We start from the raw sequence: 72,089 nt of genomic DNA on the forward strand, positions 1-72,089 counted from the left end.
TTACTCTAGATACATACACGTCTAAGGAAAGTTGAATCAATTAATTTAGTTCGGAGGGTGTACAATATACAGAGAGAAGTCGGCCTCGTCTCCGGCCGGCGAGGCCGCCGGAGAGAAGGGGAGAGGAGCCGGGGGAGTGGGAGAGACTCGAGAGAGAAAGAGAAGAGGAAGAAATGAGAGCTCCCTGGGGAAGAACATTATTTTTGTCGTAAAGCTCGTAGCTTGAAACTGAAAATTTCGGCCGCGCGCCAAATCATCCCGCCGCATCCATTCGAAAATCCCGTGACCAGTTTTACCCTTTTAACCCTGGTCCGGAAGCTACAACCCACCGACCATGGAGGGCTCATTCGGTAACAATGAAATATCTTGCCTAGATCCCGAACCCTCCCCACGGGCCCACACCCACCCACCAACCATTCGCCCCATTAGCTCAAAAATACTCTCACACGCCAAAGCTGCGACTCTCTACGGTACTAGATGCGCTTCGCCGCCGGCATACTCCTCCACGGCGTAGCCTTGATCGTGTTGGCTGTCCACCCACCGATCCGCTCCCCCGCCGCCCTCGTCACCGACGGATCCGCTTCACCGCCGACCTCGCCACCGACGGATCCGCTTCACCGCCGACCTCGCCACCGACGGATCCGCTTCACCGCCGACCTCGCCACCGACTACCTCGGCGCGGCGGCTGTATCAACTTCACCGAATCCCTTGCCGGCCAACCGGATGCTGCTTCACTAACGCCCGCTTCTGCTGAACCAGGGTCCATTCATCGTCTCCCGCGTTCGCCGCCGCTGGAATGCAACTTGCCGCCCCCGTCCACCCCGCCGCAGCTTGGTTAGTACGGCTGGCCCGTTAGATCGCGGTGTTTCTTTAGCCATGTTTTGTGTAGTTATTTGCGGATCTCATATGCCGTTAACTTTCTTGATGTGTTGCTTCGCATGAAGTTTGTTTAAATATTGTACGAGTACAAAAGCATTATCCGGTCGCTACCATCCTGTTCATTCTACGACACCTGTGTGCATCCACATATTTATAGCCTTATACCCATTCATTTGCTGCCAACTTGTTTTTGTACTTGCATGCTATTGTCGCACTTGCTTTTATAGTCATGCTATGGGCATTTCTAATCTGCTTGTTCTTATACCACGTCATTAGCTCACCGCTAGCTGCTAGTCTGTTTTCTCGTGTCCGCTATTCTCACACTTGCTTTTATAATCATGCTATGTGCATTTCCAATCTGCTTTCTATTATACCTCGTCTTTAGCTTATATAGTTATTGCTTGCGTGCATGTCTGGTCTTTGTATTATCGTAGGCTGACTTGTCAATGTTATTTTTCCTAGGGATTGATCATGCGAACCACTTATTAGAACATCCAACATTAACGGCGGGGACGCTAGGGAAGGTTGGAATCTGAGTTCTTGGTTGGTAATTTTGGCGGTTTACTTCCGTTATTATCTATAACCTATATGCATTGTTCCTTATGCAAGAGATTAACACTTGGAACCCTGCCATAGCAATGCCATTCATGCTTTACTATGTTTCGCCTATTTGATATGCTTGTCTTGGAGAAAGCTGCGAAGGTGATTTGAACACGACATTTGGTCATTCTTAATGCCGGTTTACTTTATGTGGAAAACCTTGGCATTACCCTACTCTAAATCTGAATGTCCGAAATTCGTATCTCATGCAAAGCAACATCTAGTTGGTTTTAATCGATATCACGGTAAATATTGGCTTATTCATTTGGCGGCTCAAGTTTTTTGTTATTTGAAACCAGGTGACTTGGTCTTAAATGTGATATCTAAACACGGATTAAGGACAATGGAGCGAGGAGGATTAGCATTTCACTTGATGGCTGAACCTAAAATGACAGGCATGTTGACCACGACTAGTGCACGCAAGAGAAGGACTCGCAGCGAGCCGGTATGTGCTTAGTACATGCATCTTATCTTATCTTGTGCTTATTTACGCTACATCGTTGTTATCCGATCTCTACATTGCGTAATACATGTTTGAATAGTTAATTGTTGTAACTATGTTTGCAATGTTACCAGAATGCGGTTTTAATGAAGGGAGTCATCATTAGAAGATAGTCGCCAAAAAAGGATCTGTAGCGACCCTGTGCAACATTATGATGTAAGTTTGTGCTTAGTACAAGTTCCATACATTGTCTTATTTATGCAACTTGTTATTATCTTATATCTACATTGCATAATAAATGTTTGCATAGTTTCGTTTAACTCTTTTTGCATTATTATCAGAATGCAGTTGTGATGAAGCAATCTTCATTAGAAGTGAGGCCCACAAAAACTTCTGATATTTCTTCTGATGCATCTTCTCATAGCCGTCAACCTAGACCATTGCTTTCATCAAACGAGTAAATATCTCAAGGTCTGTACTTTATAAAAGACATGGTATTGTTGCTTTAAGATCCGTAGCTGATATGTTGACAAAGAGTACACAAGATTCAATCAAGGCGATTGCCAAATGTCAACGTGTTATTGATGATGCTAATAGAAGTCCTCAATGATTCTATGTAATTTTTTTATTTGGGCACATGAATTGCCTTGTAATTTTCCTACTTGTTTTATTTGTGTATGTAATTGTGTGTATCATTGATATCAGATTTTAGGCTCATGAAATTTAATGCAAGTTGACTAGTCAAACAAGTAGGGCACTACAACAGATTGGGCCGGCCCACTTACTGTAGTGTGGGACCCACTTTCATTTTGGGCCGGCCCACTTCTTTAGTAGGCCGGCCCGGTTACACGATAGTGGGATCCACATGCTTATTGGGCCGGCCCACTATCTTGTTGGGCCGGCCCACTTGCTATATGGTGGTCCCACATGGTAAATGGGCTGGCCCTTTAACGAGAAGGTGGGACCCACATGCGTTTTTGGCCGGCCCGCTATCTTGTTGGGCCGGCCCACTTGCTATATGGTGGACCCCACATACTAAATGGGCCGGCCTTTTAAGCTGGAAAGTGGGACCCACTGTGTTTTTGGCCGGCCCACTATCTTGTTGGGCCGGCCCACTTGCTATATGGTGGACCCCACATACTAAATGGGCCGGCCTTTTAACGGGAAGGTGGGACCCACCTATGCTTTTGGCCGGCCCACTATCTTGTTGGGCCGGCCCACTTGCTATATGGTGGACCCCACACACCAAATGGGCGGCCCTTTAACGGGAAAGTGGGACCCACTGTGTTTTTGGCCGGCCCACTATCTTGTTGGGCCGGCCCACTTGCTATATGGTGGACCCCACATACTAAATGGGCCGACCCTTTAGCTGGAAAGTGGGACCCACTGTGTTTTTGGCCGGCCCACTTGCTATACGGTGGACCCCGCACACTAAATGGGCCGGCCCTTTAACGGGAAAGTGGGACCCACTTGTGTTTCGGCCCGGCCCACTTGCTTCTTGGGCCGGCCCGATAGGCTGTAAGGTGGACCCCACATGTTAAATGGGCCGGCCCATTTAAGTTTTGACCGATCAACCTTAGAGGTTAGGCCCGGCCCACGTAACTAATGGACCAGCCCGGCTATATAGTTGACCGGTCAAACTATGTCGGCTGGCCCGGCCCGCTTAAGACGTGGCGAGGCCTCGTGTGGGCCTACCATCTACCACGGGGTTTCGGCCGGTTAACGCCGTTAGCCGCCGGTTAACGGCGTACGCCACGTGTCGGTTGCATGACGTCGGCGGTCAACGGGCTCCCGAAAACACTTGCGCAACGGTCCGATTTTCCGTGGCGGAAGGGCGCCCAAGCGCGACGGACCGAAAAAACGTCGTTGGACTTTGCTCGACGCAGTTTCCACAACAGAACCCATATCGTCGGGTTAGGCCCATAGGCGACGAAAAATACCCCTTAGCGGACGATTTTGAGACGTTGTCTATCAGAACTTTTCTTGTAGTGCTTGGTTCCGGATCCCGACAGCGCTCCGGCGTACCGGGTAGAGTGGACTCCCTCGTGTGCAGCTCTTCGAGGAACCACACACGGGAGAGAGAACAAGAGAGAGAGAGAGAGAGAGAGAGAGAGAGAGAGAGAGAGAGAGAGAGGGAGAGAGAGAGAGAGGAGGCGCTCAAATGGGCTCTCCTTTTCTCAAAGGAGGGAATTGTGTGCTCCGCCTCCTCCCAAGCCTCCACCTTATATAGGGGAGGGGGAGGGGTGATGGCCGGCCAAAAACCCTATGGAGGGTGTATCTGGGCCAAGGAGAGGTGGCCCACTGGGCCTCTAAGGGCCCATGCGGCCCCACTGCAAAACGCAAGCCCATGGGGGTGGCCGACTACCTAATGGGCTCCCTTTCGGGAGGGGCCCATTAAGGTGGGTTGCACCTTTTAATATTAAATAAATACAAAATTAAATATTAGTTCACTTAATTAATAGATAATATATATTATTTGATTCCCGATGATCTAAGACACCTCTCGAACTACTCCGAACATCCATCGGATTATCTCAGAACACTCTTCGGTTCTCTCTACTCTTTTCTCCGGTGTTTCCAATGAATCCAAAACTATCTTAAATTTCGTTGAACCATTTAGTGTGTTTCTGAAAGGATCGTATGCCGCACCTAGAGGGGGGTGAATAGGTGCTAACCAATTTTTAGTTCTTTTTCAATTTAGGCTTGACACAAAGGTAAATTCTCCAGATATGCAACTAAGTGAATTTACCTATATGACAAGGTTATCAACTAAGCAAGATACAACTACGCAATATATAGGAGATAGAATGGGATAGAGGTAACCGAGAGTGGAGCACGCGATGACATGGAGATGATTCCCGTAGTTCCCTTCCTTTGCAAGAAGGTACGTCTACGTATGGAGGAGTGTGGTTGCTACGCAAGCCAAACCAACAGCCACGAAGGCTTCACTCAGATCTCCTGTGAGCAACGCCACGAAGGCCTAGCCCACTTCCACTAAGGGATTTCCTCGAGGCGGAAACCGGGCCTTTACAAGGTTCTTGGGGCACACATCCACAACTGAATTGGAGGCTCCCAAATCCGTAACAATACAACAATCAACAACAACACATCAACAACAAATCAACTAGGGAACCAAATAGGAACACTAGCATGAGATCCCTCAAACAAATGAGGGGGAAATGAAGAACGCTTCGGTGAGGATGTAGATCGGTGTCTTCTCCTTCGAATCTCCAAAGATCAAGAGTTTTGGTTGGGGTAGGAAGGAGATCTTGCAAATCTTGTGTTCTTGAGGTGGCTCTAATGGTGGTGAAGCTTGGCAGATTTTTCTTGCAATGATTGAGCAACTTGTCCCGTTGGAGAAGAGAGCTATTTATATGATTGGAGCTCTCAGATCTGATCGTTGTGGCGAAATCCACTAACACCGGAAGTTCCGGCCAGGATGGCCGGAAGTTCCGGCTGGCACCGGAAGTACCGGCCAGGAGGGCCGGAACTTCCGCCAGGAAAATTCCTCGTCAGATGACCTGGTCAACAAAAGATTGGGCGGAACTAGGGCGGAACTTCCGGTGACCGGAATTGCCCGAAAACCTTACTGGACTATACTGAGCCACAATTCCACATTTCCGGAACTTGCCCGGAAGTTGGGCGGAAGTTCCGCTGACCGGAACTTCTGGCCACACGCGCCGGAACTTCCGGCCAGGGAACAAAAACAGCAAACACAAACTGCACTGACAGGGCTTCTGCGGAACATACCAGGGCGGAAGTTCCGCCAGCTGGGGCCGGAACTTCCGCCAGGAAGAAAAACCCTGCAGATCATCGAACTGGCAGACCATCTCGCTGAACAAAAATATATTCCGAACACTTGTACCTGTCCACATCAACACACATAAAAATATACCTAGTGTTGACATCAAACACACAAAACCCAAAAGGGCGGGAAATGTTCTTTCAATCTCCCCTTTTTGGTGTTTGATGACAACACAAGTATTTGCAAGGAATGAAGTATGTAAACCAATAATGTGCAAGATGTAGAGGAGCTCCCCCTAGATATGAGCATTGGTACATAAGAAACTCCCCCTATATCTTGCGCCTATCTTCCATGGGTTAGCAATAAGATCATGCAAAATACAATATAGTGATAGGCATATGGATAATAAAATCATGCACACATAGATAACCATGGAAGACTCACATACGGAGTTTACCATACACATAGATAAGGTTCCAAACACATAGATAGAGTTTACAAGCCAAATAAACTAGGACATAGTTCGACACAACAAGATAAATAGAATCACTAGCGATAAAAATCAAAGCCAACACGAGCTTGTGACTCCCCCATGCAAATACCCAACGGAGAGGAACCTAATAAGGTTCTTGCTCTCCCCCTTTGGCACCAAGGCACCAAAAAGGGAAAGGAGAAACTACACGTCCCAAGGTTCGGCGTTAGCCCAGCCGGGAGGGAGGTTCGATGTAGCGCCGGGGTAGGGAGGAGTGTGCGGAGGAGACTCGATCTCAAGTCCATCTGGAGGGAGAGGCATGCCATGCTGAGAGACCCACTCCGCCTCCGGAGTGATGCTCTCCTCGGATCCGGGAGGAGACACGTCAAGGTTGCCGCCCTTTGGTCCAATGGTTTCCCGGTAGACTCTAAGCATAATGTCCCAAGTAGGGAGAAGATCCGCACTCTTGCCCGGAATACCCCAACCTTTGATGTAGAGGGGCTCCAAGACTTCCCTTGTTTGAGCAAAGGAGCTATCATGGCACCTCCAACCATTTGCATCTATGCCCGGGTAGCGAGGGTATCCAAGGGCACTTCCAAACTTAGCCAAGTTAGACTCAAGTAGCCTTTCATGAGACATCCACCGGAATGTTTTAGCTTCATCCGACTGAAAGTGTACGGTGGCATAGAATTGTTGGATCAATCCGACATCATAATCCTTGTTGAGCTCCATAATGGGATAGAGCCCAAACTCACCACACATAGCATAGGCTTCTTGAAAGTATGTAGAAGCGGCCATCTTCCCGGTGTCAATGGCATGTTGAGGGGCTACCCCCTTCTTGAACGGCACATACACCTCATAGAAAATCTCTTCTTGGGTCTTGTTGTGGAACCTCTTATCCGTAACCCTATTGTTCCGAGGGGTAAGGTAAGGGTTCACGTCACGGAGCTCCTTGTACTCAAGATATTGCATGTTCTTCACGGACACATGGATGTTCTTTCCTCTCACTCGCGGGTGTCTTTTGCCTTTGGCCGGATTGCTGACGAGCGGTGAGCTTGGATGGTCTTGTTTGCTCAAACTCTTCCTCAATCTCATCCACATGACCTTTGCCTCTCTTCTTGGATGAACCTGGGATGGAATCAACAAGATAAGAATGATAAATGAGTGCACACAAGCAAGGAGGCCAAAACCAGAGCCTGCACAGGATATTGAGTAACAGCAGAAAAATTCGCCAGGCCGGAAGTTCCGGTGAGAACCGGCGGAAGTTCCGCCCCGGGGCGGAAGTTCCGGCGTGTGGAGCCGAAACTTCCGGCTGTTCGAATACAGCGGCAGTTTCTCAACAGATCTGAGGCAATGGCTCGATAATCCGCATCACAACAACATCCTAAGCAAGTTCTAGTAAGGGAAAGGCATCAAGAGATGTTCTACCATAGCTTTGCCTAGAGTATGCCCTATAGTTCATCTAGTGAGGTCTACCCACACATAGAGAGGGAGAGGGCACAAACCGGGGGGAGCCATGGAGGAGGAGAGGGAGAGGATGCCGATCCACGGAGCCGATCCGGCGGAGGTCGCCGGAGGAGGGAGATCCGGCCGGAGAGAGGAGCAGCCACCACAGGGAGAGAGATCACTTTGAATAGATCTTGGGTGGGGGAAAGTGAGGAGGCAGGAACTGCCTCCCCGTTCCCGACCGGATATGTAGTGGTTCCGTAAGGGCGGAAGTTTCGCTCGTTGGAGCTGGAACTTCCGGTCCCCCAGAAACCACTGCAACTGAACAGCAACAGCGGCAGGAACGGCAGGAAATTCCAGCCGGAAGTACCGGTCAGAACGACCGGAACTTCCGGTGAAACGAGAAAACTGTGCCAGGAGCAAGTTTTGACAGGATGTTGGTGCACTCGGAGAAAGAAGAGGATATGGCTTAGATGAGATAGGCTTAGGACAGATGCGCCAAACTGAGAGATGGTACATGATCACTCATTTTTGCAAATAATGCAAATGAAGGCCAAAAGTGAGTGATTTCCCATAAACAAGGAGATGTCAATAAAACTCAATGAAGATCCAAATAACTCCAACTCTTCACAAAGAAGAGTGTGGTGGCCTAGGCCACCATATATGAGTGTTATGGTATGGCACCGCGAAGATATCTCTTGGGTCCAAACCAATACTCATCATTGAAGCTCACATATCAACATATGATATAAAGAGAATGATTTCTTAATGTTGGCATTATGGGGGAGGGATAGCTCAATAATTTAAACCGCACTCCCCTATTTCCATGCCCACATCTAAACCAAACAAAGTTTTGAGACAAAGGTGTGTTTGCAAGATGGTCAAGCTATACTCCTTGAATCAATGATATTTAGCTCATTCCTCAAATAAGAGAACCTTGCTTCATCAAGAGGCTTCGTGAATATATCGGCAAGTTGATCTTTGGTTGGAACATAGATAAGCTCAATATCACCACGGGCAACATGATCCCTAATGAAATGATTCCGGATCTCAATGTGCTTCGTTCTTGAATGTTGCACCGGATTATAGGCAATCTTGATGGCACTTTCATTGTCACATAATAGAGGCACTTTGTCACAAATGACACCGTATTCCTTTAAAGTTTGCCTCATCCATAACAATTGAGTGCATCCACTTGCGGCGGCAACATATTCGGCTTCGGCGGTGGAGAGAGATATACAATTTTGCTTCTTAGAAGACCAACACACCAAGGACCTACCAAGGAACTGGCAAGCCCCGGAAGTTGATTTCCTATCATCCTTGTCACCCGCCCAATCCGCATCGGTATAACCATTGAGAATAAAACTTGAGCCTTTGGGGTACCAAATACCATATCTTGGGGTATCAACCAAATATCGAAAGATTCTCTTAAGAGCCATCATGTGGCTCTCCTTAGGAGAAGCTTGATACCTTGCACACACACCAACACTCAACACTATGTCCGGTCTAGATGCACAAAGGTAAAGCAAGGATCCAATCATGGAGCGATATACCTTTTGATCCACCTCTTTACCATTGGGATCTAGTGCAAGATGACATTTGGTAACCATAGGAGTGGCCACACCTTTCATCTCGGTCATCTTGAACCTCTTGAGCATGTCTTGGAGATATTTTGCTTGGTTGATGAAGGTTCCTTCCCTCAATTGCTTGATCTCAAAACCAAGGAAGAACTTCATCTCTCCCATCATAGACATCTCAAACCTATCGGTCATAAGCTTTGAGAATTCATCATTAAAAGCTTTGTTAGTAGAGCCAAATATAATATCATCAACATATAATTGGCAAACGAAAAGCTCCCCATTGACCCTCTTAGTAAAAAGAGTGGGGTCGATTAGCCCAACATCAAACCCACGGTCTACCAACAATTCCTTAAGGTGCTCATACCAAGCTCTAGGAGCTTGTTTGAGACCATAAAGTGCTTTATCAAGCTTGTAGACATGGTTAGGAAAGTTGAGATCCTCGAACCCCGGGGGTTGCTTAACATAAACCTCTTCATGCAAAGGACCATTAAGAAAATCACTTTTCACATCCATTTGTTGTAACTTAAAGTTATGATGCGAAGCATAAGCAAGAAGGATACAGATGGACTCAAGGCGAGCCACGGGAGCATAGGTTTCTCCAAAGTCAATTCCCTCAACTTGAGAGAACCCTTGAGCCATGATGGCGTGTATTTCACACGTTCGTTGGGCAACCCCAAGAGGAAGGTATGATGCGCACAGCAGCAAGTTTTCCCTCAGAAAGAAACCAAGGTTTATCGAACCAGGAGGAGCCAAGAAGCACGTTGAAGGTTGATGGCGGCGGGATGTAGTGCGGCGCAACACCGGAGATTCCGGCGCCAACGTGGAACCTGCACAACACAACCAAAGTACTTTGCCCCAACGAAACAGTGAGGTTGTCAATCTCACCGGCTTGCTGTAACAAAGGATTAACCGTATTGTGTGGAAGATGATTGTTTGCAGAGAAAATAGTAAAACAAGTATTGCAAGCAGATTTGTATTTCAATATTAAAGAATGGACCGGGGTCCACAGTTCACTAGAGGTGTCTCTCCCATAAGATAAAAGCATGTTGGGTGAACAAATTACAGTCGGGCAATTGACAAATAGAGAGGGCATAACAATGCACATACATGACATGATAAGTATAGTGAGATTTAATTGGGCATTACGACAAAGTACATAGACCGCCATCCAACTGCATCTATGCCTAAAAAGTCCACCTTCAGGTTATCGTCCGAACCCCTTCCAGTATTAAGTTGCAAAGCAACAGACAATTGCATTAAGTATGGTGCGTAATGTAATAAACAACTACATCCTCGGACATAGCGCCAATGTTTTATCCCTAGTGGCAACAGCACAACACAACCTTAGAACTTTCTGTCACTGGTCCCAGGTGTCAATGCGGGCATGAACCCACTATCGAGCATAAATACTCCCTCTTGGAGTTAAAAGTAAAAACTTGGCCGGAGCCTCTACTAGAAACGGAGAGCATGCAAGATCATAAACAACACATGTGTAATAACTTGATAATTAACATGACATGGTATTCTCTATCCATCGGATCCCGACAAACACAACATAGAGTATTACGGATAGATGATCTTGATCATGTTAGGCAGCTCACAAGATCCAACAATGAAGCACAATGAGGAGAAGACAACCATCTAGCTACTGCTATGGACCCATAGTCCAGGGGTGAACTACTCACTCATCACTCCGGAGGCGACCATGGCGGTGTAGAGTCCTCCGGGAGATGAATCCCCTCTCCGGCAGGGTGCCGGAGGAGATCTCCGGAATCCCCCGAGATGGGATCGGCGGCGGCGGCGTCTCGATGAAGGTTTTCCGTATCGTGGTTTTTCCCATCGGGGGTTTCGCGACGGAGGCTTTAAGTAGGCGGAAGGGCGAGTCGGGGGCCGGACGAGGGGCCACACCATAGGGCGGCGCGGGCCCCCTCGGGCCGCGCCGCCACGTGGTGTCGCCACCTCGTGGCCCCACTTCGTGTGTTCTTCGGTCTTCCGGAAGCTCTGTGGAAAAATAGGCCCCTGGGTCTTCGTTTCGTCCAATTCCGAGAATATTTCGTTACTAGGATTTCGAAACCAAAAACAGCAGAAAACGGAACCGGCACTTCGGCATCTTGTTAATAGGTTAGTTCCGGAAAATGCACGAATATGACATAAAGTGTGCATAAAACATGTAGGTATCATCAATAATATGGCATAGAACATACGAAATTATCGATACGTCGGAGACGTATCAAGCATCCCCAAGCTTAGTTCAGCTCGTCCCGAGCAGGAAAAACGATAACAAAGATAATTTCCGAAGTGATATGCCATCATAAACTTGATCATATTGTAAACATATGTAATGAATGCAGCGATCAAAACAATGGTAATGACATGAGTAAACAACTGAATCATAAAGCAATGACTTTTCATGAATAGCACTTTCAAGACAGGCATCAATAAGTCTTGCATAAGAGTTAACTCATAAAGCAATAATTTATAGTAAAGATATTGAAACAACACAATGGAAGATAAAGTTTCAGCAATTGCTTTCAACTTGTAACATGTATATCTCAATGATAGTTTGTCAACATAGAGTAATATAACAAGTGCAATATGCAAGTATGTAGGAATCAATGCACAGTTCACACAAGTGTTTGCTTCTTGAGGTGGAGAGAGATAGGTGAACTGACTCAACATAAAAGTAAAAAGAATGGTCCTTCAAAAAGGAAAGCATCGATTGCTATATGAAACATATGAGTTATGTACATTATACATGTTACAAGTTGAAAGCAATTGCTGAAACTTTATCTTCCATTGTGTTGTTTCAATATCTTTACTATAAATTATTGCTTTATGAGTTAACTCTTATGCAAGACTTATTGATGCCTGTCTTGAAAGTGCTATTCATGAAAAGTCATTGCTTTATGATTCAGTTGTTTACTCATGTCATTACCATTGTTTTGATCGCTGCATTCATTACATATGTTTACAATATGATCAAGTTTATGATGGCATATCACTTCAGAAATTATCTTTGTTATCGTTTTACCTGCTCGGGACGAGCATAACTAAGCTTGGGGATGCTTGATACGTCTCCGACGTATCGATAATTTCTTATGTTCCATGCCACATTATTGATGATATCTACATGTTTTATGCACACTTTATGTCATATTTGTGCATTTTCTGGAACTAACCTATTAACAAGATGCCGAAGTGCCAGTTCCTGTTTTCTGCTGTTTTTGGTTTCATAAATCCTAGTAACGAAATATTCTCGGAATCGGACGAAATCAACGCCAAAGATCTTAGAATCCCCGGAAGCATCCAGAACACCCGAGAGTCGCCAGAGGGGGGCCACAGGGCCCCCAGATGATAGGGTGGTGCGGCCCACCCCCTGGCCGCGCGGCCCTATGGTGTCGTCGCCCCTTCGACCTTCCGACGCCGCCTCTTCGCCTATATAAAGGTCCCAGACCTAAAACCTCGATACGGAAGGGCCACGATACGGAAAACCTTCCAGAGCCGCCGCCATCGCGAAGCCAAGATCTGGGGGACAGGAGTCTCTGTTCCGGCACGCCGCCGGGACGGGGAAGTGCCCCCGGAAGGCTTCTCCATCGACACCACCGCCATCTTCATCAATGCTGCTGTCTCCCATGAGGAGGGAGTAGTTCTCCATCGAGGCTCGGGGCTGTACCGGTAGCTATGTGGTTAATCTCTCTCCTATGTACTTCAATACAATGATCTCATGAGCTGCTTTACATGATTGAGATCCATATGATGAGCTTTGTATCGCTACTAGTTGTGTGCTACTCATGTGATGTTATTAAAGTAGTCTATTCCTCCTGCATGGTGTAAAGGTGACTAGTGTGTGCACCGTGTGGTTCTTGTCGTAGGCTATGATTATGATCTCTTGTAGATTATGACGTTAACTATTGCTATGATGGTATTGATGTGATCTATTCCTCCTACATAGTGTGAAGGTGACAGTGTGCATGCTGTGTTAGTACTTGGTTTAGTTGTGTTGATCTGTCATGCACTCTAAGGTTATTTAAATATGAACATTGAATATTGTGGAGCTTGTTAACTCCGGCATTGAGGGTTCGTGTAATCCTACGCAATTAGTGGTGTTCATCATCCAACAAGAGAGTGTAGAGTATGCATTTATCTATTCCGTTATGTGATCAAAGTTGAGAGTGTCCACTAGTGAAAGTCTAATCCCTAGGCCTTGTTCCTAAATATCGCTATCGCTGCTTGTTTACTTGTTTCTATTGCGTTACTACTGCTGCGTTACTACTCGCTTGTTTATTGTCTCGGGCAAAGCACTTTTCTAGTGCCGTTGCCACTACTCATACTTATTTGTACCACCTGTATTTCACTATCTCTTCGCCGAACTAGTGCACCTATTAGGTGTGTTGGGGACACAAGAGACTTCTTGCTTTGTGGTTGCAGGGTTGCATGAGAGGGATATCTTTGACCTCTTCCTCCCTGAGTTTGATAAACCTTGGGATATCCACTTAAGGGAAACTTGCTGCTGTTCTACAAACCTCTGATCTTGGAGGCCCAACACTGTCTACAAGAATAGAAGCACCCGTAGACATGAAGCTATTTTCTGGCGCCGTTGCCGGGGAGGAAAGGTAAAAGTTACTCACACTCTGGATCTCGGCTACTAAGCTATTTTCGTCGTTGTAAGTACTCGAAGCTATTTCCTTTAGATCCTGCAATTGCATCTTTTTGTTTCTTGTTTACACTAGTTAGGCATAATGGACGACAATGAGCTTCTTATTCTATTTCCTGATTTAAGACATGGATGGTTTGATGCGAAAATTAAAAAACCCATGGAACATATTAGCATGAATACTTTGAATACCATTGTTGCTAATGATATGGAAAATTCTAAGCTTGGGGAAGCTGGTTTTCATGATCTTTTTAGTCCCCCAAGCATTGAGGAGAAAATTTTCTTTGATGATACTTTGCCTCCTATTTATGATGATTATAATGATAGTAGTCTTTTAGTGCCCCTGTTATGGAGGATAAATTTGATTATGATTACAATATGCCTCCTATATTTGATGATGAGAATAATAATGATAGCTACTTTGTTGAATTTGCTCCCGCTACAACTAATAAAATTGATTATGCTTATGTGGAGAGTAATAATTTTATGCATGAGACTCATGATAATAATGCTTTATGTGATAGTTATATTGTTGAGTTTGCTCATGTTGCTACTGAAAGTTATTATGAGAGAGGAAAATATGGTTGTAGAAATTTTCATGTTACTAAAATGCCTCTCTATGTGCTGAAATTTTTGAAGCTACACTTGTTTTATCTTCCTATGCTTGTCACTTTGCTCTTCATGAACTTGTTTATTTACAAGATTCCTATGCATAGGAAGCATGTTAGACTTAAGTTTTTTTTGAATTTGCCTCTTGATGCTCTCTTTTGCTTCAAATACTATTTCTTGCGAGTGCATCATTAAAACTACTGAGGCCATCTTAACGGCTATAAAGAAAGAACTTCTTGGGAGATAATCCATGTGTTATTTTGCTACAGTACTTTGTTTTATATTTGTGTCTTGGAAGTTGTTACTACTGTAGCAACCTCTCCTTATCTTAGTTTTGTGCCTAGTTGTGCCAAGTAAAGTCTTTGATAGAAAGGTTGATACTAGATTTGGATTATCTGCAGCGATTACTGATTTCTTTGTCTGTTACGAATTTCGACCTACCTCCTCGTAGGTAGCTCAGAAAATTAAGCCAATTTACGTGCGTGATCCTCAGATATGTACGCAACTTTCATTTAATTTGGGCATTTTCATTTGAGCAAGTCTGGTGCCTCAATAAAATCCATCTTTACGGACTGTTCTGTTTTGACAGATTCTGCCTTTTATTTCGCATTGCCTCTTTTGCTATGGTGGATGAATTTCTTTGTTCCATTAATGTCCAGTAGCTTTATGCAATGTCCGGAAGTGTTAAGAATGATTGTGTCACCCCTGAACATGTTAATTTTTATTGTGCACTAACCCTCTAATGAGTTGTTTCGAGTTTGGTGTGGAGGAAGTTTTCAAGGGTCAAGAGAGGAGGATGATATACTATGATCAAGAAGAGTGAAAGCTCTAAGCTTGGGGATGCCCCGGTGGTTCACCCCTGCATATTTCAAGAAGACTCAAGCGTCTAAGCTTGGGGATGCCCAAGGCATCCCCTTCTTCATCGACAACATTATCAGGTTCCTCCCCTGAAACTATATTTTTATTCGGCCACATCTTATGTACTTTGCTTGGAGCGTCGGTTTGTTTTTGTTTTTGTTTTGCTTGAATAAAATGGATCCTAGCATTCACTGTATGGGAGAGAGACACGCTCCGCTGTAGCATATGGACAAGTATGTCCTTAGGCTCTACTCATAGTATTCATGGCGAAGTTTCTTCTTCGTTAATTTGTTATATGGTTGGAATTGGAAAATGATACATGTAGTAAATTTCTAAAATGTCTTGAATAATTTGATACTTGGCAATTGTTGTGCTCATGTTTAAGCTCTTGCATCATATACTTTGTACCCATTAATGAAGAAACACCTAGAGCTTGCTAAATTTGGTTTGCATATTTGGTCTCTCTAAAGTCTAGATAATATCTAGTATTGAGTTTTGAACAACAAGGAAGACGGTGTAGAGTCTTATAATGTTTACAATATGTCTTTTATGTGAGTTTTGCTGCACCGGTTCATCCTTGTGTTTGTTTCAAATAACCTTGCTAGCCTAAAACTTGTATCGAGAGGGAATACTTCTCATACATCCAAAATCCTTGAGCCAACCAATATGCCATTTGTGTCCACCATACCTACCTACTACATGGTATTTCTCCGCCATTCCAAAGTAAATTGCTTGAAGTGCTACCTTTAAATTTCTATCCCCTACCTTTGCAATATATAGCTAATGGGACAAATAGGTTAAAAACTATTGTGGTATTGAATATGTACTTATGCACTTTATCTCTTATTAAGTTGCTTGTTGTGCGATAACCATGTTTCTGGGGACGCCATCAACTATTCTTTGTTCAATATCATGTGAGTTGCTATGCATGTCCGTCTTGTCCGAAGTAAGAGAGATCTACCACCTTAATGGTTGGAGCATGCATATTGTTAGAGAAGAACATTGGGCCGCTAACTAAAGCCATGATTCATGGTGGAAGTTTCAGTTTTGGACATATATCCTCAATCTCATATGAGAATAATAATTGTTGCCACATGCTTATGCATTAAAGAGGAGTCCATTATCTGTTGTCCATGTTGTCCCGGTATGGATGTCTAAGTTGAGAATAATCAAAAGCGAGAAATCCAAAATGCGAGCTTTCTCCTTAGACCTTTGTACAGGCGGCATGGAGGTACCCCATTGTGACACTTGGTTAAAACATGTGTATTGCGATGATCCGGTAGTCCAAGCTAATTAGGACAAGGTGCGGGCACTATTAGTATACTATGCATGAGGCTTGCAACTTGTAAGATATAATTTACATAACTCATATGCTTTATTACTACCGTTGACAAAATTGTTTCATGTTTTCAAAATAAAAGCTCTAGCACAAATATAGCAATCGATGCTTTCCTCTTTGAAGGATCATTCTTTTACCTTTTATGTTGAGTCGGTTCACCTATTTCTCTCCACCTCAAGAAGCAAACACTTGTGTGAACTGTGCATTGATTCCTACATACTTGCATATTGCACTTGTTATATTACTCTATGTTGACAATTATCCATGAGATATACATGTTACAAGTTGAAAGCAACCGCTGAAACTTAATCTTCCTTTGTGTTGCTTCAATACCTTTACTTTGATTTATTGCTTTATGAGTTAACTCTTATGCAAGACTGTTATCACCGGAATTTGACCAAGTCAGAGGTGGGCCGCGATCAAGACGGGCTTAAAGATTATATACGGAAGAAATACGTGAATCGGCCTTATATGCAAAGTTTGGGCTAGCATGCCCGTGTATCTGTAATATAGTAGGTCGTATCTTAGATTAGAAGATAGAGTTTGACCCGTGCACGGTTAGGTGCACGCCTAAATTAGAAAGTCCCCTGGACTATAAATATGTATCTAGGGTTTATGGAATAAACAACAACCAACGTTCAACACAACCAATCTCGGCGCATCGCCAACTCCTTCGTCTCGAGGGTTTCTTCCGGTAAGCACCATGCTGCCTAGATCGCATCTTGCGATCTAGGCAGCACAAGCTTATTTACGTTGTTCATGCGTTGCTCGTGCTTGAAGCCTTTTTGATGGCGAGCAACGTAGTTATCTTAGATGTGTTAGGGTTAGCATTGTTCTTCGTATCATATGCTGTCGTAGTGCAACCCTTATACATCTAGCCGCCCTTACACCTATCTTAGGTGTAGGGGCGGCACCCCGCTTGATCATTGTTTAGTAGATCCGATCAGTTACGGTTGCTCCTTGTTCTTCAAGGATTAGTTTAACTAGATGACCTGTTGCGCTATCGCGCAAGTGCAAATAAAAGCGTATTAATATGCCAATGAATGCTGACGTATAGAACGGTAATTTAATAAATAATTTATTTTGGTGCTTAAATATATATTTTTGGTGATGGTTCATGTCTTGAGTTGCTATATACGCATCAAATATGACGTTTATTTCTTGTTCCTCTAAATTTTACAGAATTATACAGGATGTTTCATACCAAAATAGTTGTAAGACGATCTTTCATGTATTGGTCATTCAAAGTTAATGTGGAGAGTACCCACGGTTCTATTAGATTCGCCTTCCATTTTTGCCATGAGATTTTGTTTTCCCATTTTTTGCTATTGTCCATTGATATTAAATATTTCACAATTTCTACAACTTGTCAGGCTTTACCGAAACCACATTGGTAAGCACCATATGGTATAAAACTAAATCATCAATATATCGCGTCGATGTCTAAACACAATAAGTTCATATCATTATATTTTAGCAAAGTAGCAGCACATATCAACATTTATTTCTTCTCAAAACTAAAGCAATAATATTAGAGCAGTTTTCCGGATTCTAAATGATTTTTCAAATTTGGGTTGAAACATAGGAAAAATATAGATAAGCTTGCACTTGCTTCTTTGTTTTTTCTCCTACACCTTAATCTTGTAGCAATAACAGTGGTAGAGTCTTGCACTTAATACTTTTTGTGTGGCTCCAGGGATTTTGCAGTATGAAGAAGATTGTGACATTTTGGGACTTGTTAATGCACTCTTTATGGCAAAAAATGAAAAGCTGTAGGTTATACATATATTTCAATGGCACAATATCACAATATATGCCATTGAGTAGATTTACATAGGCTGCATTAGCGGCCAAAGGAAAGAAGTCCATACACACAACAAAAGTAGTGTAACCGAGAGTGAAAGCATAAAGCACCACCTAATTTTCATAGGCAATTCGCATTAGTGGCACTACGTTTTGGAGAACTGGAGATGTTTCCATTTTAGTTAAAAGAGAAACAACACATGAAGTGATTGGTTCAGTGGTTCAGTGTATCACCACAAGGGCCAAGAAAATATATTAATGGAAGTAGACTGTAGCATACTGCATTTGAGTTTTTTTACGGGGAAGTCTGCATTTGAGTATAAGAGATAACAAACGTGTTGCCAACGATGTCCAAATTTATTCTTGACAGGACTACGAACAGTATGCATAGAAATGAAAGGAGAACATGGATAAAAGATACACAATGTCGGCTATCATGGAGAGTACAAATTGCGGTGAAGGCATTAGAATCATGCAAGTCTCATTAATACAAAATTTTCAAGTAAGATTGCAAAGAGAAGAGGAAAGAAGAAGAAACATATAACTACAAAGTGAGTGCTACATATCGTCAACATACATGTCAAAACATCTCCTGCTTAAATAGTTCTAGGACAAAAACGAAAGGACTGAAAATCAACTATTTCCTAGAATCACAGCTCAAGAAGATCCCAAGAAAGGCGAGTAACATGCCACCAAAGAAGTAATTGTATTGATCATGAGATATTATTTGTCACCTCAAGCTGATTGGAGTCAGCTCAAGAAGATCCCAAGAAAGGCAGTAACATCATGTAAGAGACTCATCCGTACTTTTAACCGCCTTCTAAAACTCAAAACTATGAAAGGGAAGTACATACGCATAAAATAACCAAGATGGGAGTTAGATCTTTTATTATTCACCTCCAAAAATGCGAGCAGATCCACTTAATGTTCTCCATGCATTAACCTGTATTACCATCATTATGCTAATGAAATAATAAAAAACCTACAGTTAGGTAGCTAAATTGAGATTTTTGCATCAGCATAACAAATTCTTTTTAGTACCTTTAGAATTTGAAAACCCATACGAGAGAATGAAATGGGAGGATATAGCTGCAAGTAAACTCCCCGAGAGAAAAACACATATCTCGGTTAGCTCTATGGTTCAAACTTCAAACAAGAACGGTCCAACCTTTACAAGCATGAAGAACAATATTTTGGCGAGACCTTCCACTATTAATACTAAAGCTGATTCACAAGGAAAGTGAAATACTGAATATTCAGCATAATTAGTTACTGCTAATAATATAATAACTACAGACCTAAAATCTTTGCGATATTACAAACTATAATTCTCTGAGCATTACGTTCAGCGGATCTTTCTTCCCTGAGAACTCAAGTGGTAGCCCCTATATTTAGAAATCTTCAAGGACCCCGGAACAAATTGCAGCATCATTGTCAAGGAGAACTGAACTCATGGGTGCAAACCTATTTAGGAAACTAAATAATTTCAGAGTATGAAACAAAAAGCACACGAAGATAAATCGAAGGAAAACATCTTCGTGGCGAATCGACAACGGCTCACCTTGGCTCAACGTATTTGTGCCCCGAGAACCCAAGTGGTAACCATTGTGTTTAGAAATCTTCGAGGACCAGGAACAAATTGCCCGCATCATTGGCAAGGAGAAGCTGGACCAATGGGTGCATGCCTATTTAGGGAACTAAATAATTTTAGAGTATGAAACAAAAAGCACACGAAGATAAATCGAAGGAAAACACCTTCTGCAACGAATCGACAATGGCTCACCTTGGCTCAACGTATTTGTGCGCCTCTGCATCGTTGAATTACTTTACCACCCTGGGCGCTGATTAGAGGTTGGGCTGGAAGAGGCGAAGCCCTGCTGCCTGCTGTCTCTGCACGGCATAATTACAAATCAATCAGCTTTTGAATTCTTCTAGCTCCGGCGAGAATAATTCACATGAAACAATCAAATAGAGTTGGAATTCACCTAGAGATAGCAAATTCAAGTAGATTAACGCTCTCGTGCAACCTCATTGGATTGTTCTCAAACACCTTGTTTGCACAGATCAAATCAAAGCATAGCCAAAGGATAGACGAGGAAGCACATAAGGAGAGAGCATCACCTCGTATGGATGTCATGGCACAACGGAAAGCGGTTCTCTGTCTGCCGAGCGCCACGATCACCAACCGGATAACCCAAAGCTAATCCATCATGAATCATGCACACCTCAATTGAAATACCAACCAGTATGTTTCATGAGTCCTGCTAAATTTGTGGTTTGCAAAATCACTACGTACGGGGATGTATTGTGACTATTGTACAAACTCTTCCATTTAAAACTACGAGAAAATCGGGCTTTTGCCATGAATGAAGAGAGAACGCAAACAGAGGTCCGAAACTTGATGGTGTGCCTTAAAATACCTCGGTGCCGGTAATATCCATTGCATTACTAATGTCGGCAAGTTTTAGAGCAGGGGCATTGTTTACTCCATCCCCGAGAGAACAAAGGGTCGCCTTTCTGCGTAGTAGAGTCTTCTACCTCGGATGAATCTTTACATGAGAGAAATGCCTAAATCAGTGCGAACAAAAAAATATTAATAACATGCTAATAGATGCTAACATATAGGATGGTATTTTGGTGCAAATGCATAAGAGAGACAATACTGTAACCATCATATGAATATTGTCACAAATATATTACATAACTTAAGTGATTTATCGTGGTTTCATAGAATGTTGGTGCTACATACACGATAGTAACGGAAGGAACACTTCTTTTTTGGTCAGCCCATACAACGCTTCTGTACCCCTTAATATCTACTGATGTTCCTGGATGGTAAGCATCCGTCTCAAACATACAGAAAAGTCCAAGTAAATCTTGTCACCTCGTTGTTTGAAATCAAAAGCTCCAGGGTCATCTGTGGTTCCAGCAGCAAATGCAAACCCCATGCTTATATGTAGAATAATGTGTTGTCCACGAGGCCCAAGACCGGAATCAGCTTTTAGTTATCTGAGCATGAAAGAACTTTCTGGTAGCCATAAGAAAAATTGACATTGTTCCATTCTAATTTACATAATACTAAAATAAATGGATGCTAGAAACATGTTAAGAGCAAGAGTACATCATATAAGCAATTGAACATCAGAATCCTAGCTATCGATATATAGATGGTTACTAATCAGAGACATTGGACCTGGACCTGGTCAACCACACAGTTGAACCTGGGCAAGCATACTAATGTTTTTGAACCAAACACAACAAAATGTCTAACATCAAAGGACTTACTTTTCATCATAGTAGGATAGGAAGCAGCCCTGAAGGACCACATGTTTTTTGTCGATACCAAATAGAAAACAATCTTCACATAAGCATAACATGAGCACGGTTAATTGTACATTATCAAGCACCAATAACACCTATCTGAATAGCAGAATAACTTCCACAACGAAATGGACCGGCGCGTATACTATTGCAACCTAAATGCACAGATGTAGGAAATCATAGTTAGCAGCAAAGCAAGTTAAATGTTCACAGAGGATGGCCAGTGCCACGGATCAATGAAATAATTACATATAAAGTGAATGTTACTCGAACGGGAGATGAATCTTCGCCCGAGATTGAATATAGAAAATATGATAATCTCACCTTAGATCTGCAATAGCACATTTAGGAATAACACCACTCTTCCACGATCATACAAGTACCCGAACAAAAACACTTCGAGATCGACGGCGAGCAACCTTATCGAAGCTACTACAAATAGGAAAATAGTGATCGGCGGTAGCTTGGTAGCCAAGTCCCAACTGAATCATTTTAGTTTTTCCGGCCATGCTGATTTGCCCAGCAGGGTGATAAATTTGAAGCAAGAAATGAAAATAGCATGAAATATGAATTGAAGGCCTCGCGGCCACACACACATACACACCTCTCCTTCTACTCTCTTATGATCACCACCCCGGGTTCCACCACCACGAGCGGCGCCCTGGACGCCATGTGGCGGGTACCACTTGCTCCAACCCGTAGACCATGAGAGCCATGCCGTGAGCGCACCATCGACTCGTGCATATGAACCTGCGAGAAAACGGTCAATGTGTAAAACCGAAGAGTACATGCACATGAACCTGAAGAGGACATAACAAAATAGTACAACTGGATGCGTAAAACTAAGCAGTTTGCGAAGAGATCATAAAGAGACATAATAAAATATATCTTCATCAGTAACTAATTAATGGGGATGTGAATGACCTTGAAAACAAAAAGGAAATGAAATCCGACACAAAACATGCGAGAGAACATGAGAAATTACACCCGAGGCTACTTCGTGGTTGCTGCTGAAGCTTCGCCAGCACACTGTCGACGCCATGCAGTGCTGCTAACGGCAGAAAGGATGACCATCATGATCGTGAAACCCCAAGCCAGCGCCGGCCTCCACCATCAGAGCAGATCAACATATATGTCCTCCTTGCTTCAGATCAAGGAAGAAATAAAACAATGAAATGGAAGAGCAAGCAGCAATATGTGAAACCATATTTTCTAAGATACATATATATTTACAATCCTTGATAGTAACCACCTGAAATTTTCCCACTTCTTCCACTCAAAATTAGCACTGAATATCATTCTAAAGTAAAAGAGGGGCAAATGCTTTCCTGCTTCAGTACACACTAAGGTTAGTCGTGTCAATGTTGTAGTCAAGAGAGCTTAGTTATATGAAACTCTTTCTTAGGCAGATAAGAAAAGTAACCATTTTTTTGGCAAATAAGCTCAATTTTAGCATCTCCTAAGCTCCCAGCCACTTTAATTTAAGACATATTAACTCAAAACAAATGGTATCTTGTGTAACATGGCAAGCAAGAGATGCAAGAACTTGCTTGAATGAAATGGACGGAGTAATATATGGCATGGACTTTCTAGCATGTAGATTTACCCCAAAAATACTCATATTGTATTTCACAACTTCTGAATGCTTCTTCAATTATTCAGTTATATATTCACAGAGATTTACCACAAAAAAAAATGTACCACCCAAATTTTAAGAGAAAACAGAAGAAACCCATCACCTTATCAGGTACCAAAACAAAAGGATGGGGAAAGAAAAACATACAATTGAAATGAGCAGAGCTAGATGAAGAAAACAAACATGAATGCATTGTACTTGTAAACTAAAACGTAAGGCTAGTGCATTCACAACATTTCTTTATCCAGTTTGCAAAAATATATAATAAACTAATTACATAAAAATGCAGGAACAAAGATATCACCTTGTTCTGACAACATTCCTCTTGTGACAGAGAGATCACCTTGTTCTCCTTCATGAAACTCTTTCGTGAGATTCTTCCACTGAATTTGAGTAAATGGAAACGATGGAGTAACTTGTTGTACCATGACTTGCGTTTCGACTCCGCAGACATCACCTGGATCTTCTCACATCATGTTGTTTCCATCTTGCTGCCAAATGTAAGAACAGGAAGAGAAAACAGAGTTACATCAACGTCAATACAAATGTATGCATGCACTACTTGGAGGAGTATAAATAATAGCCTCAAGAGAAGATGGTCTATAGGTGTGAACATTTAACTTCACTTTTTTAGCATGTCCTGGTCTCATTGACGGATCGGAGTGTTATGGAAGCAGAGCCCAAGGCACCTTTAGTAGTTTGAGCTCGTCGAACTCGACGTCGGACATGATGGAGTTGCCGTTGATATAGACCATCAAAGCCTCCCGTAGCCTCTGCTCATCGGCGCACCGCAAACATAGGGAACCAATTTCAACGCTACTTTATTCCATATCCATGTCTAAAACAACAATTAACATGCAAGTGCCTAGTAAATCTTAATTCTTTATGAAGAACCATGATATCATAAATCAAGCATATCTTTATAACGCAAACTGGAAGATGATCTAAACATAAATATCAAGCAAAGAAAAGAAAGGAAAAGGGAGAATCTGGATGGCATAACTGAACATGTAAGTGCTATAGCTGGGCTTATATGCAGAGGCAACTGTAGTACTGCATGCCGTGATAGAATATACAAATCTAATACATAAATTACGAGATAAAATCTCAAACATAAATTATGAATTAGAATGAAAATAGATTTGGAATTGAAATGCATGGGGAGAAGAAAAGAAATGCACGACTAGAAACCTTTAACTCGTTTATTCGACTTTTTTAGATTCATCAATTTAGAGATTTCCTTCTAGCAAGCAATGCATCATTGACCCCAAACTTGTACCTCTGCTTTTGCGTTTGCCATGTCGAAGCAGCCGAAGAACATAGAGAAGCAACAGGATTGATATAACTTTTAATTTCAGCGAAATCTAGCACTACGAAATTGCATACAATGGCATTCCTCCAAATCAGCTTCCTATGGTTCTTCTGTTTGGTCAAATCCATGTCAAAGATACAAATGGAGTAGCAAATTATCATGAACAATCTAGCACTACGAAATTGCATACAATGGCATTCCTCCAAATCAGCTTCCTATGGTTCTTCTGTTTGGTCAAATCCATGTCAAAGCTACAAATGGAGTAGCAAATTATCATGAACAACAGACGGGCAAATCAATTCAGAATCCAAAGATATATGTAGATCTGGAGCAGATGATCTCACCGTGCCTTCTCTGGCCATGTCCATGTATGCCAATCCACTCCGGTTGGGGAAGAGGAGATCAGGATGACGACGAGCGAGGGCATGGCCAAGGGAGTGCGGCCGGCACCAGTCCGGCCTGCCCCCAGCACCCCTTCACCCAGCGCCGCCCCTCGCTGCTCCTCTACCTCCGGCTGGGTAGGTCGCGGGAGAGGGGCGCGACGACGACGGTTTGGGGCCTCGGAGGAGGAGACACGAGGGGGTGAGGCAACGCGCCACAACCTACAGTGGGTAGCTCGATTTATGCACTCACCGCGCCTCCCCGTCACCATCGACGCCGCAGTTCGCCTCCAGCAGTGGGCCGCCGCGGATCCGGACGCCTCCCACCAGTTCTTCACTTGAGGCAGCCGCCCCGCGCTGGCCCGTCACCGTCGCCTCCAGTCGTCGCCGCCGCGCCGCCCTCCATCTTGATCTCGCCGCACGCCGGCGCAACGGAGCGACGGACGGTGCCTCTTCCCTTCCGTCTCCATGGCCGGGCCGGGCCGAGCCGCCGTAGTCTCCAGAGGAGGAGGAGGAGGAGGAGGCGAGGGATTGGGGGAGGACGGGAGGCACGGGATTGGGGAGAGGAGGAGGCTTTTGGTTGGTTAGGGTTTTCGCTCTTTGATTTTCCGAGCGACGCGACGACGGACGCTCGCTGTCTCAAACAAATGGCCCCACGCACGCACGGGCCCAGCCGTCATGCACCCGGAACAAGCGGCGGCCGGTAGAAAAAAGCTACTACATCCGACGGCTGAGGAGAAAAGCGGGTTTCATAACTTTACTGTGAGGTGAAACGGACGGACGAGATTGTTTTGCCCCTCTCAGACCCCCTGGATGGCTGGGTAGTCTTTCAACATTTATAGAAGTAATATCCGCAATAGTTAGGCCTTACAAAGGGTTGGAGGATCCAGCGGCGTGTAGGGTGTAGTTTGCTAGCCCTAGACAGGATGTTCCGGGGATCAACCTCGTGTTGGTTTTTAGGCCCTGTCTAGGATCGGCTTACGATCACCGTACGCGAGCGCGAGGCCCAATCGTGAGTAGGATGATCCGATTATGCGGTGAAAACCCTAAATCGTCGTAGATCGCTTTAGCTTTATCTTGATCAAGCAGGACCACCATATATTCGTACACCTCGTACGAATCATGGGTGGATCGGCTCTTTGAGCCGATTCACGGGACAAGCGAGAGCCGATCGAGGCTCGTATTTAATGTTTACGTGTATGCCATGCAGGAAACTAAGCGAGGCATCATCCAACACCTTCCGACCAGGTATAGGTCAGGTGGCACGCCCTTGCGACGAGCATCGGACGTGTGACCGAGAAGGCTTTGCGGGCCGTCGCTGCGAGGGACCGGAGCCGGCCGCAGCCACCGAGTTGTTCCCGGCTCTACTTGTGTTGCCGGTCGCTGCCCGCCGGTGGGTTTCGACCGCAACACATTCACGCACGCCCGGTGGGACAATCTTCGACATCCACCACATCGCCATCTACATCCGAGATGGCGGAAGGCACTCCGGTCAAGTACGAGGATCGGCCGACGAGCTCAAGAAGAAGCATGACGAGATCAAGGCGGTCCTCGAAGCCGACCTCATCGGCTCTTTCCACGAACCCGCTCCCATGGCATCGGATGGAAGGGGTTCTCACCCGAAGGCGCGCTCGATGGAGTGGACCTGTCCTCCCCGTCGAGAAGAACGCACCGGGTCGCTGCGTCGAGGAGATCAACTTCATGGTGGCTCATTCGCTGCACCGCCACTCGAGAGCCTGGTGAACACTTTGGAGCGTGTCGCTCTGCGCGTGATCCAGGAAATCATGAGCCACCAGTACTCTCCGTCAGGACCAGCTCTGGGGACTTACCAAGGAGAGATGCCACTCCAGTCCCGTCCACCGCTGTCGTTCGCGTTGGCAGCACTAGAAGTGCCGAACTCATCGGCATACGTCGTCTACAAGATTGGTGGTAACCCTAGTGACTACCAATTCCTACATGAGGCGCCCAAGGAGATCCCGCACGGATACACGTGCGCATACGTGCCAGACTGCAGCAACTGGGCACTCTCGAACTAGGCTGCGACGGCAGGGACTTCTGGAACAGCAGGAGGAACGTCGGCAACGAGATCTTGAGAAGCAGACGTGGCTAGCTAAGTACGCCACTCCGACAAACCTCCGAGCTCAGCTCCTGCAGTTGGCTCGAAGCTGGAAAAGCAAGCATGGCTGGCTAAGTATGCCACCCCGGCGAATCTTCAGGGTTCGACACCTTCAGCCATCACCGCGGATCAGATTTGTACAATTCTGAAAGACCAATTCGGCATGATGCCGAAAAGGAGGGCAATCGGCTATACCAAGCCGTACCCCAACAAGTACGAATTGATCCCGCTACCACCCAAATATCGGCTCCCTGACTTCCCAAAGTTTAGTGGATCAGATGGTTCCAGCTCCATCGAGCATGTGAGCCGATATTTGGCACAGCTGGGCACGATCTCAGCATCAGACGAGCTGCGTGTGAGGTGCTTCGCACAGTCCCTCACAGGATCGGCTTTCGGGTGGTACACATCGCTGCCACCGAACTCAATCCGGACTTGGAAGCAGTTGGAAGAGCAGTTCCATGAGCGAGTATCACTCGGAGGCTTCCGAGGCTGGCATTGCCGATCTAGCACAAGTACGACGAGGCGCGGGGAAACGGTGTCGGAATACATCCAGCGCTTCGGGACCGTGAGGAACCGATGCTATTCGGTTCACGTAAGTGAAAAAGAAGCAGTCGAGTTGGCGGTGGTGGGTCTCTCATCATCGATCAAGGACGTGGCCTCCCAAGCAGACTACCCTTCATTGGCACACATGGTGCAGAAGCTGTCAGCATATGAACAGCGCCACCCAGATGTTTACCAGGACAAATTCAAGCGTGCGGTGGTCCTGGTTGAGGCAGGCGAGGATGAAGGTGCTGCGGGAGATCAAGAGGTAGCAGTGGCTGAATGGGCTCGGGCGGCAAGCCCCGTGTCCTGTAAGTGGGTTAAGCCACAAGGTCCTCCAAAAGGGTTCGACTTCGACGTGACCAAAGCTGAGCAGATTTTCGACCTCCTACTCACGGAGAAGCAGCTAAAGGTACCCGAAGGCCACAAGATCCCCACGGTGCAAGAGCTGAACGGAAAGCCATACTGCAAGTGGCATAACACGTTCACCCACGCCACCAACGACTGCAGGGTGTGGCGTCAGCAGATCCAAATGGCGATAGAAAAAGGGCGGCTAATTTTCAACCAATACGCCATGAAGGTCGACACACACCCCTTCCCCGCCGTTAATATGGTGGAGTATACTTACCATGGAGGGTGCCAGCCAGATTTCTCGTGCAATATCAACATGGTGGGACCTGGGCACCACTGCGGTAAGGACGGAGATGAGGGCAGCTGCTCTCATAGCAAAGATACAGAGGAAGCCGCTCCACGCGATCGGCTCCGCCACGACGGCAAGCGCTACGTCACAGAGGGAGAAGTGAAGAACATAAGATATCAGCGACCTCTCTCTGATCACCTCCTCAACAAGTATGTGAGTCAGTATGACCAACGCCGACGATACAACGACGATGATGAAAAGGATCGTCTGGCTAGGGACGACAGGAGACGTCGTCGGCATGATCACGACGAGGAGCGATATGAGCGCCACGCCAAGGAAAAGTCAAGGGAGCAAGATGACGAGGATAGGCACTGGGACTGCCCCTTCTTCAGACACTGCTGGGATTCAGGAATGAGCCGATTGCCAACAATCGGCAATTGCCCAGAATGCAAACAAAAGAAGAAGGATGCAGCTAACGTGTCCGTGTTCAAGCGTCTAGGGCCTCTCCCGCCTCGAAGCAAACACGCTGAGTCCCCTCGGATGGAAGATCTTGAGGATTTGGAAGACGAGGGAGAAGAAGAAGAAGACAGGTACCACCGGCCAAGGTGGTGCCCTGATGGACTCAGCCGTTCCCAAAAACGAAGGGTTCAACGTCTACGTGGGTTGGAAGAAGCTGAAAGGTTATACCTGCACACGTTGAGGAAGGCGCGGCCTGATCTGGCCGCCAAAATTCAGCGAACCCTGGACGAAGAAGGTCGGCCACAAAGGAAAGAGTGGCGCCCGAGACAAAGAAAGCCGATGATGAGACATCGGCTGGCACAAACATGGTCTTCATCCTTCCAACGGAGTTTAGCGCTCCAGGATTAGACGAAGCACCTGTGGCACAACTGGACTGCGGCCCACGGCCGGTCATCTTTGAGAAGCCACGAGAAAGAAGTTACATGCATCTGAAGGCCCTGTACTTGCGAGGATACATCAATGGGCAGCCTGTCAACAAGATGTTGGTGGACACTGGAGCGGCAGTTAACATTATGCCATACTCCATGCTACGTCGGTTGGGACGCTCCAGCTCGGATCTGATCAAGACCAATGTAACACCGAGCGATTTCAACGGCCAAGCATCGACGCACAAGGTGTTCCGAATGTGGATCCGACCGTAGGAAGGAAAAGCTGTCCCTACTACGTTCTTTATTGTCGACGAGCAAGAGCTCCTATGCTGTCCTACTAGGGAGAGATTGGATCCACGCCAATTGTTGCATTCCATCCACGATGCACCAATGCCTAATACGAGTGGGATGGAGATGAAGTAGAAGTCGTCCACGCGAGATGATTCAGCCGAGATTTCGACGGCTGGCATGAACGTTTGGGAGACATCGGGCCAAGAGCCACTCTCAGGCATCAATTTGGACGACTGCGAGCGCATCGACGTGACAAAGAACGGGGTTAGGCTGGTTTTATCCACCGGCCTGACCGTGTAACAAAAGCAAACATCGATGGACGAACGTGGCGATGCCGATCCAGGTGATCGGCCCCAAGGATTTATGGAGGGACATTGCAAAAACCTTCATCGAGCAAGCAACGTGGAGGCCGATTCCAGCAATCGGCCCAAAATTATCCTCACCATCCATTCTGTTTAGGGTCAGCGCCAGCCTAATGGACAATGAGGCAATGGGTTTGCGTCGGCTGATGGGCTGGAAGAAGTCAACACCTGTTCTTAACCGGGCCGACGTTCACACATAGCGCCTTGGCTAACCACGAGCCGATTTCAGCGGTTCCACGACGGAATCGGCTCGGGGGCACCTAATCGGATGAACATGTGCAGTAAAACCTTGGCTAATCACAGAAGCCGATTTCAGCAGTTACCTGGCAGAATCGGCTCGGGGGGCACCTAATCAGATGAGCATGTGCGATACATGTGCAGTGAGATATTGGGGGCCGATAGAAAAATCGGCCCGTAAAAAAAAATATTTCGCATGATATGTAAGGGACAAAGCCGATGCACGGCCATCAACTCTAGCACAAATTTTATGGGATCTACCAGTAGCATGTGCAAAACACAAGGATCTCCAGCTCTGTGTCAGAGGAGTTCTACTTCCATTTGTCTGAATGGCGTGCCCTCGTCTCTGTTTCGCTTTGACTGAGACTCGGGGGGCAGCTGGCCTGGTGGATGCTCTGTTTTTGAAAGCCGATTGGGTGGCCATCGGCTAATCCTGCGTCGTGATTTTCGTCAAGGGTGGTGATCCAGCAGAGCTCAAACTCATTGATCGAAATGATGAAGGATAGTTCATGAAGGCTTGATGCGCTGACATCGGCTTATTGAGCTTTGACCAAGATTGCAATCACCCCGTGGTCGAAGAGATGAAGGGCGGATTATGAGAGACCGATGCGCTGCCATCGGCTCATTGAGAATCGGTTTAAAAGAAATCGGCGAAATCAAATTGGGGAAACTTCTTCATTAATGAACAAGGATTTCTTACAAAGAAAGAGCCGATTGCTCAAAGAAGGAAGAACAAAAGAAGGGTCTATTGACCAATCTACTACTACTAGGCCTACACTAGTAGATCCTAATCTACGGGCCATCGCTGCCTTCGTCGTCATCCTCGGAGCTCTCATCGGCACTACTGCCGATGGGCTCCTCGTCGCTGCTCCCGTAGCCCTCTACGGGAGCTTCGTCCTCCTCTTCGTCGTCGCTGCTGTCATCGTCCCACCACATGCGGAGGCGTTTCGCTGGCGGGTAGCCCTCGAGGGAGTCGTCGTCGTCTTCCTCCTCCTCTTCTTCAGAGGAGGGGCAGCCATCCCAGAGGAACCGGTCATCCTCGCTTTCCGATTCCAGTTCCCCGTCGGCGAGGAACTGGAGATCTTCATCCCCGCTGGTCAAGGACTGGTCGTCCTCGGACCAGATGGAGGAGGCGTGGTCTTCCTGGTCCCATTCTTCTGGGGCGTGGATGTCCTCCGGCGTCTCGCGGGAGGAGGAGGACCCATAGGAAAGACCGGAGGAGGATGAGGAGGAAGAAGACATGGTGGCGCAGGAGGGTTTTTTGGGTGCTAATGCGAAGGGGATGAAGAAGCAAACTGTGTAGAACGGTTAAATAAAGGGGATATGAGGGAGATTCAATGCCACAACAGTTTCCGAGGAAGTTGTGCCCAACAGAAAATTTCGCAGGCCACGCGGAGAAGTGGAAGAGGCAAGGCATCGTAATGAAGGATACTGCGGCAGTCCTGCTCTGCCACGACATGACCCGACAAAAGAAAGCGTAATGATTTTGGAAATGTCATTTCCAAAACCAGGGGGGCATGTGTTATCACCGGAATTTGACCAAGTCAGAGGTGGGCCGCGATCAAGACGGGCTTAAAGATTATATACGGAAGAAATACGTGAATCGGCCTTATATGCAAAGTTTGGGCTAGCATGCCCGTGTATCTGTAATATAGTAGGTCGTATCTTAGATTAGAAGATAGAGTTTGACCCGTGCACGGTTAGGTGCACGCCTAAATTAGAAAGTCCCCTGGACTATAAATATGTATCTAGGGTTTATGGAATAAACAACAACCAACGTTCAACACAACCAATCTCGGCGCATCGCCAACTCCTTCGTCTCGAGGGTTTCTTCCGGTAAGCACCATGCTGCCTAGATCGCATCTTGCGATCTAGGCAGCCTAAGCTTATTTACGTTGTTCATGCGTTGCTCGTGCTTGAAGCCTTTTTGATGGCGAGCAACGTAGTTATCTTAGGTGTGTTAGGGTTAGCATTGTTCTTCGTATCATATGATGTCGTAGTGCAACCCTTATACATCTAGCCGCCCTTACACCTATCTTAGGTGTAGGGGCGGCACCCCGCTTGATCATTGTTTAGTAGATCCGATCCGTTACGGTTGCTCCTTGTTCTTCAAGGATTAGTTTAATATCCGCAATAGTTAGGCCTTACAAAGGGTTGGAGGATCCGGCGGCGTGTAGGGTGTAGTTTGCTAGCCCTAGACGGGATGTTCCGGGGATCAACCTCGTGTTGGTTTTTAGGCCCTGTCTAGGATCGGCTTACGATCACCGTACGCGAGCGCGAGGCCCAATCGTGAGTAGGATGATCCGATTATGCGGTGAAAACCCTAAATCGTCGTAGATCGCTTTAGCTTTATCTTGATCAAGCGGGACCACCATATATTCGTACACCTCGTACGAATCATGGGTGGATCGGCTCTTTGAGCCGATTCACGGGACAACCTGAGAGCCGATCGAGGCTCGTATTTAACGTTTACGTGTATGCCATGCAGGAAACTAAGCGAGGCATCATGCAACACCTTCCTGACCAGGTATAGGTCAGGTGGCACGCCCTTGCGACAGCATCGGACGTGTGACCAGAAGGCTTTGCGGGCCGTCGCTCCGAGGGACCGGGGCCAGCCACAGCCCTGAGTTGTTCCCGGCTCTACTGTGTTGCCAGTCGCTGCCCGCCGGTGGGTTTCTGACCGCAACAAAGACTTATTGATGCTTGTCTTTATGAAAAGTCTTTGCTTTATGATTCAGTTGTTTACTCATGTCATTACCATTGTTTTGATCGCTGCATTCATTACATATGTTTACAATATGATCAAGGTTATGATGGCATGTCACTCCAGAAATTATCTTTGTTATCGTTTACCTGCTCGGGACGAGCAGAAACTAAGCTTGGCGATGCTGATACGTCTCCGACGTATCGATAATTTCTTATGTTCCATGCCACATTATTGATGATATCTACATGTTTTATGCACACTTTATGTCATATTCGTGCATTTTCTGGAACTAACCTATTAACAAGATGCCGAAGTGCTAGTTCCTGTTTTCTGCTGTTTTTGGTTTCGAAATCCTAGTAACGAAATATTCTCGGAATCGGACGAAATCAACGCCAAAGATCTTAGAATCCCCGGAAGCATCCGGAACACCCGAGAGTCGCCGGAGGGGGCCACGGGGCCCCAGATGATAGGGTGGCGCGGCCCACCCCCTGGCCGCGCGGCCCTATGGTGTCGTCGCCCCTTCGACCTTCTGACGCCGCCTCTTCGCCTATATAAAGGTCCCAGACCTAAAACCTCGATACGGAAGGGCCACGATACGGAAAACCTTCCAGAGCCGCCGCCATCGCGAAGCCAAGATCTGGGGGACAGGAGTGAAAGGACACGGATGTCGCCTAGAGGGGGGGGGGTGAATAGGCGATTTAAAACTTTTACGAGATGGGCTTAACAAATGCGGAATAAAACTAGCGTTTACTTTGTCAAGCCCAAAGCCTATATACTATTGATCACCTATGTGCACCAACAACTTATTCTAAGCAATGGTTCACCTATGTGCACCAACAACTTATGCTAAGCAATACAAGCAAGTATGTGATAGCAAGATATATATAACTTCAAGCACGATGGCTATCACAAGGTAAAGTGCATAAGTAAAGAGCTCGGGTATAGAGATAACCGAGGCACGCGGAGACGATGATTTATCCCGGAGTTCACACTCTTGCGAGTGCTAATCTCCGGTGGAGAGGTGCGGTTGCTTAGTGCTCCCGAACGCCACAAGAGGCTCACCTTGAGGTGTGGTTGCTCGATGCACACCAACGCCACAAAGGCCTCACCCCAAGATGCGGTACTCACACCACACACCGAACGCCACGAAGGCGCCTCACCTAAATCTCCGGTGACCCTCGCCACAAAGGCCTAGGTCACGGTTCCACTAAGGGATTTCCTTCGAGGCGGAAACCGGGCCTTACACAAAGGTTGGGGCACACATCCACAACTTAATCGGAGGCTCCCAACAAATCACCACAAAGGTCTAGAATCCGTCTAGGGTTCCAAGAACCCAAGAGTAACAACCTTCTTGCTTTCACCACCACGAATCACCGTGGAGAACTCAAACCGATGCACCAAATGCAATGGCAAGAACACCACAAAGATGCTCAAGTCCTTCTCTCTCAAATTCCAACAAAGCTACAAAAGCTATTGGGGGAATAAGAGAGGAAGAACAAAGAGGAGAACACAAAATTCTCCAAGATCTAGATCCCAAAGATTCACTCACAAAGAGGTGATTTGGTTTGGTCAAAGTGTGGATCTAGATCCCCTCAAACTTTCTCTCAGAAAGATGCAAGAAACATAGGTTGGGGAGAAAGATCTCAAGCTCAAGTATGAACAACAATGGTGGAGCAAAGCTTGAGAAGAGAGGAGGAAGAAGCAACAAGAGTTAATAAAACAAGAGAGAGAGGGGGCATAAAAGGAGGCCCCAAAATCTGCCCGTTGGAGGCCTGTGCGCGCGTGGGAGGGGGAGGCCGGAGGTACCGGCCAGGAAGGGCCGGTACTACCGGCCATGGTAGAGCAGCGCGGCGAGGCTTGGGGCGCGCGGGCCGGGAGGGGAGGCCGGAGCCTCCGGCCGGGGTACCGGCCAAGGTACCGCCGGGGCTCCAACCTCCCTGCACATGTACTGAGCCACAATTGGCTCCCGGTACCACGGGCGGTACCAAGCCCGGAGGCTCCGGCCGCTGCGTGGCCGGTGGTACCGCCCGCACCACCGCCGGCGACCACCCCTCCTCTTCTTTCCTTTTCTTCTCTTTTTCTTCTTTCTTTTAAACTCAAATATGGAAATGCGAATATCTTGAGATTGAAGAATCAGAACGAGATGAAACTAATTTTGTTGGAAAGAGGACAACAAGAGCTACCCAACAAAAAGTGGAAATATGGAAATCAGTGGGGGGTGATTTTCTATGATTTTTAGAGGTGCAATACCTCAACATGAGAAACCGAGAAAATCACCAAACTCGAAAACGCAACAAGTGATCTATGCAAAATCCGTTTTCGATGAACTAGAGCTTGTCATGAGAATAAGCACAAGCTCTAAAACATCACATGGATAAGATCTAAATAACAACCAAGAAAGATGATGCAAGGATGCAAAGGTTTGAGCTCTCTCCGAACGATACGATCGAGTTACTCACTCGAGAGCCCTCTTGATAGTACGGCAACTAAACTATAAACCGGTCTCCAACTACACCATGAGACCGGTGAGAAAGAAACCCTATCAAGAGCAAACCTTAACCTTGCGCATTCCACTTGATCTCGATGATGACGATCTTGACCGCAACAAGATGGAACGCCTTTCTTGCTTGTGCTTGCTTGACGACGTCTTGTGGATTGTTCCCCCATAATCCACCATGGGAGAGCTTCTTCTTCGGCGCAACTCCACATATCCATGATCACCATAAGGATGGCAAGACTCAAGCAAAGGATCTCTTCAAGATGGCTCATCTTGAACTTGCACATCATTTCTTCATTCTTCATCATGTCGATGTCTTGAGATAACTTGAGGGCTCACTTCATCTTCATCATCAAGACAAACTTGACACTTGATATCCTTCATCAATTTCTTCTTATTGCAACCTTGAAGCCAACATATGGTTCAAGAATTGCCTATGGACAACTCCTACACATATAACTCAATGCAAACATTAGTCCATAGGGATTGTCATTAATTACCAAAACCACACATGGGGGCTCCATGCACTTTCAAGGAGTCTCTGTTCCGGCACGCTGCCGGGACGGGGAAGTGCCCCCGGAAGGCTTCTCCATCGACACCACCGCCATCTTCATCAACGCTGCTGTCTCCCATGAGGAGGGAGTAGTTCTCCATCGAGGCTCGGGGCTGTACCGGTAGCTATGTGGTTAATCTCTCTCCTATGTACTTCAATACAATGATCTCATGAGCTGCTTTACATGATTGAGATCCATATGATGAGCTTTGTATCGCTACTAGTTGTGTGCTACTCATGTGATGTTATTAAAGTAGTCTATTCCTCCTGCATGGTGTAAAGGTGACTAGTGTGTGCACCGTGTGGTTCTTGTCGTAGGCTATGATTATGATCTCTTGTAGATTATGAAGTTAACTATTGCTATGATGGTATTGATGTGATTTATTCCTCCTACATAGTGTGAAGGTGACAGTGTGCATGCTGTGTGATACGTCCAATTTGCATCACTATTTTATATCATAATTTGCTGTTATTCATTGATATATTTCATATTGGGACACAATACTTATGTTATTTCATCTATTTTGCATGTTTCATCATTATTGGAGGATCAAGCACCGGAGCCGGGATTCTGCTGGAAAAAGCACCGTCAGAAAGCAATATTTCGGAAGATCACCTGTGGAAGAAAATTATACCAAAAATCCTATTTTTCAAGATGACGAAGGAAGCCGGAAGGAGGAGCCGAGGAGGAGCCAGGGTGGGCCCACACCCTAGGGCGGCGCGGCCCAAGCCCTGGCCGCGCCGCCACGTGGTGTGGAGGGCCCACGACCCCTTTCGCCTCCTTTTCTTCGCGAAATCCTTCGTCCCGAAAACCTAAGCCAGAAGGGGTACCTCGCGAAGAGTTACGGCCGCCTCTGCGGGGCGGAGAACACCGAGAGAGAAAGAGCTCTCCGGCGGGCAGGAATCCGCCGGGAAATTCCCTCCGGGAGGGGGAAATCGACGCCATCGTCACCGTCATCGAGCTGGACATCATCTCCATCACCATCATCATCATCTCCACCATCATCACCGCCATCTCCTCCGCAGCACCTCGTCACCGCCGTAGCAATTTGGGTTTGATCTTGATTGTTTGATAGGGGAAACTCTCCCGGTATCTATTCATACTTGTTGTTGATGCTATTGAGTGAAACCATTGAACCAAGTTCATGTTCAGATTGTTATTCATCATCATATCACCTCTGATCATGTTCCATATGATGTCTCGTGAGTAGTTCGTTTAGTTCTTGAGGACATGGGTGAAGTCTAAATGTTAGTAGTGAACTATGGTTGAGTAATATTCAATGGTGTGATATTTAAGTTGTGGTGTTATTCTTCTAGTGGTGTCATGTGAACGTCGACTACATGACACTTCACCATTTATGGGCCTAGGGGAATGCATCTTGTATTCGTTTGCTAATTGCGGGGTTGCCGGAGTGACGAAACCTAAACCCCCGTTGGTATATCGATGCAGGAGGGATCGCAGGATCTCAGAGTTTAAGGCTGTGGTTAGATTTATTCTTAATTACTTTCTTGTAGTTGCGGATGCTTGCAAGGGGTATAATCACAAGTATGTATTAGTCCTAGGAAGGGCGGTACGTTAGCATAGGTTCACCCACACAACACTTATCACAACAATGAAGATTAATTAGCCGTATGTAGCGAAAGCACTAGACTAAAATCCCATGTGTCCTCGAGAACGTTTGGTCATTATAAGTAAACAAACCGGCTTGTCCTTTGTGCTAAAAAGGATTGGGCCACTCGCTGCAATCGTCACTCTCGCACTTTACATACTCGTACTTTATTCAACTGTTACATCAAAACCCCCGAATACTTGTCTGTGAGCATTTACAGTGAATCCTTCATCGAAACTGCTTGTCAACACCTTCTGCTCCTCGTTGGGATTGACATTCTTACTTATCGAAGATACTACGATACACCCCCTATACTTGTGGGTCATCAATGCTACATGTAGTAATTCTAAAATGTCTTGGATAATTTGATACTTGGAAATTGTTGTGCTCATGTTTAAGCTCTTGCATCATATACTTTGCACCCATTAATGAAGAAATACTTAGAGCTTGCTAATTTGGTTTGCATATTTGGTTTCTCTAGAGTCTAGATAACATCTAGTATTGAGTTTTGAACAACAAGGAAGACGGTATGGAGTCTTATAATGTTTACCATATGTCTTTTATGTGAGTTTTTGTCTGTACCGTTCATCCTTGTGTTTGTTTCAAATAACCTTGCTAGCCTAAACCTTGTATCGAGAGGGAATACTTCTCATGCATCCAAAATCCTTGAGCCAACCACTATGCCATTTGTGTCCACCATACCTACCTACTACATGGTATTTATCCGCCATTCCAAAGTAAATTGCTTGAGTGCTACCTTTAAAATTCCATCATTCACCTTTGCAATATATAGCTCATGGGACAAATAGCTTAAAAACTATTGTAGTATTGAATATGTACTTATGCACTTTATCTCTTATTAAGTTGCTTGTTGAGCGATAACCATGTTTACGGGGACGCCATCAACTATTCTTTGTTGGATATCATGTGAGTTGCTATGCATGTCCGTCTTGTCCGAAGCAAGAGAGATCTACCACCTTCATGGTTGGAGCATGCATGTTGTTAGAGAAGAACTTTGGGCCGCTAACTAAAGCCATGATTCATGGTGGAAGTTTCGAGTTTGGACATATATCCTCAATCTCATATGAGAATAATAATTGTTGCCACATGCTTATGCATTAAAGAGGAGTCCATTATCTGTTGTCCATGTTGTCCCGGTATGGATGTCTAAGTTGAGAATAATCAAAAGCGAGAAATCCAAAATGCGAGCTTTCTCCTTAGACCTTTGTACGGGCGGCATGGAGGTACCCCATTGTGACACTTGGTCAAAACATGTGCATTGCAAAGATCCGGTAGTCCAAGTTAATTAGGACAAGGTGCGGGCACTATTAGTATACTATGCATGAGACTTGCAACTTGTAAGATATAACTTTCATAACTCATATGCTTTATTACTACCGTTGACAAAATTGTTTCATGTTTTCAAAATAAAAGCTCTAGCACAAATATAGCAATCGATGCTTTCCTCTTTGAAGGACCATTCTCTTTACTTTTATGTTGAGTCAGTTCACCTATTTCTCTCCACCTCAAGAAGCAAACACTTGTGTGAACCGTGCATTGATTCCTACATACTTGCATATTGTACTTGTTATATTACTCTATGTTGACAAATATCCATAAGATATACATGTTACAAGTTGAAAGCAACCGCTGAAACTTAATCTTCCTTTGTGTTGCTTCAATACCTTTACTTTGATTTATTGCTTTATGAGTTAACTCTTATGCAAGACTTATTAATACTTGTCTTGAAGTACTATTCATGAAAAGTCTTTGCTACATGATTCACTTGTTTACTCATGTCATCACCATTGTTATGATCGCTGCATCCACTACATATGTTTACAAATAGTATGATCAAGGTTATGATGGCATATCACTTCAGAAATTATCTTTGTTATCGTTTTACTCGCTCGGGACGAGCAGAACTAAGCTTGGGGATGCTTGATACGTCTCCGACGTATCGATAATTTCTTATGTTCTATGCCATATTATTGATGATACCTACATGTTTTATGCACACTTTAGGTCATATTCGTGCATTTTCTGGAACTAACCTATTAACAAGATGCCGAAGTGCCAGTTCCTGTTTTCTGCTGTTTTTGGTTTCAGAAATCCTAGTAACGAAATATTCTCGGAATTGGACGAAACGAAGACCTAGGGCCCTGTTTTTCCACGGAGCTTCCAGAAGACCGAAGAACACACGAAGTGGGGCCACGAGGTGGCCAGACTATAGGGCGGCGCGGCCCAAGCCCTGGCCGCGCCGACCTATAGTGTGGGCCCCTCGTGACGCCCCTTGACCTGCCCTTCCGCCTACTTAAAGCCTCCGTCGCGAAACCCACGATGCGAAAAACCACGATACGGAAAACCTTACCGAGACGCCGTCGCCGCCGATCCCATCTCGGGGATTCACGGAGATCTCCTCCGGCACCCCGCCGGAGAGGGGATTCATCTCCCGGAGGACTCTACACCGCCATGGTCGCCTCCGGAGTGATGAGTGAGTAGTTCACCCTCGGACTATGGGTCCATAGCGTAGCTAGATGGTTGTCTTCTCCTCATTGTGCTTCATTGTTGGATCTTGTGAGCTGCCTAACATGATCAAGATCATCTATCTGTAATTCTATATGTTGTGTTTGTATGAATTATGCGGGTTATTCAAATGTGCAGGTATTGCTATGGATGAAGTGAGGAAGAAATTATTCTCTTTATCGCTGTCCGGTAAGGCGGCGCATTGGTATAAATTACTGGATAATGGGGATTCTCTTGAATGGAATGATATTGTGCCCCGGTTTTATTCTAAGTTCTATCCTCCAAGTGAAATTCATAAGGATCGGAATCGCATATATAATTTTTGGCCTCATGATGGAGAGAGTATTGCCCAAGCGTGGGGGAGATTGAAGTCTTTAATGCTCAAATGCCCCATTCATGAGCTTCCTGGTAATGTTATTATTGATAATTTCTATGCAAGACTTTCTTTTCAAGACAAGACCTTGCTGGATACTTCTTGTTACGGATCATTTACACGCAACAAAGAAGAGTTTAAAAGGGACCTTCTAGATCGAATCCAAGAAAATACTTGAAGGTTGGGAGAACGACAAGGATAGAGAATCGGGTATAATTTATGATTATAAATGCATTGAAGCTTTTATGGATACTGATTTATTTCGTAATATGAGTGCTACATATGGTCTTGATTCCCAAGTTGCTGCAAACCTTTATAAAGCTTTTGCCTCTCATTATGAATTGCCTAAGAAGAATTTTGATAAGTATCATGAACCATACAAAGATAAAATTGACTCATCTATTAATAAGTGTGTTGTTATTGAAACTGCTGATCGTGTCATTCCTGAAGCTTATATTGAAAAAACTCCTTTCCCTGCTAAAATGAAGGAGTACTCTGTTATAAATAGTGCGGTTCATAAAAGTGAAAAGAAACCTGTAGAACCTGAAGAACAAATAAAAGTTGAACCTGTTGTTGCAATAGTTAAAGATCTTGTGACTGAAAATGTGGAGGATGGTCATATTATTTTACTGTGAAGATGCTTCTAATATTGTTTCACATCCTAATAAACCCAAACAAGCTAGTGTTCCTATGATGTCTGTTAAAATTGGTGATCATTGCTATTATGGATTATGTGATATTGGTGCAAGTGTTAGTGCTATTCCGTATGAGCTTTACACGGAGATTATGCACGAAATTGATTCTTGTGAACTTGAAGATATTGATGTGGTCATTCAGCTGGCTAATAGAGAAACTATTTCACCAATTGGTATTGTTCGAGATGTGGAAGTCTTATGCGGTAAGATTAAATATCCTGCTGACTTTTTGGTACTTGGTTCTGCTGCTAGTGATTATTGTCCTATTATTTTTGGTAGACCTTTTCTAAATACTTGTGGAGCTATTATAGATTGCAAGAAAGAGAAAATTTTGACTAAATTTGCTGGTGAATCTTATGAGTTTAACTTCTCTAAATTTACTAAAACTCCTTATAAAGCTGATTTGCCTAGTAATGATTTTAAAATGGAGCAATGTGCATCTATTGTTCTTGTTCCTAACAATCCTTTGCAGCAACATTTGGAGGATAGCGAGAGTGAAATTTTTAGGAAAGAAAGAGATGAACTTGAGGAAATTTTTCTTCGCCAACCTATTCTCAAGCATGATTTACCGGTGGAAGATTTGGGTACAACACCGCCACCAAAGGAAGATCCTGTTTTTGATTTAAAGCCTTTACCCGATAATCTTAAATATGCTCATATTGATGATAAGAAAATATATCCTGTTATTATTAGTTCTAAGCTTTCAGAGTTTGAAGAAGAAAGGTTATTGGGAATATTGAAGAAACACCGAGGAGCTATTGGCTACACTCTTGATGATTTGAAGGGGATTTCTCCATCTATTTGCCAACATGCTATTAATATGGAAGATGATGCAAAGCCTGTTGTTGAACCTCGGCGTCGTCTAATTCCGAAGATGAAGGAAGTGGTAAGGAATGAGGTATTACGACTTCTTGAAGCTGGTATTATATATCCTATTGCTGATAGTAGATGGGTTAGTCCTGTGCTCTGCGTTCCCAAGAAAGGAGGTATGACTGTTGTGCCTAATGATAATGATGAGCTCATTCCTCAAAGAGTAGTTGTAGGGTATAGAATGTGCATTGATTTTCGAAAAGTTAATAAAGTTACTAAGAAAGATCATTACCCTTTACCATTTATTGATCAAATGCTAGAAAGATTGTCTAAAAATACTCATTTTTGCTTTCTTGATGGATATTCTGGGTTTTCACAAATTGCTCTGTTAAAGCTAAAGATCAAGAGAAAACCACCTTTACTTGTCCCTATGGAACTTATGCTTATAGGCGTATGCCTTTTGGTTTATGTAATGCTCCTGCTACCTTTCAAAGATGCATGTCTGCTATTTTTCATGGTTTTTGTGAAAGTATTGTAGAGGTATTCATGGATGATTTTTCCGTTTATGGGAATTCTTTTGATAGTTGCTTGCGAAACCTTGATAAAGTTTTGCGAGAGATGTGAAGAGACTAACCTTGTTCTTAATTGGGAGAAATGCCACTTTATGGTTAATGAAGGAATTGTATTGGGACATAAAATTTCTGAGAGAGGTATTGAAGTTGATAGAGCTAAAGTTGAAGCAATTGAGAAGATGCCCTATCCGAGGGATGTTAAAGGTATCCGTAGTGTTCTTGGTCATGCTTGGGTTTTATAGGAGATTTATTAAAGATTTCTCCAAGATTTCAAAGACTCTTACTAATCTTCTTCAAAAAGATGTACCATTTGTTTTGGATGGTGATTGTAAGGAAGCTTTTGAAACTCTTAAGAAAGCCTTAACAAGCTGCTCCTATAGTTGAACCCCCGATTGGAATTTACCATTTGAAATTATGTGTGATGCTAGTGATTTTGCTTGTAGGCGCTGTTCTTGGACAGCGAGTAGATAAAAAACTGAATGTTATTCATTATGCTAGTAAAACTCTTGATGCTAGCTCAAAGAAATTATGCTACAACTGAAAAGGAATTGTTGGCTGTAGTCTTTGCTTGTGATAAATTCAGATCTTATATTGTTGATTCAAAAGTTACTATTCATACTGATCATGCTGCAATTAGATACCTTATGACAAAGAAAGATGCTAAGCCGAGGCTTATTAGATGGGTACTTCTGTTGCAAGAATTTGATTTACATATTGTAGATAGGAAAGGTGCTGATAATCCTGTTGCTGATAATTTGTCTAGATTGGAAAATATTGCTTATGATCCTGTTCCTGTTAATGATAGTTTTCCAAATGAACAATTGGCTGTAATAAAGGTGAGCTCGCGAGACAGGTCCTTGGTATGCTTGATTATGCTAACTTTATTGTTTCCAAGTACTTGCCTCCAACCTTTTCAGCTCAACAAAGGAGGAAATTCTTTTATGATTTGAGGCATTATTTCTGGGATGACCCACACTTATATAAAGAAGGAGTGGATGGTATTATGCGAAGATGTGTTCCCGAATATGAACAACAAGAGATATTGAGTAAATGTCATGGCGAGTGCTTATGGAGGACATCACGCCGGAGATAGAACCGCGCAAAAGGTTCTACAATCAGGTTTTTATTGGCCAACTCTCTTCAAAGATGCAAGGAAGTTTATTTTATCTTGTGATGAATGTCAAAGGGTTGGTAATATCTCCAGACGCAATGAAATGCCAATGAATTATACTCTTGTTATTGAACCGTTTGATTGTTGGGGATTTGACTTCATGGGACCTTTTCCGTCTTCAGAAGGTAACACTCATATACTTGTTGCTGTTGATTATGTTACTAAATGGGTGGAAGCTATACCTACAAAAAGTGCTTGATGGTGAGACCTCTTTAAGAATGCTTTTAGATATTATTTTTCCTAGATTTGGAGTTCCTAGATATATTATGACTGATGGAGGTTCTCATTTTAATCATGGAGGTTTTAGAAAGACTCTTGCTAGGTATGGTATTAATCATAGAATTGCTTCTGCTTATCACCCTCAAAGTAGTGGTCAAGTAGAATTATCAAATAGGGAAATTAAATCTATTTTGGGAAAGACTGTTAATAAATCTAGAAAGAATTGGGCTAGTAAATTGAAAGACGCACTATGGGCTTATAGAACTGCTTATAAAAACCCCATGGGAATGTCACCTTATAAAATGGTTTACGGAAAAGCTTGTCATTTACCTTTAGAGCTAGAACACAAAGCTTATAGGGTCTGTTAGAGAATTAAATAAAGATCCTAAACTTGCCGGTGATAAGAGGTTGCTACAATTAAGTTCTCTAGATGAATGGAGAAGTGAAGCTTATGAAAATGCTAAACTCTTTAAAGAAAAAGTTAAAAAATGGCATGATAGGAGGATCATCAAAAGAGAGTTTAATATTGGGGATAAAGTCCTATTGTATCGGTCTCGTCTCGGATTCTTTGCGGGGAAATTACTCTCGAAATGGGAAGGACCATATGTTGTCGAGGAGGTGTATCGCTCAGGAGCAATCAAGATTAGCTCTCTCCAAGGCAATGCTACGCAAGTGGTGAATGGACAAAGACTCAAGCATTATATCTCGGGTGATTCCTATAATGTTGATGTTGATATTATTCAAGTGGAAACACCGGAAGCTTTCATCAAAGGGCAAATTGACGAGTCCGCGAACTCGACTTTGAATAGGTAACGATGCTGGTAATGAAAAGTTCGCGATTTACTTTCCGAACATTATTTTTGCTGTTTTTGGAAAATAAGAAAAATTACGAGTTCGAAACGGAGTGGAAAAGACGCACGAGGGCGAAACCACGGGCCGGCGCGGCCTGGCACGGGCCCGCGCCGCCCCGTGGTCCGGCCGCCCCGTCGCCCCTTTCCGACTACGGTTCGATCTGGTACTTTCCGTTTGTCGAGAAAAATTTTGCTATATAATCCCCGGACCCCTGGAGGTCCGTATATCGTTTTCTCGACGTGTTTTGTTTCGAGTTGTTTCTGCCGGGATTTGCTTCGGATCTAGAGCCACCATGTCTTCGTCGGAAGCCCCGAAGGACAACTCAAGCAAGGATGTTGGCAACTTGTACATGGAGGAGCTGAAGATGCACCCAAGGGAGTTGCTGCTCGTTGAAGGAGAAGCTGCGGGTCAAGGATGTCCGAGGGTCCTAAAGGAGAAGGAAGCTTGGAAGACGGGATGGAGAAGCTAGAACAAGAGGTTTTCAAGTACAAGAAGATGGCTGAGCGTGAGGTGGATATCTTCCACAGGATTGTGTCACGAACTCATTGCTTGAACATGAGAAGGAAGCGGGAAGCTTTGGAGCGACATCCTCTCACTTCACGACACCACCAACAAGCTCCAAGCACAACTCTATGACGTTCAGAATCAAAACTGTGAGTATGAAAACAGGTTTAACTACATAAGTCGTGCTGCCAGTTTCAGGATTCCCGAGACCAAGGTGTCGTTTCTTGATGGAGAGCCTCTTCCTTGGAAGTCTGATGACGGGAATTCATCACCACCATCTCCTCAGGAGTAATTCATCATCGGTATTGGCATCCCCTTGGTTTGTTCCAAGCTTGGGGGAGTGCCGCGGTATCACATTATCACTACCTTTTACTTTTATTGTCAAGTAGTGTCATATCATGAATAGGGAAGTTATAGTATAAGATGGGTTGCGTTTGGAAGTATCTCTCCTTTAGTTGTCTATGTATCCCTTGGTGTGATTTATCGATACGGAATATTAATGAGAAGTCTTATCATTTACATATTGCACATCTTATTTTAGTTTGCACTTCTCTATATGATTCATCTTGATTGTTAGTATTGGTATCACTTTGGGAGCATTGAATAAATCTATTTGGTTTTGGCAAACTTAGCATTGGTCAATAGCAACAACACTTTGAGGTTTAAATAGAAAAGAGAAATACATGTAGATGTTTCATTGTCTTTCTTGTTAGCTCATAGCTTATTATTCTGAAGTTAAGATTGTTTGTGCTTACAAGGAAGATGCATGATTGTTTCTATAACATGTATATTTGTTTGTTTCCCTCGACTCTTATGCTTGCTAATTAACCTTGCTAGCCAAAGACTTGTACTGAGAAGGAATACTTCTCGTGCATCCAAACCTTCAACCAAACCTATGTCATTTGTGTCCACCATACCTACCTATTACATGGTATTTTCTGCCATTCCAAGTAAATACTTCATGTGCTACCTTTAAACAATTCAAAACTTAGTATCTCTTATTTGTGTCAATGTTTCATAGCTCATGAGGAAGTATGTGGTGTTTTATCTTTCAATCTTGTTGGGCAACTTCCACCAATGGACTAGTGGCTTCATCCGCTTATCCAATAATTTTGCAAAAAGAGCTGGCAATGGGATTCCCAGTCCCAAATTAATTAAACTAAATAGACACTCCTCCATGGTATGTGATTGATGGACGGCACCCGAAGTATTCGGTTAGCCATGGCTTGTGTAAGCAAAGGTTGGGGGGAGTGTCATCATCATCATAAAACTAAAATAAAAAGGCGCTCCTTCATGGTATGAGATTGTTGGCAGGCACCCGAGGATTCGGTTAGCCATGGTTTGTGAAAGAAAGGTTGGAAGGAGTGCCACACAAAATGAAAATATTATGGGAGCCGCTCTTAGGAGGTTGTTCGGCAAGGGGGTTAGAGTACCCGCTACCAAGTCGTTGACAACAACAAACACCTCTCAAAACTTTACTTTTATTCTCTTTATATGATTTCAAAACTGAAAGAGCTCTAGCACATGATTTAATCCCTGCTTCCCTCTGCGAAGGGCCTGTCTTTTACTTTATGTTGAGTCAGTAAACCTATTTCCCTCCATCTCAAGCAAGCATTTGAGTAGTTGTGATCAAACCATTATATTGTGATTTGCTTCATCATGTCTTTTATTCTTCCTTGTTTAGTACAAGTTTTATCTGAATGAATATAGCTTTGCAAGTTATCAATGATCATGAGAGGACCATTATGATTGAGTATGCAAGTTGTGCCTTATAAACTTTAGTATGAGAGCGCTGCTCAATGAGATAAATATAATCTGTTAATTGTTCTCTGACCAAGAACGAAGTTTGCCATCACCAATGATGATTTCTTATGCACCTTTACTTGTGATTACCTTATACTTGTTTCAATATGAGTTATATGAAGAAGTTGTTTACTATAATGTCTTGTGTGAATGAATATGATGCTTCTTGTCCGTATTTTATTTATCGACTCTTCACTCCATAAACATGTGGTCATGTCTATCGAGTTCAGTTTCGCTTGGGGACAAGCGAAGTCTAAGCTTGGGGGAGTTGATACGTCCAATTTGCATCACTATTTTATATCATAATTTGCTGTTATTCATTGATATATTTCATATTGGGACACAATACTTATGTTATTTCATCTATTTTGCATGTTTCATCATTATTGGAGGATCAAGCACCGGAGCCAGGATTCTGCTGGAAAAAGCACCGTCAGAAAGCAATATTTCGGAAGATCACCTGTGGAAGAAAATTATACCAAAAATCCTATTTTTCAAGATGACGAAGGAAGCCAGAAGGAGGAGCCAGGAGGAGCCAGGGTGGGCCCACACCCTAGGGCGGCGCGGCCCAAGCCCCGGCCGCGCCGCCACGTGGTGTGGAGGGCCCACGACCCCTTTCGCCTCCTTTTCTTCGCGAAATCCTTCGTCCCGAAAACCTAAGCCGGAAGGGGTACCTCGCGAAGAGTTACGGCCGCCTCGCGCGGGCGGAGAACACCGGAGAGAAAAGAGCTCTCCGGCGGGCGAGGAATCCGCGGGGAAATTCCCTCCGGGAGGGGAAATCGACGCCATCGTCACCGTCATCGAGCTGGACATCATCTCCATCACCATCATCATCATCTCCACCATCATCACCGCCATCTCCTCCGCAGCACCTCGTCACCGCCGTAGCAATTTGGGTTTGATCTTGATTGTTTGATAGGGGAAACTCTCCCGGTATCTATTCATACTTGTTGTTGATGCTATTGAGTGAAACCATTGAACCAAGTTCATGTTCAGATTGTTATTCATCATCATATCACCTCTGATCATGTTCCATATGATGTCTCATGAGTAGTTCGTTTAGTTCTTGAGGACATGGGTGAAGTCTAAATGTTAGTAGTGAACTATGGTTGAGTAATATTCAATGGTGTGATATTTAAGTTGTGGTGTTATTCTTCTAGTGGTGTCATGTGAACGTCGACTACATGACACTTCACCATTTATGGGCCTAGGGGAATGCATCTTGTATTCGTTTGCTAATTGCGGGGTTGCCGGAGTGACGAGAAACCTAAACCCCCGTTGGTATATCGATGCGGGGAGGGATCGCGGGATCTCGAGTTTAAGAGCTGTGGTTAGATTTATTCTTAATTACTTTCTTGTAGTTGCGGATGCTTGCAAGGGGTATAATCACAAGTATGTATTAGTCCTAGGAAGGGCGGTACGTTAGCATAGGTTCACCCACACAACACTTATCACAACAATGAAGATTAATTAGCCGTATGTAGCGAAAGCACTAGACTAAAATCCCATGTGTCCTCGAGAACGTTTGGTCATTATAAGTAAACAAACCGGCTTGTCCTTTGTGCTAAAAAGGATTGGGCCACTCGCTGCAATTGTCACTCTCGCACTTTACATACTCGTACTTTATTCAACTCGTTACATCAAAACCCCCGAATACTTGTACTGTGAGCATTTACAGTGAATCCTTCATCGAAACTGCTTGTCAACACCTTCTGCTCCTCGTTGGGATCGACATTCTTACTTATCGAAGATACTACGATACACCCCCTATACTTGTGGGTCATCACTGTGTTAGTACTTGGTTTAGTTGTGTTGATCTGTCATGCACTCTAAGGTTATTTAAATATGAACATTGAATATTGTGGAGCTTGTTAACTCCGGCATTGAGGGTTCGTGTAATCCTACGCAATTAGTGGTGTTCATCATCCAACAAGAGAGTGTAGAGTATGCATTTATCTATTTTGTTATGTGATCAAAGTTGAGAGTGTCCACTAGTGAAAGTCTAATCCCTAGGCCTTGTTCCTAAATATCGCTATCGCTTTGCTTGTTTCTTGTTTCTTGCGTTACTACTGCTGCGTTACTACTGCTTGTTTACTGTCCTGGGCAAAGCACTTTTCTAATGCCGTTGCCACTGCTCATACTTATTTGTACCACCTGTATTTCACTATCTCTTCGCCGAACTAGTGCACCTATTAGGTGTGTTGGGGACACAAGAGACTTCTTGCTTTGTGGTTGCAGGGTTGCATGAGAGGGATATCTTTGACCTCTTCCTCCCCGAGTTTGATAAAGCTTGGGTGATCCACTTAAGGGAAACTTGCTTGCTGTTCTACAAACCTCTCGCTCTTGGAGGCCCAACACTTGTCTACAAGAATAGAAGCACCCGTAGACATCAAGCTATTTTACGGCGCCGTTGCCGGGGAGGAAAGGTAAAAGGTACTCACACTCTGGATCTCGGCTACTAAGCTATTTTCGTCGTTGTAAGTACTCGAAGCTATTTTCTTTAGATCCTGCAATTGCATCTTTTTGTTTCTTGTTTACACTAGTTTGGCATAATGGACAACAATGAGCTTCTTATTCTATTTCCTGATTTAAGACATGGATGGTTTGATGCGAAAATTAAAAAACCCATGGAACATATTAGCATGAATACTTTGAATACCATTGTTGCTAATGATATGGAAAATTCTAAGCTTGGGGAAGCTGGTTTTCATGATCTTTTTAGTCCCCCAAGCATTGAGGAGAAAATTTTCTTTGATGATACTTTGCCTCCTATTTATGATGATTATAATGATAGTAGTCTTTTAGTACCACTTGTTATGGAGGATAAATTTGATTATGATTACAATATGCCTCCTATATTTGATGATGAGAATAATAATGATAGCTACTTTGTTGAATTTGCTCCCACTACAACTAATAAAATTGATTATGCTTATGTGGAGAGTAATAATTTTATGCATGAGACTCATGATAAGAATGCTTTATGTGATAGTTATATTGTTGAGTTTGCTCATGTTGCTACTGAAAGTTATTATGAGAGAGGAAAATATGGTTGTAGAAATTTTCATGTTACTAAAATGCCTCTCTATGTGCTGAAATTTTTGAAGCTACACTTGTTTTATCTTCCTATGCTTGTCACTTTGCTCTTCATGAACTTGTTTATTTACAAGATTCCTATGCATAGGAAGCATGTTAGACTTAAGTTTGTTTTGAATTTGCCTCTTGATGCTCTCTTTTGCTTCAAATACTATTTCTTGCGAGTGCATCATTAAAACTGCTGAGCCCATCTTAACGGCTATAAAGAAAGAACTTCTTGGGAGATAATCCATGTGTTATTTTTCTACAGTACTTTGTTTTATATTTGTGTCTTGGAAGTTGTTACTACTGTAGCAACCTCTCCTTATCTTAGTTTTGTGCCTAGTTGTGCCAAGTAAAGTCTTTGATAGAAAGGTTGATACTAGATTTGGATTACTGCGCAGTTACAGATTTCTTTGCTGTTACGAATTTCGACCTACCTCCCTGTAGGTAGCTCAGAAAATTAAGCCAATTTACGTGCGTGATCCTCAGATATGTACGCAACTTTCATTCAATTTGGGCATTTTCATTTGAGCAAGTCTGGTGCCTCAATAAAATCCATCTTTACGGACTGTTCTGTTTTGACAGATTCTGCCTTTTATTTCGCATTGCCTCTTTTGCTATGGTGGATGAATTTCTTTGTTCCATTAATGTCCAGTAGCTTTATGCAATGTCCAGAAGTGTTAAGAATGATTGTGTCACCCCTGAACATGTTAATTTTTATTGTGCACTAACCCTCTAATGAGTTGTTTCGAGTTTGGTGTGGAGGAAGTTTTCAAGGGTCAAGAGAGGAGGATGATATACTATGATCAAGAAGAGTGAAAGCTCTAAGCTTGGGGATGCCCCGGTGGTTCACCCCTGCATATTTCAAGAAGACTCAAGCGTCTAAGCTTGGGGATGCCCAAGGCATCCCCTTCTTCATCGACAACATTATCAGGTTCCTCCCCTAAAACTATATTTTTATTCGGCCACATCTTATGTACTTTGCTTGGAGCGTCGGTTTGTTTTTGTTTTTGTTTTTCTTGAATAAAATGGATCCTAGCATTCACTTGTATGGGAGAGAGACACGCTCCGCTGTAGCATATGGACAAGTATGTCCTTAGGCTCTACTCATAGTATTCATGGCGAAGTTTCTTCTTCGTTAATTTGTTATATGGTTGGAATTGGAAAATGATACATGTAGTAAATTTCTAAAATGTCTTGAATAATTTGATACTTGGCAATTGTTGTGCTCATGTTTAAGCTCTTGCATCATATACTTTGCACCCATTAATGAAGAAACACCTAGAGCTTGCTAAATTTGGTTTGCATATTTGGTCTCTCTAAAGTCTAGATAATATCTAGTATTGAGTTTTGAACAACAAGGAAGACGGTGTAGAGTCTTATAATGTTTACAATATGTCTTTTATGTGAGTTTTGCTGCACCGGTTCATCCTTGTGTTTGTTTCAAATAACCTTGCTAGCCTAAAACTTGTATCGAGAGGGAATACTTCTCATACATCCAAAATCCTTGAGCCAACCACTATGCCATTTGTGTCCACCATACCTACCTACTACATGGTATTTCTCCGCCATTCCAAAGTAAATTGCTTGAAGTGCTACCTTTAAATTTCTATCCCCTACCTTTGCAATATATAGCTCATGGGACAAATAGGTTAAAAACTATTGTGGTATTGAATATGTACTTATGCACTTTATCTCTTATTAAGTTGCTTGTTGTGCGATAACCATGTTTTAGGGACGCCATCAACTATTCTTTGTTGAATATCATGTGAGTTGCTATGCATGTCCGTCTTGTCTGAAGTAAGAGAGATCTACCACCTTAATGGTTGGAGCATGCATATTGTTAGAGAAGAACATTGGGCCGCTAACTAAAGCCATGATTCATGGTGGAAGTTTCAGTTTTGGACATATATCCTCAATCTCATATGAGAATAATAATTGTTGCCACATGCTTATGCATTAAAGAGGAGTCCATTATCTGTTGTCCATGTTGTCCCGGTATGGATGTCTAAGTTGAGAATAATCAAAAGCGAGAAATCCAAAATGCGAGCTTTCTCCTTAGACCTTTGTACGAGCGGCATGGAGGTACCCCATTGTGACACTTGGTTAAAACATGTGTATTGCGATGATCCGGTAGTCCAAGCTAATTAGGACAAGGTGCGGGCACTATTAGTATACTATGCATGAGGCTTGCAACTTGTAAGATATAATTTACATAACTCATATGCTTTATTACTACCGTTGACAAAATTGTTTCATGTTTTCAAAATAAAAGCTCTAGCACAAATATAGCAATCGATGCTTTCCTCTTTGAAGGATCATTCTTTTACCTTTTATGTTGAGTCAGTTCACCTATTTCTCTCCACCTCAAGAAGCAAACACTTTTGTGAACTGTGCATTGATTCCTACATACTTGCATATTGCACTTGTTATATTACTCTATGTTGACAATTATCCATGAGATATACATGTTACAAGTTGAAAGCAACCGCTGAAACTTAATCTTCCTTTGTGTTGCTTCTATACCTTTACTTTGATTTATTGCTTTATGAGTTAACTCTTATGCAAGACTTATTGATGCTTGTCTTTATGAAAAGTCTTTGCTTTATGATTCAGTTGTTTACTCATGTCATTACCATTGTTTTGATCGCTGCATTCATTACATATGTTTACAATATGATCAAGGTTATGATGGCATGTCACTCCAGAAATTATCTTTGTTATCGTTTACCTACTCGGGACGAGCAGAAACTAAGCTTGGGGATGCTGATACGTCTCCGACGTATCGATAATTTCTTATGTTCCATGCCACATTATTGATGATATCTACATGTTTTATGCACACCTTATGTCATATTCGTGCATTTTCTGGAACTAACCTATTAACAAGATGCCGAATGTGCCGGTTCTGTTTTCTCGCTGTTTTTGGTTTCAGAAATCCTAGTAACGAAATATTCTCGGAATCGGACGAAATCAACGCCAAAGATCTTAGAATCCCCGGAAGCATCCGGAACACCCGAGAGTCGCCGGAGAGGGGGCCACGGGGCCCCCGGATGATAGGGTGGCGCGGCCCACCCCCTGGCCGCGCGGCCCTATGGTGTCGTCGCCCCTTCGACCTTCTGACGCCGCCTCTTCGCCTATATAAAGGTCCCAGACCTAAAACCTCGATATGGAAGGGCCACGATACGGAAAACCTTCTAGAGCCGCCGCCATCGCGAAGCCAAGATCTGGGGGACAGGAGTCTCTGTTCCGGCACGCCGTCGGGACGGGGAAGTGCCCCCGGAAGGCTTCTCCATCGACACCACCGCCATCTTCATCAACGCTGCTGTCTCCCATGAGGAGGGAGTAGTTCTCCATCGAGGCTCGGGGCTGTACCGGTAGCTATGTGGTTAATCTCTCTCCTATGTACTTCAATACAATGATCTCATGAGCTGCTTTACATGATTGAGATCCATATGATGAGCTTTGTATCGCTACTAGTTGTGTGCTACTCATGTGATGTTATTAAAGTAGTCTATTCCTCCGGCATGGTGTAAAGGTGACTAGTGTGTGCACCGTGTGGTTCTTGTCGTAGGCTATGATTATGATCTCTTGTAGATTATGAAGTTAACTATTGCTATGATGGTATTGATGTGATCTATTCCTCCTACATAGTGTGAAGGTGACAGTGTGCATGCTGTGTTAGTACTTGGTTTAGTTGTGTTGATCTGTCATGCACTCTAAGGTTATTTAAATATGAACATTGAATATTGTGGAGCTTGTTAACTCCGGCATTGAGGGTTCGTGTAATCCTACGCAATTAGTGGTGTTCATCATCCAACAAGAGAGTGTAGACTATGCATTTATCTATTCTGTTATGTGATCAAAGTTGAGAGTGTCCACTAGTGAAAGTCTAATCCCTAGGCCTTGTTCCTAAATACTGCTATCGCTTCTTGTTTACTGTTTTACCGCGTTACTACTGCTGCGTTACTACTGCTTGTTTACTGTCCTGGGCAAAGCACTTTTCTAGTGCCGTTGCCACTGCTCATACTTATTTGTACCACCTGTATTTCACTATCTCTTCGCCGAACTAGTGCACCTATTAGGTGTGTTGGGGACACAAGAGACTTCTTGCTTTGTGGTTGCAGGGTTGCATGAGAGGGATATCTTTGACCTCTTCCTCCCTGAGTTCGATAAACCTTGGGTGATCCACTTAAGGGAAACTTGCTGCTGTTCTACAAACCTCTGCTCTTGGAGGCCCAACACTGTCTACAAGAATAGAAGCACCCGTAGACATCACCCCCCGCGTTGCCCTTCCGCCTACTTAAAGCCTTCGTCGCGAAACCCTCTGTACCGAGAGCCACGATACGGAAAACCTTACTGAGACGCCGCCGCCGCCTATCCCATCTCGGGGGATTCTGGAGATCGCCTCCGGCACCCTGCCGGAGAGGGGAATCATCTCCCGGGAGGACTCTTCACCGCCATGGTCGCCTCCGGAGTGATGAGTGAGTAGTTCACCCCTGGACTATGGGTCCATAGCGGTAGCTAGATGGTCGTCTTCTCCTCATGTGCTTCATTGTCGGATCTTGTGAGCTGCCTAACATGATCAAGATCATCTATCCGTAATACTATATGTTGTGTTTGTCGGGATCCGATGGATAGAGAATACTATGTTATGTTAATTATCAAGTTATTACCTATGTGTTGTTTATGATCTTGCATGCTCTCCGTTATTAGTAGAGGCTCTGGCCAAGTTTTTTCTCTTAACTCCAAGAGGGAGTATTTATGCTCGATAGTGGGTTCATGCCTCCATTAAATGCGGGACGGTGACGGAAAGTTCTAAGGTTGTGGATGTCTTGTTGCCACTAGGGATAAAACATTGATGCTATGTCTAAGGATGTAGTTATTGATTACATTACGCACCATACTTAATGCAATTGTCTGTTGTTTTGCAACTTAATACTGGAAGGGGTTCGGATGATAACTTGAAGGTGGACTTTTTAGGCATAGATGCATGCTGGATAGCGGTCTATGTAATTTGTCGTAATGCCCAATTAAATCTCACTATATTTATCATATCATGTATGTGCATTGTTATGCCCTCTCTATTTGTCAATTGCCCGACTGTAATTTGTTCACCCAACATGCTTTTATCTTATGGGAGAGACACCTCTAGTGAGCTGTGGACCCCGGTCCTATTCTTTACATCGCATACAATCTCTGCAATACTTGTTTTATCTGTTTTACGCAAACAATCATCTTCCACACAATACGGTTAATCCTTTGTTACAGCAAGCCGGTGAGATTGACAACCTCACTCGTTTCGTTGGGGCAAAGTACTTTGGTTGTGTTGTGCGAGGTTCCACGTTGGCGCCGGAATCCCCGGTGTTGCGCCGCATTACATTCCGCCACCATCAACCTTCAACTTGCTTCTTGGCTCCTCCTGGTTCGATAAACCTTGGTTTCTTTCGAGGGAAAACTTGCTCTCGTACGCATCACACCTTCCTCTTGGGGTTCCCAATGGACGTGTGTCAACTGCACGCATCACCAATCCGAATCTTCAAGGGCTTCAAATACTTTCTTGGGTTCCACTAAAGAGATATAAGCATGATGATGGCTAAAGTTAGCCAATTGCCTTCTTGTAGAAACCTTTTCCCTTACATCACCAAGAACCTTGTCATGAGTGTGTCCACGAAGTTCGAGGTTCCTTTCTCTTCTTGCTAGACGACGGGCCTCGATCTCCTCCTTGGTCTTTCTTGGCCTTGGAGGTGTCACTTGATCATTTGGGTCCCCGTCTTGACCTTGAACTTGAGCTTCCTCAATTGCTTGGGGTTGCTCATTCTCATGTGCTTGATCTTGAACAATATTCGGAGAAGGGCAAGAGTTGATTGGATCCTCATTGGAGCCATTATGAATGCTTGGTTGATCTTGACCTTGATCTTGTCCTTGATCTTGCACACAAGAGGGAGGGTCTTGTTCTTGTTCTTGGGTTGGTGCATCATTTGCTTCACTAGGTAGGGTTTGTTGATGTTGAGGAGATGAGGGCTCCACCGTGGTAGAGCATAGTTCTTCCCGAGACGCCACACTGTGTCCCTCAATGGGGCGGAAAAATCCCACACCCATTCTTACTATGGCATCTTGAGGTATTTCATCACCTGCACAAACATCAACTTGCCCCACTTGGGAGCCATCATTTTCTTCGAACTTCACACTACAAGATTCAATGATAATCCCGGAGGATACATCAAAGATTCTATAAGTGTGAGATTCGGCACCGTAACCAACAAATATACCCTCCAAAGCTTTAGGAGCAAATTTAGACAAACAAACTCCTTTGATTTTGTAGAAACACTTACACCCGAACACCTTGAAGTATGAGATATTAGGCTTGTTCCCGGTGAGTATTTCATATGGAGTCTTGTTCAAGCCCTTGCGGAGATAGAGCCGGTTAGAGGAGTGGCAAGCGGTGGAGATGGCTTCCGCCCAAAAGTTATAGCGGGATTTATACTCCGCCATCATAGATCTTGCCATATCCATAAGAGTCCGGTTCTTCCTCTCCGCAACACCATTTTGTTGAGGGGTGTAAGCAGCGGAATATTGATGTCGAATCCCTCATCACCAAGAAAATCATTGAGTGTATAGTTCTTGAACTCGGAGCCGGTGTCACTTCTTATTGCCATAATGAGGAGGTTGTGTTGGCGTTGCACCTCGGTAGCAAAGTCAATGAATATTTGTTGAGTCTCATCTTTCGTCTTGAGAAAGTAGACCCAAGTTTATCTTGAGTAGTCATCAACAATCACCAAGCAATGTTTCTTCACACCAAGACTTGCATGAGTGACGGGACCAAAGAGATCCACATGAAGGAGCTCCAAGATCCTCTTGGAAGAGATGATAGTCTTGCTTGGATGCGAAGAGTCATGCATTTTGCCTTCAACACAAGCCCTACAAACACGATCTTTGGCAAAAGACACATTTTCCATTAGTCCCACAATATGGTTCCCCTTGTGAAGACTTTGCAAAGTTCTCATGTTGACATGGGCTAGGCGGCGGTGCCACAACCAACCCACGTCCGCCTTTCCGAATAGGCACATCGCCACTAGTAGGAAAACCCTTATAGGCAAAGCTTAGTTCTGTGGCGCACCATTTTGAATGCGCCATAGAAACTTATTTTGTGGCGCACCACGCTATGTGCGCCACAGAAATAGCTTAATTTTGTGGCGCACTGCTGAACGTTGCGCCACAGAAATTGTATGGGGCCCACATCCTGCCACCACCAATTATTAGTGTAGGTATTCTGTGGCGCACATGGCGTGCTGCGCCACAGAAATAACTCTTTCTGTGGCGCACGTGCTTCGGTGCGCCACAGAAGTAGTTGATTCTGTGGCGCACTTGCTCCGGTGCGCCACAGAATTAAGGTAACTTATATCATCTCGATCGCCCGTGCCCTCCCCCGCCTGTTCACCTCTCCCCTCCCCTCTCCCCCCCCCTCTCCCCTCTCCCCTCTCCTCCGATCCGCCGCGCGCCGCCATGGTCATCGCCATCGCCGTCGCCGCTGCCTTCCTCCGCGAGGGCCGCATGCCGCCACGGTCCTCCCATCCCCGCCACCTGCAGCACAAGCTGCCGCTACGGCGAGGAGGGGCCGCCGTGAGGAGGGGCCGCCGTCGCGTGAAGGTGGAGGAGCCGCCGCGTCCTCCTCCTCCTCCACCGCTGCCGTCGTCGTCAACCTCCTCCTCCACCCCTGCAGTCGTCGGTGAACTCTCTCCCTCCCCTCCCCTACCCTCCCCTCCCTCTTCCTCTCCCGCGCGAGCACAAAGTGCTCGACAAAATGCTTGTGTGCTGCTCTGGTTGTGCTGCTGTTGTTGTTGTTGTGCTAGCTGCTGTTGCTGTTGATGTGCTACTGGATGCAATCTATCTATCTATCCTAGCTTGATGTCATTGTTGCTGCAGCTAGATGCATGCTCTTGTTGTGCTGCTGTTGCTGTTGATGTACTGGCTGCTGTTGCTGTTGATCTATCTATCCTAGCTTGTTGTCATTGTTGCTCTTGCAGCTTCTCACCATTCCTGGTGAACTATACTGTTGCTATTGCTTGTCTGTCCATGCTCTAAATGGTCAAATGATCATCATGTGCTAGTGATTTACTTACTGGCTCATTGCTCATGGTTGATGTACCTCGGTAGTGGTTCCGGATGCATTGCTTGCTTGTTGCTCTGGATGCATTGCTGCTGTTGCTCTGGATGCATTGCCCCTAATTGTTATTGATGAACCATGTGATGGTAATGATTCAATTTAATTCAATGATGTTAATTTGATTTCCATCCTTTGTTGGAAATAAATCCATGTCTGAACCTGTACAAGGTAATGAAGACTTGCTCACTTGGTATTTCTTGCTAGTTGGACATTTGGTTGGTTTTGATGCTACTGGTTCATTTAAATGCATTAAATGCTACTATGGTATGCTACTGTGGTATCCTTGTGAAGAAAATGATGGATTCTTGTGAGCTTATGGTATGCTACTATGCTAGTGTGGTATGCTTGTGAACATTTACTTGATGGATTGTTGTGAGCTTATGGTATGCTACTATGCTTACTGGATCATGTGCATATAGTTCATATAGTTCCCTAAAAAGAAAGAAGCTCCCTGGCCAGATGCTTGATGTCTTGGCTTAGCCAATGATGCAAAGGCTGAGGCAAAAACTTGGATAAGAACGAGATACTAAAATAGAGATATTCACATTAGGGAATCATGTAAATGAATGCCACTGTGGTATCCTTTGAAGAAAATGGGAAGTTTCGATGGTTTAAAAGACTAGGTGATGCTAGGTTATTAAGTTGGTCGTCAAGGTTGGTTTTATCTGGTTAACTTGGATAGGCTATGTGTTCTTGCTTACTTATGCATATCCATCTCTACTGGATTGACTAGCTCAGGCTTGGCCTCTCTCTTGCCAGCATCACTTGGTTACTACCAAGTAATGAATAATCCCTTATGGTACCCCAGCTTTGTTTTGAACTCAACTGAGTAATGATAAATTTCTATTTCTTGTTGGCTTTGATGAAAATAGAGATAACCACAGTAGGGGATCATGTAAATGAATGCCACTGTGGTATCCTTTGAAGAAAAAGGACTGTTTCGATGGTTTTAAAAGGCTAGGTGGTGCTAGGTGATTCAGTTGGCTACCAAGACTTGTCTCATCCGGTTAGCTGGGATATGCTATGTGTTGTTGCTTGTTTAGGCATATCTATCACTTACTTGGATTTACTTGGTTCTTGATTGGCCTCTCTTTTGCCAGCATCACTTGGTCTATATACCAAGTGATGAATAATCCCTTTGGAGCATCTTCTCCATGCATTCTATGTGTGTTTGAGCATCTTGACTTATGTCACCATGGTTGCAGGTTTGTTGGTGTGTTTGTACTTGCCGATGATTAGATGGTTGGTCGATCACTCGTACACTCGGGGGTGGAGCAAGTGAGCCTGGTATGATGGCAAAAGTATCAATATTTTGTGCATCCTACCTGGCCTCGCTTACTCCATCCCTGGATGTTAATATTTGTTTCGCCCAACAAAGTATGAGGCATTTCATTTAGTTCATACTAGCTACTTCTTAATTGCATTGGCCTTTCTTCCATTTAGTGCCGATGATTAAATTGTTTGGTCACTTGTACACTTCGGGGTGGGGCCGGTGAGCCCGGTGCGATGGCACAAATATCAATCTCTTGTGCATCTTACCTGGCCTCACTGACCCCATCCCGGAATGTTAATATTTCTTTCGACCAACAAAGTATGAGGCATATGATATCTAGTTGAGATACCACTTGGCTCTTTCTTCCATTTTAGTGCCGATGATTAGAATGTTTGGTCACCTATACGCCGCAATATACTTTGTAGACGGGCCCCCTTTCCCCAGCCGCCGTTCCGTGAACGAGTCTTTGACGAGACAACAACGCCGACCTGCCTCTCCGGCGCATCACCACTTTTCTTCTCTCGCCGTCCAGTACGTGAACGAGTCCTTAATGCAAAGACGGTGCTAGCCTCCCTAGCATCATGCCGACCCCTGTTGCCGCGTTTCAGGCCGTGTCTCACGCGCCCTGCACTCTTCGCCTTTTTGCCCGGTGAACGAATAGACTAATCGTTGGAATAAGGAAGCCGATGACGGCCGATCGCAATTTAATCTTGCGACCGGCCGTCATCGGTTTCCTTATTCCAACGATCAGTCTATTGGTTCACCGGGCAAGAAGGCGAACAGTGCAGGCGCGGGACACACGGCCTGAAGCGCGGCAACACGACCCGGCATAATGCTGGGCAGGCCGGCACGGTCTTTGCATCAAGGACTCGTTCACTGGACGGCGAGGGACTGCCGTGGTTCTGCGCCGGAGAGGCAGATCGGCGTCGTTGTGTCGTCAAGCACCCGTTCACGGAACGGCGGCCGAGGAAAGGGGGCCCTTCTGCAAAGTATACTGCGGTGTATACTGCAACTATGGTTTCTGACCATAGTATTTGTGTTGACCAACAATGTATGAGGCACTTATTCCATTTTGTCATTCCATTTGCTTTGAGATTTTCAAAATGCCGATGATTAAAATGTTTGGTCACCGTACACTCGGGGGCGGTGTAAGTGAGCCTGGTAAGATAGCACAAATATCAATCTCTTGTGCATCGGACTTGGTCTCACTTACACCGTCCCTGAATGTTAATATTTGTGTTGACCAACAATGTATGAGGCATTTATTCCATTTCTCTTGTGCATCGGACTTGTTGGTCTCACTTTCTTCCATTTTCATCATAGTATGAACTGGATGAAGGACCCCGATGCAAGCGAGCCTGGTGGGTAGAGATGAGGGAGCAAAGGAGGAACCGGATGAAGACTACTTTGTATCTCGAAATTGTGAATTTTGTATGAATTAAGAGTTGTATGAAAAACATTTGACACTTGCCACTATATATGTATCTCGATCGGGATCTAAGTAATGTGATGATGATGTCTATGTTATATCCGTGCAATGTACATGATATTTATATTATATCTGAATGTTGCTGTATATAACTCGTATATCCGTATATTGCTCGTCTATAAACCGCATGTGTATAGCGAGCAGCACAAAATCGTGTATAATACAAGCAAATTCCGTGGCGCACCGAAAACCAATTCTGTGGCGCACGCTTTTCCGTGGCGCACCTAAGAACACGTGCGCCACGTAAACCTTAATTCTGTGGCACATGGGCAGGTGCGCCACAGAAACCTTATTTTTGTGGCGACGTTTCTGTGGCGCACCTCCCATGCGCCACAGAAGCCATTTTTGGTGCGCCACTGATGAGGCTTTTCCTACTAGTGTGCGCTTGTCGTGGTGGTCCCCGAAAAGTCCACCACATACAAGTTGTGTTCGCGGTACCCAACGAAAACGACTTTTAGAGTCTTGCTCCACAAGAGGACCACAATATCATTATCAATAAAGACGGCGAAACCCATCTTGCCAAGGGCGGAAACGGAAAGCAAATTGTAACCAAGAGTTTTGACAAGCATGACATCCACAAGTGTAATGTTGTGTGCAACCACAACCTTGCCAAAACCCAATACCTCGGGTGTAGAATTATCGCCAAAGGAGACGGTGATATCATTTATGTTAGGCCTCAACTCCTTGACGAGGTTCTTGCCACCGGTCATATGACTTGTACATCCACTATCAAGTACCCATTTTGAACCTCCGGCGGCATAGTCCTACATGAGATCAATTCTTGGATTTAGGTACCCATTTCTCAATGGGTCCTCTTTTGTTAGCAACAAGGGTCTTTGGGACCCAAATAGACCAAGCAACATAACCATCATATGGGCCAACATATTTAGCATAAACATCACCATAATAATCTTTAAATAAAACATAGTGAGGGTTAGCATTTCCCGCATCATCATCATTAATGGTTTTGCCCTTAGGGGCTTCACCATTAGTGATATCTTTCTTCTTCTCTTGTGCGGGCTTGGCCTTTTGCTTGTTTGCCTTCTTTGCCTTGGCCCCATAACCAAGGCCCTCCTTCCCATTGTTTGATCTTTGCTTACTCAAAAGATCATCCAACGAAAGTTTACTTTGGGGAGAGGAGGCCTTAGCAAGTTCATCCTTCAACCTAGCATTTTCCTCAATAACATTTGCATGATCACATGAAGGAGTAGAGGAACTAGGCACATCATATGAAGCAAGCCTAATTTGAAGTTGCTCATAAGACTTGGATAGGAGAGTGTATTCACTCTTCAAAGCTTTGTGAGCTTTGTCTAGTTCATCTAGATCCTTCACAAGTTTCTCATGATCAACCTCAAATTGGTCCTTTTCCTTTTTAAGCACTTTAGACTTAGCTCTAGCAAGATCTCTAGCTTTTGTGAGCTTGTTAATTTTATCTTGAGGCTCTTCAAGAGTTTCTAGCCTCTCCTCAAGAGAAGCTATAGTTTCTTGACTTTCCTCAAGAGCATTTTTAAGAGCATGGATTTCAAGAGAGTCTTCTCTCTCTATTTGACCCTTTTTCTCAAGAATATCACTTTGTTGAGCTATACGAACCATGAGATTTGAAACATGCTTTTTAGTGTTACCTTGTAGGTTGAGAATGAAATCATCAAACTCTAGCATTTCTTGTTTCACTTTTAGACTAGCATCATCAACCCCTAGATCACTAGATATGTTAGGCATAGAGGGGTTAGGGGATGATACCTCGGAGGATTTAGCCATGAGGCAACTTTCTTCCTCCACATGAATGACCTCATTGGGGGATTCACTTGGTGATGAAGAGTTAGTAGAGAGGGAGGCAAGAGCGACCAATCCATTAGAGGTTGCATCTTCTTCATCATCAACATCATCATCTCCGGAGGTATACTCTTCTTGAGTTGATAGCACAATAGATGTGTCCAAGGAGGACCTTGCCATGAAGCAATGTGCATTCTTGATATGAGGATTCTCATTGGGAGAGTCAAAGAGAGATGAAGAGGGAATGTTGGTGGTGACGATATGGCGGCCAATTCCTTTGAGCTTTCTTCATCTTCCTCACTACTAGAGCTTCCCACTTCATCGGAAGAATATTCTTCCCTTGTTACTAGCACAACTCTTGAGGGCCTCTTGCCCTTCTTGGTCTTGTTGTTGTAGAATTTCTTGTTGGGGGCTTTTGAATATTTGCCCTTTGAGTCTTTGCTCTTGTCCTTGGGAATGAGCCTCCCATTATGAAGCTCTCTATTCTCATAGGGGCATTCGGCAATGAAGTGGCGCTTGTCATCACAATTGTAGCATGATCTTGTCTTTGGACCAAAGCTAGTGAACCCACTTTTGTTGTTTCTCTTGATGTTGTCTTCCTTGGCCTTGGAGGGATCAACCCAAAAGGACTTTGCATGGAAGGCCATGTGATCATGGTAGTGGCATTGCAAATCTTCCGGATAGGACATACTCCAAGATGCCCTATAAGATTCTTTAGGAATCACTTCTTCAACGGAGTTGACCGCCAATGCAAGGTTGGAACCTTTTGTCATTCCAAGAGCTCGATTGCGAGAATCATGAGAGGTTTCCTCAAGCACCTTGAGAGCTTGCATCTCGTGCACGACTTGTTGAGAGGTGAGAGAGGAATAGCATTCCCTCCCCACAAGAGTCTTGACATCAATGGGTACAAATGGCATCATGCATTCAATGTACTTCTCCTTGATCCAAGAGTCATTGATGTGGGTGGCACCAATAAGCCGGAAGGCATCGGCAACGGTGAGGAGTCTTCCATACATGACTTCATGATCTTCATCCGGTAGCCTCATGAACCCTTCGGCTTTATTCTTAAGAGCATTATACTTGTTCCTCCTTGTGCTCTCACTTCCAATGCAACTAGCGGCCAAACCATCCCAAGCTTCCTTGGCGGTGGTGTAGTTCCGAACACGATGCAAGTCCTTTGTCCCCACACTAGTTTGAATCATGTGCAAGGCGGTGTTGTTGAGTTGACTATCAACCGCTTCTCTTCTAGTCAACTTGTCGGGGTTTGCTTGTTTCCTTTTGTTCTTGTTCTCAAATTCGAAAACACCAAAAATATTTGCTGTTCTTCTTTGGTTTGTAAAGTTCATTATGAGTTCAATGGTCTTCGGTGGCTGGAGCGTGGTTTTCATTTCATATTATCCAAGCTACACAAGTGAAAAGGCAATAATGACGATCTACGACAATCCGATTGTGGTGAGAGGCTGGTATGAACTCTATTTGTTTTCATTTTTGTACATATACTCATCCATGTGAGCATGCTTAGTTGGTTCATGTGAGGTATATGTCATTTAAGAAAGTTTAGTAGTTCATGATCTCTCATGTTAGCTCCAATCTATTAATATGAGTAGCATGTTATGGATGTTTGTTTGCATTGTTTTATTCATAAGTAAGTATGACATTGTGGTATCCTCCTCTGAATAATTCATTTATATCGACTTGGCACATGCTCACGCATGCATATGACTGAACAAAAGTCAATTAAGCCTCAATGATTTACATTGCTTCAGAGTTCTTGTATCACTTTTATGCCTCAGTTAATTTATTTTGCCGCAAGCATGATTATGACGAGTATCTTGCTCTCTTGATTTGTCGCTCCCTAGTCTTTTGCTAGCCTTCACTTGTACTGAGCGGGAACGCTGCTCGTGCCTCCAAACACATGAAAACCAAGTTATTCCAGAGTGTCCACCATAAATACCTATGCATGGCATTTCAAACCATTCCAAGTAAATTCTCATGCGCTACCTTTAAAACCTTCAAAATGCTTCTCAATTTGTGTTAATGTTTCATAGCACATGAGGAAGTATGTGGTGTTTAGCTTTCAACCTTGTCATTTACTTTTGACGGACTCTCATATGGACTAGTGGCACATCCGCTTATCCAATAATTTTGCAAAAAGAGCTGGCAATGGGATTCCCGATCCCGAATTAATTAACTTAAATAGACACTCCTCCATGGTTTGTGATTGTTGGACGGCACCCGAAGGATTCGGTTAGCCATGGCTTGTGTAAGCAAAGGTTGGGGGAGTGTCATCATCATAATAAAACTAAACTAAAAAGGCACTCCTTCATGGTATGTGATTGTTGGCAGGCACCCGAGGATTCGGTTAGCCATGGTTTGTGTAAGAAAGGTTGGAAGGAGTGCCACATAAAAATGCAAATAATTCATGGGAGCCGCTCTTGAAAGTCCGGTTGGCGAGGTAGTTGGTGTACCCATTACCATTCGTTGACAACAACAAACACCTCTCAAAATAATTTTACTCCTGCTTTACAAATGAAAAGCTCTAGCGCATGTTAATCCCTGCTTCCCTCTCGCGAAGGGTCAATCTTTTACTTTTATGTTGTGTCTCCATCCTTTCTTTGAGCACTTTCTTGAGAGCACAATTGTCATTCTTAGTATAATATGCTTGTCTCAAAATATGATTGATTGTGGTATAACTTTGATGCTTTTATCTTTGACAATCACTACTTCTAGTCTTTCTATGAACTCCAGAGGTGCCCGGGCATTTATGTTTTGCCGATCAAATACGAGCAAGCGAGATACCACTTTATCATACTCTCTTATGAACATTGCAATCCTGCTTATATACATGATTCATGATGCTTATTATTAATTGTTGGTACCTCTTCATGATTGACATAGCTGTTAGATGATCTTATTTGCATGTATCTTATTATGAATTGCTTAAGTATTAGCCATATCATGAGAATATATACATCATATGAACAAATGTGTTCGTGAAAGTTCTTTTATCGCTCAGTTGTTAACTGAATTGCTTGAGGACAAGCAATAAGCTAAGCTTGGGGGGAGTTGATACGTCCAAAACGTATCTACTTTCGCGAACACTTTTGCTATTGTTTTGCCTCTAATTTGTGTATTTTGGATGCAACTAACACGGACTAACGCTGTTTTCAGCAGAACTGTTCTGGTGTCTCGTTTTTGTGCGAAATCCAACTTTCAGGAAAAACCTCGGGATTTTGACAGAAGGCCCTATTTTCCCGGAATGCGACGGAGCCGTAAGGACAAATCAAGTGGAGGCCCGAGGGCCCCACACCATAAGGCGGCGCGGCCTAGGGGTGGCCCGCGCGGCCCTATGGTGTGGCCCCTCGGCCGGCCTCCGACGCTCTCCTTCGGACTACTTATTGGCCTCGACCTAAAAACGCACGGGGAGAAGTCGAAGTCGCCAGAAACCCTCCAGAACGCCGCTACATCGCGAAACTCCGTCTCGGGAGCTAGAAGTCTCCGTTCTGGCACTCCGCCGGGACGGGGAATTGGAGGAGATCATCGCCGCCATCACCGCCAACGCCTCTCCATCAACCAGCCATGTTTCCCCCATCCATGTGTGAGTAATTCCCCCGCTTTAGGCCGAAGGGGATGGTAGGGATTGGATGAGATTGGTCATGTAATAGCATAAGATTGTTAGGGCATAGTGCCTAGTATCCGTAGATGTTACTTTTATGATATTGTTGCAACTTGTTATGCTTAATGCTTGTCACTAGGGCCCGAGTGCCATGATCTCAGATCTGAACATGTTATTGATTCATGAAGATATTCGTTGTTTATGATCTTACCTGCAAGTTGTATACACATGTCGCTGTCCGGAACCAATGGCCCCGAAGTGACAGAAATCGGGACAACCGGAGGGAATGGTAGTGACGTGAGGATCACATGTGTTCACGGAGTGTTAATGCTTTGCTCCGGTACTCTATTAAAAGGAGTACCTTAATATCCAGTAGTTTCCTTGAGGCCCGGCTGCCACCGGCTGGTAGGACAAAAGATGTTGTGCAAGTTTCTCATTGCGAGCACGTACGACTATAATTGGAACACATGCCTATTGATTGATTAGTACTTGGATACCATTTTATTATTATCTCGCAAATGCCCTGCTATGATTGTTACATGAGTTTCTCTCATCCATGCAACGCCCGTCATCCATCCCCGTGCCTACGATATTTTAATCCTGCTGTTTACTAAAATCACTACTGCTGTTTCCGTTACTCGTCGTTGTTATTTCACTACTGCTACTGCTATAAAACTGTTACTACTGATAAACTCTTGCGAGCAAGTCTGTTTCCAGGTGCAGCTGAATTGACAACTCCGCTGTTAAGGCTTTCAAGTATTCTTTGTCTTCCCTTGTGTCGAATCAATAAATTGGGTTTTCCCTCGAAGACTGTTGCGATCCCCTATACTTGTGGGTCATCAAGGGTTATGCCGCGGCTGCCTCCGTTGAAAGTGAAATGACGTGAATTGAGGTGAATTGTACGGCCAAGCCCTGTGCAGTTCCCGGGATAACAGTTGGCTATCACCGGGAGGCCAAGCTCAGTGGGAGAGGTGCCTATACTAGGGTATGTAAATGAAATGTTAGGATTGGTAGTTCGCGTACTGCGTACGGTAAATCAGGGCCAGTTACCCCTGACGAACTATTGCAATTGTTGTGGCACAAGTGTACAACCTCTGCAGAGTTAAACCTATTCGAATAGCCGCGTCTGCGGTTATGGACAGTTGGAAATGCCATACTGTTCCGTCATCAGACCATTTTTTTTTCAAAAATGTTACATGTGAAGGGTGACTTGTGATTTGAACTTGAATTGGTGACCTGTTTTGAAACACAACAAATGTTGTGGGAATGACACTAATGTTCCCACCGGAGTTAATTAGCACATGAAGAGTCGTTTATCAAATACTTGTGAACTAAAATTTGGCTTTATGCAAATAAACTTAGAGCTTAGCATCCCCCTTACTAGAATTGTTAGTACTTACCTTAGTATTAGTTTGCGAGTACTTTAAAGTACTCACGGCTGTGTCCCTGGTTATTCAAATGGCCAGACTATGAAGAGGAGCAGCAGTATGAAGAGGATGGACAGCAGGACGTCTACGACAACTAGGACTACTCCTGACGTCAAGCGTTGGCCTATGGACTAGAGAGTCCCTTTATCTTTACGCTTCCGCTATGAACTTGTGTTTGTTCGTTGATCAATAGATCAACTATTTGTGTAATATGAATCATGTGATTCAAGTTGTAAGACAATATGGTTTGTAATAAATGATGACTGGGATACTTAACTATTATGCCTCGCAACAACAATATTCCTGGGATTGCGATGAATGACATAATAGGCATCTGGACTTAAAAATCCGGGTGTTGACAATCCGAAAGCCAGCCCTCCACCGGCGAGAACAGCTGTCGCCGGCTTGCACGCCTCTCCACCTCGCCGCCGGGACGCGGTGACAGATCGGAAGACCCACCACCACCATCCGCAGGCCGACCATCTCCGGCGAAGAAGAGGGCCGCCACCACCGTCGAACCCAAGGCTGCTGCCCGGACGACCTCGTGCCGCGGGAGAAGCCCAAGATCACCTCCACGCACCGGCGAGAGGCGGGCGGGGGGGGGGGGATATTGGCATAGATCGAGGACCTGGCCGCCCACCACCAGTCACCACCGGCGTGCCACGGCGAGGAGCCGACGGGAGGTGGGGGCCTGCAACGCCAAGGTCTGGCCGCCGCCATAAGTGAAGGTTTCAAAAGATTTTGAGCAATTTTTAATTAGTTATGAAGTTTGGTCAAACTACGGTTGACCAGGTCCCTCTTTTCCGGCAAGAAAAAAGACTCAGAAACCAACCACCATGAATAAAATTACACGACACACAAAACTTTTGAAATGGTCGAGAGGAGTTCTTGCAGCTGGCTCACGACAACACGCAAACCATATTTAAGCATTTTAAGTGTTATTTCACATGGTCGAAATTTCCTAGCTACTAATTCTCCGGAAAAGGTCCGGCCTTTGCTTGCTGGGCTTGAGCTAATTACATCCGGGGCGCTAGGAAAGTCAGCAGCCATTTCTTCTTGCAGCTGGCTCACGACAGCACGAAAACCATATTTAGCCTTTTAAGTGTTCTTCTCTTATTTTCATAGGTTTGAAATTTCCAAGGTATTTTTTTTAGAATCAGGATATCTCCTAGCTACTATTTCTCTGGAAGAAGTCTCCGGCCCCTTGCTTCCTCCCTTCCAGGGCTTGAGACAATTACAACCGGGGTGCCGCTTGAACTCGTGACCGCTTGGCAAGTCAGCAGCCATGGATTCCCAGCCGCCACCGTTGCAGGCCACACCCACCACCATAACCTGTCTCGGCGATGACCTCCTCCGCGAGATCTTCCTCCGCCTCCCGGTCCTCCCGAGCCTTGTCCGCGCCGCCTTCGCCTGCTGCGCTTTCCGCCATGTCGTCCGCTCGTCCCCCGCCTTCCGCCGCAGTTTCCGTGCGCTCCACGCGCCGCCTGTCCTCGCGTTCTTCCTTGATCCAAACTTTGAAGTGGCCCCGGCTTTTCCCTGCCCTTGGCGCAGCGGCGACCCTGAGCTCGACCAAGCCGATCTCATTGACGTCTGCTTCCCACACTCGATTCGTAGCCGTCAGGGCTACTTCATCCTCGACAACGTGAGCGGGAGCACTAGCGCCTACTACAACCCGCTAATGCAGGCGTTGTATTTGGACATCCATTACATCTCTCTTCATTTCTACACTCTCTCCTCCGAAGATGGCCAGGCGCCGCCCCGTGTGGTCTGTGTCATTCAGGTCCTCGGAGGGTGGGCACGTGCCGCCGTCTTCTCATCTGACACCAAGGAGTGGCAATTTTTTCCGGAGAATATGCTGACAATAAGCGATGCTGACATGGCCGGTAGAGTGATGCGAGGGCTCATCTGGTGGCCAAACTGTTGCCTGGATAAAACTGTGGTGCTCGACACCGCGACCTTCCAGTTCTCTCTAATCGACGTGCCGAGTCCTTCGATCAGAGAAGAAGAGTCGTCATATAAGCTTGGTGAGACTAAGGATGGGAAGCCCTGCCTGGTAGATGTAGAGGGTGACAAACTTGTTTCTTATTTCCTGACAGCCGACGACGATAGTGTCATCAAGAGGTGGATGTTGTACAAGGAGTTCCCGTTGGTCCCGATTGTTAAGGATCTCACTGGATTCTCAAAAGATGAAGAGCTCCGTCATGTCTGGCCGAAGGTTGTGACGGTCATCGATGGCTTTGTATATCTGTCTATTTTCTACTACAAGGACACACAATCTTCTGAGTTGTATCTATCCTTGTGCGGTTGTGCCTGAAAACATCGGAGATATGCAAGCTCTTTAAAGGTGCATATTGCTACAATTTGCAGAGCCATCCCTACGTCATGGCATGGCTTCCCTCTTTGTTACAAAGCAAGGTGAGCTTATTCTTATGTGTGAAGTATTCTTCTCGGTGTTTGTAGATTGTATGGATTTAATTTACTTGGGAGTATTGGATTATTGTGTTGCTGCAAAAAATTTCTATCAGTTCTTATCACATCGCAACATGTAGTTTGACAATTCAATTGCATACTGTATATTTGTACGAGGATGCAATGTTCTAAGTTTTACCTTGAGTTTTGAGTGCTGATTAGTGATTATACTCCCCCCGTCCACAAATAGTGTACTTTCAGGTTTTTGGATAAGTCAAACGTTATCAACTTTGACCAGTTTTTTTAGCAAATAGCATCAACATATGTGACATCAAATTACTATATTATGAGACTATATTTTGAGATGGATCTAGTGACAGTAGTTTACTGTCATAAATGTTGTCACTTTTTCCTAGAAAGTTAGTCAAAATTGATAAAAGTAGACTTATCCAAAAATCAAAATGTACACTTATTTGTGGATCAGTGAGAGTACATGATAGTACAAGGATATTGTAGTGTTGCATTACATATTTGAGCTCTGAAATTTTTGTCCACTAAAAAGCATACTAAATTGGTGATGTATTGTTGGAAACTTGGAATATATAGCCGTGCACAATCTGTCCATGCAAACACTTGAATTCTTACATCCACTGAGATCCGTCTTTGACACAGGAGGAATCAGAAACTGAATTCACTGAAGACAGTGTTGCAGACGATGGTCATGTTGGCACAGAGAAAGCTTCCTCTGTGCTTGTCGCGGCACTGGAGTCTCTCAGCCAAGCTCTGATGGATGACGGTTGTATTACTAAAGAAATAGTTGCGGCGGTACATGCCAGCTTGCACCCCAGCGCGGATCAAGATGGCATCACTAAAAATGTGATGGCGACGTTAGATGCCGTCTTGCGTCCCAACGAAGACGGTGATGGTCTGCTGAGCAAGATCACTAGTTTTTTTTTTAGATAAAAGGCAACAGCGTGCCCGACTTTAAATTAATAAAGCCCTCAGGTTTAACAAGGTTTACAGTGCTGCGGCATACAGCTTAGCCAAAAGTAACACCAGACTAGGGGAAGAACAACGGTGATAAGACGAAACACAGGCAGAGCAGGGGCAAGCTCCAGGGCCAAGATATGCTAAGTCTTCACTGGCTTGGTTGTCCTGGTCTCACTGCGGCGTATAGCTCCCTCAGCTTGTTCTCCACCCACCGGAGGCCCTCCCTGTCGCTTGACTTTGCCTTGACGCTCCATAGCTGTATAAAGAGAGCAGTTTTGAAAATCACGTTAGCGGGATGGTTAATCACTTTCTTTTCAATAGTGAGTTTATTACGAATGTTCCACAGGGCCCAAGATTGGGCGAGAAAGAGAAACCACAGAAGCCTACGGGCCCTTCCCGCAAGGTTGGAAAGAATAGCATGGAACTGTGGGAAATTTCCAGGATTCCAGCTACGGTCGAGGATTTCACGGATTGCACTCCAGGCGAATTTTGCAATAGAGCAAGCGAAGAAAATATGGCCCGCATCTTCCATTTGGCCACGAGAGGGCGCAGCTACCCGAGGCGGGGCCGTGGCGCGTCGCGATTTGCTTGCTGGAGGGAAGTCTGTCGAGGATGAGCTGCCAAGCGAAAATCTTAATCTTCAGAGGGACTTTGGCTGACCAGACGTCCTTGTGGAAAGCAACCGAAGCCCCTTGCGAAAGTTTGGCATACAAAGATTGAACGGAGAACTTGCCCGAAGGTTCTAAATGCCAGGATACTTTGTCTTTGTCACTCGAAAGGGAGAAGGGTTCAATGAGCCTCCCCAGATCGCTCCATTGCCGCCGTC

Source organism: Lolium rigidum, chromosome 4 (assembly GCF_022539505.1).
Source record: "Lolium rigidum isolate FL_2022 chromosome 4, APGP_CSIRO_Lrig_0.1, whole genome shotgun sequence".
Lineage (NCBI taxonomy): Eukaryota > Viridiplantae > Streptophyta > Magnoliopsida > Poales > Poaceae > Lolium > Lolium rigidum.